Source organism: Marmota flaviventris, chromosome 5 (assembly GCF_047511675.1).
Source record: "Marmota flaviventris isolate mMarFla1 chromosome 5, mMarFla1.hap1, whole genome shotgun sequence".
NCBI classification, from domain to species: domain Eukaryota; kingdom Metazoa; phylum Chordata; class Mammalia; order Rodentia; family Sciuridae; genus Marmota; species Marmota flaviventris.
This window is the reverse complement of record NC_092502.1, coordinates 7,911,389-7,982,221: the sequence shown is the minus strand read 5'-3', so window position 1 is coordinate 7,982,221 and position 70,833 is coordinate 7,911,389. Positions and strand designations below refer to the sequence as shown.

The window sequence follows — 70,833 nt, the reverse complement described above, 5'->3', positions numbered from 1 at the left end:
ATAGACATACACCTGTTTCAAAGACTGAATATTAACTTCAGCATATTATAGTTCTGAAATATTAGCTGGCAATAATTAATGAGGCAATAAGTTGTATTTTTATAGGCTACAGGATATTTATCATTTTTTCTCCTCACTCTCATATTTAAGGAGTTAATTAGGTCTGTCAGTAATACAAATACCCTTGGAAAAATTTATTTTAATAATCTTTCCAACAATTGTCCATAAAGGTAAATGTAGTCTTAGTCATTTTTATCTGCTCTCTAGCATAAGTTTCTGTCACTGGTGTGGTCAATTTGTTGCTCCGCTATTTGGCTACCTCAGTCCCGGGAGCTGGTGATAACTGGCTGGTGACAAACCTCAAGTCAATGTCCAGTAGCTCAGTTTCTATTTGGAATGTACACAACTATTATAGGGTTTGAGTGGGGCATGCCTGTCAATCTACATAAGCAAGATAATATCCATAAGCCAATCATCTTCTGCCTAATGTAACCATACTGTGAGGAAACTCTATATGCTCATAGCCGTTAGTTGCAACTGAAGGCTATTCTAACATTTTCTCCTCTTCTATTAAATTTATTGTCAAAGGAGAACCCTGATGAGAAAAGAAAGGAAAAGGAAAGGCATAGAAAAAAATGAGAACCAAGAAAGAGAAAAGCATCCAGACATGGCCCATTCCTGTAGCTGCATTTGTCTCCTGCTGTGGTGAGCAGGCAGTCACTGTTGACTAGGTCTCTGTCACTAGGGTTCTGATCTGAGCTGGATGTGGGGAGCAAAGCAGCCATGGGGCAGGAGACCTCTCTCAGAAGGGGAGAAGAATTAGGCCTTTGCACCAGTGGGGGGGTGAGGTTCTTTGCCTCACCTCTGTTGGCCCCCAAATTTTCTCCTGATGGCCCCTCTGCGACTGTGCCTGTCTTAGGTTATCCCTCCCTTGAGGAATCTTACCCGTCACTGGCTAACCAGCCATTCTCCGGGGCCAAACAGAGTGATGTGGAGTGTGCATGGCATCGTCCCCAAGAGGGCTCTCTGTCTCCTTGATAGATAATGCCCCCGTGGCCTCCATGCCAGCATTTACCCTAGGATCAGCAAACTCAGGTTTCTTCTCCATGGAGGGCCCAGCTCACAGCACTGGGCTGGTGGGGATGCGTTCAGGAAGGAAGGAGACAGGCCATAGACAGACAGTAATATAGTGACAAAGCTGAGAGAGACAGATGAAGAGGAGATCCCTCATACAAAACTGGCCCTTAATTGGTGTTACTCACATCTCGTCCATAGCTGCTATCCACACGGATGTAGAACAATCCATTATTTCAACACTGTCTTTTTCTCAAAAGATACTTCCAGACAGTCTGTTTACCATAGAATCAATATATAGGTATAACTGACCATTACAATCAGGACAATTAATTTAGTTTCATGGGTGGACTTTCCAGTCCAGACTGCAAGACACATTAAAGGTGGATCTGGGAAATGGGTCCATACAAGTCTTTTTATAATTTTTATTTACCTGACAAGCTCTTTGAAGCTGCATGGCTATAAACTCTGTAGCTGGAAATTGACCTTCCTGGGCCAGGTTTCTCTGTCATTATCATGATGACTGGTTTAAACTCTCCTTTGATATCATATTTAATTTACTGAATCATGTTCAGTAACATTAAGACTCTCAATATTACAATTTAAGAAAAAACTTTTGAAGTATTTTATAAAATCTAGTGTCTCTCTGGGATCCTGTATTCCCCCTTTTCCTTATTTAATAAAATTGAGTAAAGGCTTGGCATAAGTCATAGTATTATTAGTTTAAGTTATAGATAATAGTACAAGTATTTAAATGACTAAGAATAGATTTACCTTTTATTGATTATTAAAATTTTTTAATATAGTCGATCCATCCTAACAATTTAGAAAGAATCCTCAATCTTTTTGAGAGATTATCCTTTAAATAGGTATCTCTTAATTGCCTCTAAAAAATATGATTAAGGTTATTTTTTGTGTAGGGAGCAGTGTATAAATCTTACTGTATTTGTTATGGACAATAGATCTAGTCAGAGAACTTATATAATATCAATGAATTTTTTTAAGTTTGTAAACTTTATTGTTTAAAATTAATATATAACTTTAATTTGGAGAAAATTAGTCTTAATAAAATGTTTTTTTTATAATTATCTAACAAACAAAATATGTAAAAATTAGTATCTCAGTGTCTTAGAATTAATCAATTTTAGTCTGACAATTGTTAAAATCGAGATTTAAGTTAGTAGTTCAATATACTTAATGTTTGATCAACAATATGAATTTATTTACCAAAACTAATCTTTGTCTTAAACAGTAAGAATTATTAGGCAATAAGGATTTTACTTTAAAGAAATAAACTTACATTTTAATAGGTTGCTTATCATGTCAAAATATGGACAAAATCTTAGCTCACATTAGTATAGTTAAATTAGGAAATAACCTGAAATACCCTTAAATTAATTATAGTCAGTTTAGTATATATAAATCTCTTTTTTAATCTTTCTAACTTTTTACAACATCTGTTTAGATAACAATATAAAAATCTTTTTTACTTAGGAAAATACTTTTATCATTGAAATGAATATAAAGACCTTGTTTTACCCAAAGATGATTTCTTTCTTCTTTTTAGGATCCATGTGTGCTTTTTCTTTGTTGAAGCATCTTTTTCTTTTAGAAAAATTTTTTTTTTTTTTTGGTTATACTTTGGAACAATTTCTGAAAACCTTAGAATCCATAAACAAATTATTATACTTTGATAAGAAATATCAATGAAAATATAGTTAAAATCCTTAGATATTTTGTAGACATAATTATAATTATTTATCATCTTATGAGTTTGAACAGTAACTTTGAGAATTAGAAACTACTTGAAGATTGTATTTTCACTTAAAAGCAAATTTATGGTAAACACAATTATCTCAAATAGCTGTAACTGAAAAGGCAGAGTGCCGCAGTCTGGCTGGGAACAATCAGAAGCCACTTGTCAAAAGAAACTAACTTTATTTTTAGAACCAAACACGCCAAACAAAACAGCCTCTCAGGAAAAATCCTCAGAGCCTCAACTGCCACCACCGGCTTTCCACAAGCCTCTCTCTCCCCACACAAGCTTCTTCACCTCCCACCATCCTCCTGCTCTTGAGGCCGATTGGCTGGGTCACGTGGGCGGAGACAAAAAAGTCCCCCAATGAGCAGCTCCGTGGTCTGAAAGGGCAGGGAAACAGTCCAATGAGCATCACCGCAGAGGAGCCAATCAGCTAGATGTTGCTGGGGCCGAGGAGCCAATCAGCTAGATGTTGCTGGGGCCGCTGTGAGCCAATCATCAGCCAGCAGCTGGTGCTGGCAGCTGGAAGTTTGCTGGGGCCCCTTCGGCTGTGGCTCTCAACATCTCCCCCTCTCTGTTTAAACAACAAGCATGTGACTTAGGGACCGTGTCTGTTAGGCAGTCCAATTCAACATATGGTCCTTACCCGTCATCAGATGAACTGACCTCTAGGCGTCAGCCTCCTGTCTTAGGTTGGTACCACTGCAATTGGATCATACCCGTCACTGACTACCGGTCCAGCATACAGCTATACTTGTGGATAGGCCCTTGCACCAGTGGGGGGGTGAGGTTCTTTGCCTCACCTCTGTTGGCCCCCAAATTTTAGACCATCACTAGTAGAGGAGGATGCAAAATGCCATGACATTAAGCCAATTGAGGGCTCCTTTGAAAAATTGTACCACCGGTGACATCATCAGCAAAAATACCCCAACACTACCACAAGTCACTGCACCAACAGATAGTTCACAATGCATACAGGTGAGCTCACAATGTGTCCAGGCAAGTTCTGCAAGCAGTTCAGTGATGGCTATTGTAGAAGCTGCAGATTGGTTTTATCTTTGACTTCACCAGCACTGGGATGAAGATAGGAATTCTAGCAATAATGGCTAAAGAAAAAATTATGTAACATTACAGAAGGCACTAAAAGAAAACAATTTTCTTAACAATTTACATTATCTTTAAGAGAATTATTAAATATAATGAAAAGGAAAGGTGAAAGTAAACAAACAGATCTGTTAACCTTCTTTTTTGTTTACATATTAAAACAATCCTCAACAGTTGTTTACCCAATTTAAATTAAACCATATAAATCACGTGAAAAAAAAAATATTTGGATCCATATTATCATGAGCGCTCATCATATATGATATATGGACATACGTACATTCAAACATATAACACAAAACACAAGTGTGCACACATAATATAATACATACAACACATAACATTATAGTAAAGGCCTTATAACTTTTTACAGGTGAAATCTCCATTGCAATGTTTAAAAACTCTATAGTCAAAAAATAGAACTGATCAGCAAAACATTAACCTAGGTCTGTATGAGCTCAAAAAACAAAATAGAACTTCATGATATGGCAAAGGGCAATAATAAAATAGATATTGAAAAAAGCATCCTGGTTCTGTTGCAGATGCAGCCAAACTGGAGTTTTGGATATCAGTTGTTATGGATTTGAGCCAAATCATCTTCTTTTTGGTCTGTAGAAATCGCTTTAGTTAATCTTTCTGGAATCCAAATCGGCTGCTGTTCTCCCTGTGGAAACACATAAACAGACCCCCGACTCCAGACAATCACTGGGTCAGGACCTTGGTTAATCTCTCTGGAATCCAAATCGGCTGCTGTTCTCCCTGTGGAAACACACAAACAGACCCCCGACTCCAGACAATTACTGGGTCAGGACCTTTCCATTGTCCTGTTAGAATATCCTTCCAAAGTACCTTGGGCTTATGCACATTTTTTGGACACATATGCCTTTCCGCAGCACTAAGTCCTGATGAATCCAAATTTAAAAAGTTTAGAGTAAAAAGGGTTATTTTAAGTTTATCTTTGGGGAATATATACCCCTTCCCAATTCCTTCTTTTTGCTTTAATAAGTACATTTTAATAGTTTGATGAGCTCTTTCAACTATGCCTTGTCCCTGTGGATTGTATGGGATTCCTGTTATATGAGTAATGCCAAATGTTGAGCAAAATTGTTTAAAAGAGGTAGAAGTATAACCAGGGGCATTATCTGTTTTTAACTGTTTTGGAACACCCACAGTGGCAAAATTTTGTAAGCAGTGAGCTATAACATCTTTAGTTTTTTCTCCGGCATGAAGGGAGCCCATCAAAAATCCAGAAGAAGTATCAACTGTAACATGCAAATATTTTAATTTTCCAAATTCTGGCAAGTGTGTGACGTCCATCTGCCAAATATGGTTAGGTATCAATCCTCTAGGATTGACTCCAAGATTAACTTGTGGTAAAAAGGTCACACAATTTTGACATTGTTTTATTATTTGTCTAGCTTGTTCCTTAGTTATTTTAAAACGCTTTTGTAAAGTATTAGCATTGACATGGAACTTTTTATGAAAATTTATAGCTTCTTCTAGTGTAGAGAAAATATGTATGTCATATGTAGTTTTATCTGCTAAATCATTGCCCAAACTAAGGGCTCCAGGCAATCCTGTATGTGCCCTGATATGTCCTATAAAGAATGGATCTTTTCTGTCCCAGATTAGACTTTGTATAGTGGAAAGCAAAGAGAAAACAGTAGAAGAAGGGGAAATCCTACCAGCATCTTCAAGAGATACTATAGCATTAACTACATACTGACTATCAGAAAATAAATTAAATACAGAATCTTTAAACATCACAAAAGCTTGTAAAACTGCATTAAGCTCTACCTTTTGAGCTGATTGTTTGGGTACTAAAAATGTAAAAGTTTGATCAGGGGTAACTACTGCTGCTGTACCATTATTTGACCCATCAGTGAATATATTTGGAGCATTCATGATAGGTGTTTTTCTTGTCATTTTTGGAAAAATTACAGGATGCAATGACCAAAAAGACAATAAAGGATTAGATGGTAAGTGGTTATCAAATGAAACATTAGATTTGCACATGATTATTGCCCAAGTATTTAACTCATTAGCTAACTCATCAATTTGATTCATAGTATATGGAGTAATAATTTTATTGGGAGAAATTCCAAACACTCCCTTTGCTGCTTTTATTCCTTTGAGTATTAATTGTCCTACAGCCTCAGGATACCTAGTAAGAATAGTGTTAGGAGAATAAGATAAATGTATCCATAATAATGGACCTTCTTGCCAAAATACTCCTGTAGGAATATTTTTTGTTGGTAGTACAATAAATAATAAAGGCAAACTTATATCAATTCTATCCAAATGCATATTTTCCATATATGTTTCAATGATTTTTAATGCCTTTCTTGCTTCAGGCGTTAACATTCGGGGTGAATTTGGATCTGATGGACCTTTTAGGATATCAAATAAAGGTCCCAACTCTCCTGTTGGTATACCTAAATAAGGCCTTATCCAATTTATGTCTCCTAATAACTTTTGAAAGTCATTAAGTGATTTGAGTTGATCTACTCGTATTTGAATTTTTGGTGGACGGACCATGGTTGAGGATAACAGAACTCCTAAATAATTAATTGGAAAATTTAATTGTACTTTATCTATTGCTATCTCTAGATTATAATTTTTTAATAAGTTTGTAAGTGTGGCATAACATTCTAGCAATGTGTTTTTATCTTTGTGTGCTAATAATACATCATCCATATAGTGAAATATTTGTAGTTCAGGATTTTGATTTCTAAGTGGCTGGATTACTTTGTTAACATAAATTTGACACATAGTTGGGCTGTTAGCCATCCCTTGAGGGAGTACTTTCCATTCATATCTCTGATCAGGACCTTCATGATTCAGTGCAGGAATAGTAAATGCAAAACGTGGACTATCCTCAGGATGAATTGGAATTGAAAAAAAAACAATCTTTAATATCTATAACTAAAACATACCAGGTTTTTGGCAAAGCAGACAACTGAGGAATCCCTGATTGAGCAGGTCCCATAATAACCATCTCATTATTAATGGCTCTTAAATCTTGCAATAATCTCCATTTACCAGATTTCTTTTTGATGACAAAAATGGGAGTATTATGGGGAGATACAGAAGGTTGTATATGTCCTTCCGCTAACTGTTGTTTGACCAGGTCATGGGCTGCTTGTATCTTTTCTTTAGTCAGGGGCCACTGAGGAACCCATACTGGTCTTTCTGATTTCCAAGTAATTTTTATTGTCTCAGTGGCCCTTTCTGAAAATCCAACCCATGTCTGTCTGTTCCTTGATCTATTTGTATTGGTGCTGCTATACCTTGTTCTTGTTTTTCTAATCTTTTTCCTTTCCTAAAACCTTGTCTAGTCATAATAGTGGGTGCATTTTGGTTGATGTTATTTGTTAATGTCAAACCTAATTGATCTAGGACATCTCGTCCCCATAAATTTACGGGAAGATGATCCAATACATATGGCTGTATAGTTCCTTCACATCCTTCAGGATCCTTCCAATCTAATACCATTGCACTTCTATGGGGATTAGTCGCCACTCCTAGGCCTCGAAGCGTTTGAGTGGCTTGTTGTAATGGCCAATGTTTTGGCCATTCTTGACGAGAGATGATGCTAAGGTCTGCACCTGTATCCAGTAGCCCATTAAATTCATGTCCTTGAATATTTAGTTTTAGCATGGGGCGAGAATCTAAATTTAAAGAAAGCATAGCCCAATCTACACCTGTGGAGCCTAATCCCTTGGAACCTCTTTCTACAGTACGACTGGAAAATTTATCATGTAGGCTGGGTATTATTAGTAACTGTGCTATTCTATCTCCTGGTGAAATTACTGATATACCCTTTGGAGAACTGGCTATAATTTTTATTTCACCTTCATAATCGGGATCAATTACCCCAGGACTTATCATAAGTCCTTTTAGAGTAGAAGAGCTGCGTCCCAATAATAAGCCTACTGTTCCTTTGGGAAGAGGTCCTTTCACCCCTGTGGGAATGATTTGAACTCCCATCTCTGGAGTAAGTACTGCTCTGGCGGAGGCGCAGATGTCCAACCCTGCGCTCCCTCTGGTTTGTCTGATGAGGGATCTGATGGACAATGTGTCCTGGGCACTACCCTGATGGGGTTGCTGGGTTCCTCCAGTGCTCCGTATATTTGTGGTTTTGGGCCCCGGAGCATTGGGCCTCCTTGTCCATTTTTTGGCAATGGAGCCTGATGCCTTTCTCCATGATATCGTGGATAAACACCTGGTCCTTGTTCATTTTTTGATAATGGAGTACCCTCTATGGTGGTTTGAGAACGGCATTCATTAGCCCAATGTCTCCCTCTACGGCATCGTGGGCAAATACCTGGTATTCTACTCCTTGGATACCTAGTTTTGTTAAACCCTCCTCCAATGGGGCAATTCCTTTTAAAATGTCCTGTTTGTTCACAATTGTAGCATGTTCTTGGCCTGGCATCTAAAGCCTGTTTTACTGCAGCTGCCACAATTTGCCCTTGTTCATTAATGTCTCTGGCATCTAAAGCCTGTTTTACTGCAGCTGCCACGACTTGCTCTTGTTCATTAATGTCTCTACATAATTTAATATATGTGTTTAAATCTTCATGTTTCCATGGTCTAATGATATCTCTGCACCAACGATTCGCTTGCTCATAAGCCAGGTGTTTTAGTAATGGCATTGCTTGTTCTGTATTCCCAAAAACTCTGGTAGCTGTTTGAATAAGCCTATCTACAAATTCAGCATAAGGTTCATTAGCTCCTTGTATTACCTTAGATAATTGACCTTGTAAACCTCCATGTCCTTGTAAAGTCTTCCATGCCTTAATTGCATCTGCAGCAATTTGTGTGTATACGCCAGGATCATATGCAATTTGTTGCTGCTGATCCTCATAAGGTCCCTTTCCTAACAACATATCTAGATTTCTCTGAGGATAACCAGCTGCTGCATTTCGCCTAGCCGTCTCCTTGCAAAATTCCTCATTGGCAACCTTCCATAACAGGTATTGTCCTCCATTTAGCACAGCTTTACACATATTAGCCCAATCTGCTGGCGTCATGTTCAAGTTGTTAATGGATTCGACCAAGCTTACAGTGAAGGGTGCTTGAGGACCATAGGTTGTTACAGCCTCTTTTAGCTGCTTCACTGTTTTGAAATTTAAAACTTGGTAAAATCGCTGCCCTCCTGCCTCAAATACAGGGCATGTTAATATTTGAGATCTTGTCTCAGGATCCCAACTATCAACTGCGGGGGTTGGGGACCTCCCAGCATATGGAGGTGGCCTTGTTAGTTGGACACTTACGTCCTCTGGTGATAGAAAGGTGTTAGTAGCAGTCTCCTGTTGTAACTTTCCCCCTGATGGCTTTTTCTGTTTTACACTTTCTTTCTCTGTCTGACTAGCTTGAGAGGCCTTCTCTTTTACTTGAATCTTTTCCTCTGTCTGACTAACTTGAGAGACCTTCTCTTTTACTTGAATCAATATGTCTTCTCCTTCCTCTACCATTGTCTGAACTGAAGGCTTTGGACTAAGCAAACAAGATATGAACGTCCACAATGGCAATGTGCCAACTGGCAGAGTCCCTGGGCTTTTCTTTTCTATTCTTTTTAAATCTTCACCATGATGGTTCCATTGTGATATATTTAACAACTCCTCCTTAAAAAGCCATGGGCTACATTTTTGTATTTTATCAACGTATGCCCTGACTGCTATTGATTTTACTGGGATGCCTCCTTCCTCTAACAATTTACTTAACACTCTTTCAGTTTGTTTTTTACTAATTTCTGATCCCGTATTTCTACTATAATACAACCCAACAAGATGACGCCTAACAAAACTGAAACTGAGTGAAACAAAATTGAAACAACACAAAATCATTATAATAGCCTCCTGAAATGTCCATCCGTCCTTTCTCCCTATCTGTTCCTCAGATGTGAGCGGTTTTTCTTCCATCTTACACATCTCCAGGGACAGGCAACTTAAAACAAAAGTGAAACAAAGTAACAAAAGAAGAATCTTAAAATGGCTACCCATCCTCTCGCCCTGCCCTCAGGGGTGAGCAGTTTCACTTACCCTCAGTCGCTCCCCGTACGGGCCACCAAATGCCGCAGTCTGGCTGGGCACAATCAGAAGCCACTTGTCAAAAGAAACTAACTTTATTTTTAGAACCAAACACGCCAAACAAAACAGCCTCTCAGGAAAAATCCTCAGAGCCTCAACTGCCACCACCGGCTTTCCACAAGCCTCTCTCTCCCCACACAAGCTTCTTCACCTCCCACCATCCTCCTGCTCTTGAGGCCGATTGGCTGGGTCACGTGGGCGGAGACAAAAAAGTCCCCCAATGAGCAGCTCCGTGGTCTGAAAGGGCAGGGAAACAGTCCAATGAGCATCACCGCAGAGGAGCCAATCAGCTAGATGTTGCTGGGGCCGAGGAGCCAATCAGCTAGATGTTGCTGGGGCCGCTGTGAGCCAATCATCAGCCAGCAGCTGGTGCTGGCAGCTGGAAGTTTGCTGGGGCCCCTTCGGCTGTGGCTCTCAACAGCAGAGTATCTGATAAATGTAAATATAAAACATAAATTATGGGTTTTCTGTTGAAGAAAAACAATTAGGCAGATATATATTAATTAATCAATTAGGCATGTGCTAATTATTTTATAGATTAACAAATATAGGTTATCTAAATATCTAAAAAAATATATATTAAGAATAATAAGAACATAACTTATAATTGTATTAACTTTATGTAACCACGTGGTCTTAAAATATTTGGATCCATTTTAATTTATTTTTAACTAGGAGTGCACTCTTCTGGTGCAATTCAAATTTCCAAAAGACCAGAGACTGGATATTTAGACAAGATGGAAATGCAGATGTAAAATCAGGGAACGAGAGGGCTAGTTTTACAGGTCAGGTTGGCGAGGCTACTGAGCAAGTCATTTATCAAATGCAAACTTAGGTTGTTCTGGGAAGGAGTTTTGTAGATCTGGTTTACATCTACAGTCAGTTGACTTTAAAGAGGTTACCCTGGATAATGCAGGCGAGCCTCGCCTAACCAGTTGAAGGCCTTAAGAGTGAAATCCAACTTTTTCAGTGAAGTCAACCTCAGGACTGCAACATCAACCCTTGTCTGAGTTTCCAGCCTGCCCTGCTGGTTTTGGACTTACCAACCACAATCGTGTGAACCAGTTCCTCAAAATAAATCTCTTTGCAGAAAGATAGGTATGTAAGCAGGTAGATAGATAGATAGGTAGATAGATAGAATGGATAGATGGAAGGATGGATTGTGCATGAGAGGAATATGACAGAATGGGGAGAGGGAGATAGAGATAGTATTCAGAGAAATACAAATACAGAGATATTCTTAGTTCTGTTTCTCTGGAGAACTCTGATCTACACAAGTAGTTATTCTCTCAGGGTTCCAGTGAAGACAGAGAAGATGAGAGTGCAAGTGGCCAGTGTATGTGGTAGTACGCCCAGCCTGCAGTGGGCACTCCATTACAGTCAATCCTCTGCCTCCCTTCTTCCAAACGACTCTGCAGAGTTGCTGGGCCCAGAATCTCCAGGTCTTTCCATCACTTGAGAAAAGTACTCAGAATTGCATACGTGTGGCCGGGGGATGGTAGGAAAGGAGTCCTCACAGGGGGGATGGTGGTGCTGCCCAGGGTCATCCCTACCAAGGTCCCTGCCATCCCTTCTTTCTTAATTTATTTACATCGCTTCCTAACACACCATGCACTTCACTTATTCTCTGTTTCTTGTCTGACTTTACCTCCTGGACCATCCACTGCATGAAGTCAAGGGGTAAATGTCTGGGCTGGGGTTATGGCTCAGTGGTAGAGTGCTTGCCTCTCACGTGTGAGGCACTGGGTTCGATCACCAGCACCACATGAAAAAAACTAAATAAACAGAAATAAAGGTATCGTGTCCATCTACAATTTAAAATATTTTTAAAAGGGGGGGGAGTAAATGCTTTGCTTTCATTGCTGATCTCCTACAAGAATTACTAATGCAGAATCCATGTTCAGGAAGTCCCGAATGAGGAATAAAATGCAAACTGAGAAAGTGTTGATAAACTACAAGAAAGCAGAGGGTAGAATGTGTGCACCATGATTCTAACTACATATTCTGCAAACACTGAGTTCAGAAGATGTGTCATTAGACCCTGGTGACAGAAAGTTGAATAAAACGAGTTTCTTATTTCAAAGGGTTCATAAGCTTGAGAAAAAAAAAGGGATATCAAGCTTTGGTTGAGTGTAATGACACAAGTGTCCACAAAGGTTTCTGGAGGATTAAAGAAGTCAGAAAGCTGGAACTCTGATACGTAGCAGTTCTCATGCTCATTTCTGTGTGGCAGAATCTCAGGCAATCTTCACAATCCCTGCCTGAGGCAGTGTCAGCCTCCACCCACTTCAGAGATGAAGAAGCCAAGGCACGGAGCTTGAGGTACCAGTTTGTCTGGGGTCTCAGGGCCCATTGAGAAACTGATGTGACTCCATTTTTTAAAACAGCTTCTACCTCAAAGCCTGTGCAAGGAAGGGGGCATGACCCTTGTCCTTGGAAAAACCCACAGAGCACTCCTAGGCACATACCCACCCTGCTGAGTTGTTTGTCTGCAAATAACAGGAGAGATCTGCGGGGCCAGATGTCCCTGACTCAGTTAATCTAGGTGAGGACCCATAACCCCTAGCAACCACCAATCAGCATGAGACAAGGAAAATACGTGGGATGCCAGATGACCCCCAGTAGTTTATGGTGGTTGATAACATGTTGGGAAACCATGTAGTTTAGCACGTACACCCCTCATGGCTTAAACCAATCAGTTCAAAGGATCCCCCTCTTGTACTAACCAATCACCCCTACCCAACTTCTTCCCGCCAGTGAATGAGTTAATGTTAAGAGCTGTTTGATTTTCCCTGCAGTGTGAAATGATTTGCTGGGTGATGTTGTGATGCATAGAGTATCCCCCCAAAACCTATAAAATTTCACTGAACAAAGGACCGGGGCTCACTCCCTGGGACCACCACTGTGTTGGAACGGTTGTGAGTCCAGGCTCGAGCTTGCAATAAAGACTCTTGTGTGATTGCATCGGATTCGGCTCCTGGAGGTCTATTCGGGTCCCACGAATCTGGCATTACACCATCAGGTCAGAGGAGGAAGCAGAAGCAGGCTGGCCTGCCTGCAGTGCCTGGGGCCTGGGGCACTGTGCCATCTGCATCCCAGCCATGACTGTGGGGACAGAAACTCAAACACAGGCAAACAGAGGTTTGATGGGCCAGAAAAGAGACAGAAATATTGCAAGGAAATAGACTAAAACCTTCCTTGCTGGGGAGGCTTCTGGGGAATGCAGTTGAGTGTGTCCCTGTACATTTCCATTCTTTTCAAGTTGATATGATTATGTATTTTTTATCATCAAGTATAACTTTGGAAATATAATTTAAAATTTAAAGTTTTCATTGGAGTGAATTTAGAAGGAAAATAATGAGTTTTCACCGGATCGCCACCAGGATGAAGCCTGTGTGGACATTCGGCAATTTGGCTCAGCAGGCTGAACTTGCACTGTGCCCAAAGCACCCTCCACCTCTGCAGACCATCGCTTCTGCCGAGCTCCGAGCGGCTCAAAGTCCACAGGCAAGTGCAGAGGTCTTACAACCTTTGCCAATGGAAGGCTAGCAAGAATCCCCAAATGTTCAGCTTCGGTATTAAACAAAAATAGCCTCATAGCTCCACAGGAGCTGACTCTGAAAGTCCTTCAATGCCGGAATACATACAGCCACCCCTTTCTGCTTTTTGAAACTCATCTCACTTCTTCCTCCTTGGTTCACCCCATTTTCCTATCTTTTCAAATTCAGTTTTGCTCAAATGCACCACCTCAGTGAAATCTCCAGTCAGTCAAGGTTAACTCAAAAGAGCTCACAGTGTAAAAGAAAGGATTAAAAAAAAAAAAAAAAGGAGGAGCAGATTTCATGGCCCCTATAACAGGAGGCCTAAGAGATAGGTGTGGCTACAGGACTGGCTGACACAAAGGCATGAACTGAGGCCATTCAAATTTTCATATCTTTCAGCTCTACTTCCTGACTAGCCCTGATAATGTGTTCATGTGCGACCGAGGGCCAGAGGAGGAGTGATTTCTCTACCCCAGCATCTACATATGAATTCAGAATAATTTGACCCAGCTTGAGTCACATACCCATGACTGGGGAAGACATGAGAAGATAAAGTCTCATGACTGACCATCTAAACAGATCAAATGAAATGAGGGAGGAGCCATGGTCCCCAGAAGAATTTGGGGTGCTGGAACGCTACAACCCAGGTTGGCTACAGAAAGGTGTGCTGGATACAAATACGTCAATTATATATCTGTGGCCAGGAGACTGGAGGAATGAGACAGAGAGCAGAACCAAACTAGCCCAGTTGTTCCAGTGGAAGCCCCAAACATATAAGAGCTCCGCCAAGATTGGCAAATCCATCAACAATCCACAACAAATCATGGACACCCTAGTAAGCTCTGCAGAGCCCAGCTCAAGTCTGCAAAATTGTGCAGCCAACCCATAGATCAGGGACTCGGGAACAAAGTTGCATACCATGAACTTTCCTGATTGTGATGTGTCATTCCTGTGGCAATGGATAACTGAAACATTTGTATCAACTACATCTCCAGCTACTAGTCTACCCATTCTGGGCCAGCCTGCTCAATTCCTTCTCTGTGCTTGTATAGACCTAGCTGATACATCCCACTCTTACACTGTTGCAGGTTTTATATTGGATTGTTCTCATTTATTTTAAATACATGTTTCCATGGCTCCTTGAAGGGAAGAATCTCTTTTTTTTGTTTGTTTTCAACCTTTTTTGGGGGGAGGGTAACCAGGAATTGAACTCAGGAGAGATCAACTACTGAGCAACATCCTCAGTTCTGTTCTGTATTTTATTAAGCGACAGGATCCCACTGAGTTGCTTAGTGCCTCTTTGTTGCTGAGGCTGTCTTTGAACTTGTGATCCTCCTGCCTCAGCCTCCAGAGCTACTGGGATTACAGTTATGTGCCACCACTCCCACTGCCCCCAGCGTCAATTTTTTGGATCCTAGAATAGAAGTTGATTAATATTCGTAGGAATTCTGAGGATAAGGAATGCCATCCAAAATAGCTGTGAAATATTGCTTAAATTTTGGAAGTTTTCTCTTTCACACAAGGATCCATCTGCAATTTAGTGTTGTCTATGGTCCAAGGTTGGGATTCAATCATGCCAGCATTGTCTAACAAATATTTGACCTTTCTCCCCAAACCTGTGATGCCATTTCATAATAGGGTCTTACACATTCAGGGGTGCACAGGTAGTGGCACCTCTAGTTGACCATGCAAAGGTTTGTTGACCCTGATACTGAGGTACTACCCTTCTTATTTATCTTTTATATCCATAGAACAAGTCATTCCACCTTGCTCTTTCCTTCAGAATTGTTTAGCCTATAGCTTATTTCAGGCTCTTTATTTTCCCCATATACATTTTACAGCCAACTTGTTAAGTTATACACACACACAAACATAGAGTCATACACACAAGTGTCAGAATTCTGTTGAAAGTGCACTACGTTTATAGGTTATTTGTGAGAAGGGAGAGTGTATATTATATTTGTACACATATATCTAATTTGTTGTTGTTTCATTTTGTTAGCAGTACTGGGGATTGAACCTGGGGGTCTTCTTCCACAGAACTTCACCCCCAGCCCTTTTCACATTTTTATTTTGAAACAGGGACTTGCTAAATTGCTCAAGCTTGAGATCCTCCCGCATCATCTTCCTGAGTAGCTGGGATTAGAGACATGATCACCATGTCCAGCTGAATTCCTGTCTTTAAAAATGGAGAGGGGGGGGCATGGGGAAAATGGAGGAACTTTGATTGGGCAAAAGGGAGGAAACGTGGGGAAGGCACACGGGCGCAGGAAAGACGGTAGAATGAGATGGACATCATTACCTGAGGTACATGTATGACTGCACATATAGTGCGACGCTACACCGTGTACAACCAGAGAAATGAAAAGTTGTGCAGCAATTGTGGGCAATGAATCAAAATGCATTCTGCTGTCATATATACCTAATTAAAATTAATTAATTAAAAATGAAATCTTTCTATCGGTGAACATCGTGCAGTTGGCCCTTTATAACATGCCAGGATCCATGTCATCTCGCTCCCTGCGAAGGCACCAACTTAGTCCGGGACATCCTCTCTCTGCTGGAGCCACGGTGGTCCGCATGATCCCCGGCTTTCCGTCGGGGCCTCCCCTTCGCAGCCCGCCCTTCACCCAGCAGCTGGCGTCATACTTTTGCAGACCACGAGTTCTCGGCCCTGGTAACCACTTAGAATCACCCGGTGGCGGCGGTGTCCAGCGCCGCACTCTGAGACACGCCAGCTGGAACGAAGGAGTGCTCGGTGGCCCTGGGGATAGGGAAGCGAGGAAGGCGCGGTTCCGGGTGGGGAGCCGAGGTGCGGACGACGGCTGGGCCTAGCGGACCGCCCCTGGGAGGGCGCGGGTTCTTACCGGGGCGGGAGAACCGCGCCCCGACCCAGGCGAAGGCGCCAGCGCCGCGGGCCGAATTCCCGCGCAGCCTCCGCGCTAGGGCCCAGCCCGGCCTCGTGGCTCCCGGACCGGGCCGCGCGCCCGCCGGGCCGCGCGCCGGGAACGCGCTCTAACGCGCGGCGCGCCGGGCCTTTGGCGCTTCCGGTGGCGGCGGAGGCGGCGCAGAGCGGCGCGGGCGGCGGCGGCGGCGGCGAGTCGCAGGTGCGGCCGGGCGGGCGGGGGGCGCGCGGGAGGGGCGGAGGCACGGCGCGGGCGGGGGGACCCGGTGCGCTCGGAGTCGGAAGCCCCTTCGCGGGGCCTGGGACGCCTCGGGACCGGGGTCCCTACCCCGTGGGGACTCTGCCGTTGGCTGCCTGGCTGCCCCCATCACCAGCATCCCGGGACCCCGGGGTCCCGCGGTGGTGGCTCTCACCCCCAGTGGGAAGGGGCTCCTCTGTCCACACCCTGCCCTGCTGTCCCCCGCGACGGCGTGACGAAACTCTCCGCTGGAGGCGCCCAAGATGGCTGCCACGAGGACAGGCCACCACGGGGTGGGCGCGAGCCATTGCTAGGTGACCAGGTGGCCCGACCCCTGTGCCCTTCACGCTCTTGGCTTTTGGCCTCTCCTCCTGGCGCGGGACGGGTTCGGTGGTCGGCAAGGAGACCACCGGCCTCTGCCCTGGAGCTCAGTCTGATGGGGAGACACGTGCTGAGAAGTGGATTCTTGGAGTTGTAGGGTCCCCTGGGCACCTTGCACTTGTGCACTTTTCTCTTTATCTTTGCCACGTGTCGCTGGGCTCTAACCTTCCCAGAGTGTCAATTACCACCATATCTAGGAAGCGTCCGCCAGGGAATTTAGATCCCTCTACTTTGACATACTTCCAGCCCTCCCAGGTAGTTTGCACAGCTGGCCTCAGAGTTCTAACTTGGGTGCTACCTCCTCAAAGGTGTGCTCCCTTGGAGTGCTGCTTAAAACTGCCCCCTCCCAAACCCTTTTTACCCCTGTGCTTTTTCTGTAACAGCATCTGCCAATAGTTGAAATAAACTTGTTATATTTGTGGTATGTTCTCTTTGCCAACAGGGCCTGTGCTGGTCTAGCTTAACCTGTCTCCCCCACTGCCTCCTACCAAGCAATTGCTTCTGCCAAGTAGGTCCTCAGTGAGCCCTTGCTGAGTGCTGGTATGCAAAAGCCCAGCTTGGCTGCACTGCAGGGTTCCAGCACTTAACCAGTTCTGGGGCAGCTGCCTTCTGAGCCCTGTGGCTCTTTCTTTATACTCTTCTCATGGTTCTCATCCCTTGTCTGCCTTACCTTCTCAGTTCTGACTTGGCTGCCTCTGGACTTTGTCTTCTCTGTCCATCCCTGTTTGGTTGAGCCAGGGTAGGGGGGCATGGACAGTATTAGGATGCAGGTGCAGAGGGGCCTTTCCTTCCGCTCTTCCGGCTTTGCACTCAGATTGATAAAGGAGAGAGAATTGTTGAGGAGGATGGGGGGAGGCCCTACTGAGAAGTTCGAGGACCCCCAACAGGACCTTTGTTCTCTCAGGACTGCAGGTGCCTCATTTGCAAAACAGATAGTGTTTGGAAAGAAGAATCTGTCAGTTGCCCTCTACTCTATTGTAGGATTGCTCTAAGTGTGTATGCAGGGTCCCATGGAGGGAGCAGGCCCTTAGGCCACAGGGATGGGGGAAGAGACAGCAGTGGTTACAGATGTCAGAGAGGAACTGCCCAGTGAGGGGCGGCCCTCCTGCAGAACTGTGAGATGCCCAGAGTGCTCTTAATGTTTTGTGAACTCTTCTTGTGGTCCCCTGGGGATGGGCACAGAAAAGTACCAGCTTGGAAGGAACAGCTCTTTCCCTCTCGTGGTCTTTGGTATATCGAATTTTTGAGTTGAATCTTTGGGCATTAGAACATTCAGCTGGATACTGAAAATAGTTTGTTAGCCCTTTATCATTTTTACTGACTGGTGCCCTGTCTCAAATGGAGGTTAATTCATTTATTTTTTTAAATGGACAAGAACTTTACCTGTCCTAAGATAGTGCTTCAGCAACTCAAACTAAAGTTGATCTTGACTAAAATATGAACATTAATTGTCCAATGGATGTTTCAAAGGCAATGAAAGATGAGAGCCACGTGGAGGGGGGGTGGTCTGAGAGGCAGTAATTCTCATGCCTCCCTGATTCCAGGCAGGCCCCTGTCTCCATGCAGCGCCATCCCTGGAGCAGGGAAGAGATGCAGCATAGATTTCTTGCTAAGTGGAAATGCTCTTTGACCTAATCCAATTCCTGGCCTGCGATTCACTTTCTATCATTTAATCTCCTGCGTGGCCACACCCAGGGGGAAGGAATGCCCATACAGATGACCTGCAAAGCCAAACAGAAATTAATAGATTATTTGTTAGGTTCCTTGAGTTGTTGTGACTGTCCTCTGCTGATACATCACCTCTAAACTCCAAAGGATCAAGACTTTGGTACAAAGTCAGAACTGCCACTCTAGACTGTGTTGTTTTGAGCATGGAACTTAATTTCTCCGAGCAACTGTGTAAAATAGAGGAAATATCCTAGAAGTTTGTAAATGAGGACTTGGCAGTCTGATAATGCATGAAAAGCTCTGTGTCTGAAACATGATTGACCTTCAGTCTTGACCCCCAGACAGTGGACAACAGTGACCTTGGTAGATGGTTTTGCACCTGCCTGTCCCCAACTAAACAAACTGAGCAATAGACTGTTTCTTAAATGCTTCAAAGTACAGTAGTTTTGCCAGGTATAGTGGCATGTACCTGTAACCTCCAACAGCTGGAGGTGCGGGGAGGAATGAGGCAGGAAGGAGTACTGCAAGTTCAAGGCCAGCCTCAGCAATTTAGCAAGTCTCTCAGCAGCTTAGTGAGAACTTGTCTCAAAATAAAAAATAAATAAGCATGGGGAATATAGTTCAGTGGTAAAGTGTCTCTGGGTTCAATCCCCAGTACCACCACCACCAAAAAAAAAACCCACAGTAATTTTAACCAACAACAAGTTTCCAGTTTAATGACCTGGTTGTTGTTGTTGTTAATCTTTAGCCAAGGTTAAAGGTCTTTGTGACTAATTCCCTCAGAAAGCACATTCCCTGGTAACCCGTTTTCTGTGTGATTTTGGAAAATTAGTTTTATCCCTGTGGTTACAGGTTTCCTTGGCAGGTAGCTAAAAACTTGAAATGCAGTTTATGTAGGAGGAGATTATTTTCCCTAGTCTTTTCTGATCACCTCTGGGAAGCTGGGCAGCAAGCGGCATTCCCCACAGCCCTGGCATTTGGGGGCAAGGCTGCCACCAGGGTGGATGGGAGCTTCCATCTCCAGGAAGCGCCTTGCTCGGAGCTTTACCTTTGCTAGAGATCATTCAGCCCTCCTGCACACCTCAGCTTCACAGTCCGGCCAGCTGCAAGCCTACTCCCTTCTCATTCTGTTGATGAGAAACCTGACGCCCAGGGATGTGCCCAGAAAGGGAGTGGCATCAGGCCTCAGGTCTGTTTTAGTCCAGTCTCCATTCCCCAGGTATCAGGGTCGATTCTCAGGAGGGACCCAGGGAGCCGGCCAGAAGGAATAGGCTCAGCGTCCAGCACGAGCAGCCCTGGAGGCAGAAGTGCTGGGGCTGCCCGGCAGGACCACAGCCTGTCCAGCCTGGGCTGCCCTGTGTCTTCTCACAAGGCCTGTGGACACTGCAGGGCGGCAGGCCCGCTTCCTCAGGTTAAGAGGTTTCCACGTTTATGTTCTTTCCATCTCGAGTCTCCTGGGCTTACTGATCCTAGGCTGCTTAAGAATTGGATTCACCTCTGTTCTGCAGAATCACATCCCTAAGAGAATGCTTTCCTAAGTCACCGACACTTTTCAAGGGAGCAGGGGTCGCCAGCCAGCTGCCCTCTGTCACAGGGGTGGTGGTGACGCTTAGGCACTGGAGTGAGTGACTGGTAATGGCGAGGCTATTAGTAGGCCGTTCCTAAGCTGTGGATAAAGATGCATATACTGGAGCCATTGGTTAAAGTGTGTGGGGCTCCGAGTAGTTGGGGAGTTAAAATTTGAACTCAGATTCATGGTCTCCACAAGCACAGGCTCATGACCACTACCCAAGTAGCTCTTCAACACCCTCTCACCCCTCCATCCAGGGTGTCTAAGTGACATAACTGGTGGCCAGCCTTGGAACCATGTGGCTTGGAGCCAGTAACTCAAGCTAAGCCAGCCCACGGGTTGCTCTGCCAGTTTCAGATGGTCCTAACTGGGGCAGTGTTCTCCAGAGGGTGTGCGTTCATGTGGCAGAAGGTGCCCCTATGCCGGGCCACAGGCTGGTCCTCTGCCTACACTGCTGTGAGATCCCGACAGTATCAGGCAAGGCGTATATCCTGGAAGAGAGGCAGGGTGCCCCACAGAATGGAGACAGTTTAAATAGCACCTTCAGGAAGATGGACTTAGCCAGCATTTCCAGTGGCCCCATAGCATGTGACCTATCGTGACCACAGAATCTTCCTTATGCCACTCATTTTGGTTTTCCTGTAACTGGAGCTCGTGCAAATTTCAAAGCAAGTTTAGTCCATTGATATGGATATTTTTTAAAAGGTTTTCAATACAGTTTGCCCAGGTTAGCAATCTAGTGACTTTCTCAGCAGAGTTGGAGGCTGCCTGTGTGTACTAAGTAAGCTTTATGAAGGTGTCTGCAGATGCCTTGGGGAAATAGAACGAGGCTGTATTTTGCCGACTGTGTTTGCTTTCCTGACTTACTGCCTGTTGCATCTTGACATCTTTCCAGTTGCGGGACCGGACAAGTGGTTTCAGTTTCCTTTGAAGAGTTCACTCTCTCAACAACACATAAGATAATCTGTTGGCTTATCTTAATACAACATAATGCTGCAATCATTCATGGTTCCAAATAGCTGATATCGTTAGTTCATTGTGAGCCTGTCTTAGAGTAAGCAATTAGGAGATGTTAATGGTCATTAGTAGGAAAGTAACTTAAAATCATCTTGCTTCAAGTGGCATCAGCCAACCACAAAAATTTTTTAGTCCCATTTTTTCCTCTCTCATAAAAATTTTAATACCTTTACAATCCCAATTTTTCTTTAAAAATCACCCGTGAAGGAGATCCTGGAGTCACATTTCCCAGCTCAGCTGGTCAGGCGTCCGTGGAAAAGATGGGTCACTTCACGTCTCCCCACCGCCGTTCCATCTGATGTCTCTGTTGCCAGTCGGACCTGGATGGCTTCCACCGCTCCTCTATGCCTCCCATTCCACTTTATTTTCAGACCATAAAAATGAATTTTGGAGCATCGGTAATCTGCCAACAGGGAGTGTGAACCGTAGCATTTGGTGGTTGGCGGCTGCAGTTCTTCCGCCAGCTGGCCACTGGCTAGCAGATCCCTCCACTGGGCCTCTTTGCTTAGCTCCCCTGTGGAAGGTGGCATTGCACTGTTTCTGGGGGTCTCCTTTGCAGCCGCTCCGAGTGCCTGGAGACACCATTTCAGCAGAGCTGCCCAACTGCCACAGCCTCAGGAAGACATGGCAAAGAGAACATTCTCTCTCCACTGCGTCCTGGTCCTGCATGCCATCTGCAGAGCTGGTGGGCTCACGTACACCGTATTCTTGAACATTCTCTGGCATTGTGTGCAACCTGCCCTTTGAGGTGTGGTATTTTTCATTATCTTTGCCACATTTGCAGTTGGAAAAGATGTACCTTGTTCTCTAAAACCTTTTCTAACCAATTGTTTGTGGCTTTGTAACAAGACCACTCCTTCGCTGTTGTCCTGGGCAGAGGTACCACCTTTACCCCTCTACCAGGGTGTTGCCTCTTCCTGACCCATTCGTCCCCGCTGTTTGCCCATGTTCTAAATTCTAAAGAGAAGCCCACCTGCTATGATGGTAGTTGTGCTGCTTACTTTCTCTAGACTTGAGAACCGAAAACACCTGGTGGCCTATGGACTACCCCTCCGTTTCCTTAGTTCCTTGCATCAACCAACATGAAGCATGTTCGACTTGCAGAGAGCTGTGTCTGCCTAAAGAGCCACTGGAGCTAGCTGGAAGGGCGTGGTCCCTCGCTATGCTCTCTAAAGAGGAAAGGGAGGTATGTGTCTAGACCACAGAGGCCCTGCTCAGCACACAGCCTTCCCACCTGCCCCTCCTCTCCATCCTATAAGAGCCCTTTGCACCCCCAGCCCCCCAAGATGGAGCTTTGAGGAGATAAGCCCTCCATCTCAATCAGAGCCCCCGCTGGGCTGAACCTGGTTCCTTCCTGCCAGCACCTGGCTCCCGCATACTGACCATCGAGCAGCAGAGGGCAGTCTGGCAGCTGCTGTCTGCAGCTCCCCGTGAGGGTGTGCAGCCTGAGGGTTCACTTCAGTGTCACGGGCAGGTCTTCCTAGTTAAGATGCGTCTGCTGTGGACCCTCAGAATGTGCTGCCATGGACATGTCAGAACCTCACAGCTGGTGGCACTTAAGAGCACTTCTCTAAGAAGACTTTGATCTTCCAGTGCCAGCCTCAGTGCCCAGACCCTCTACCAGCCAGAGGGTGCTTAGCACACTGCCAGCTGACCAGATGGGCAGGAGGAAGGGGGCATGCTGCATGTCCTGAGGGGCAGCCAACACTACCGCCTGTCCCTTGTCAGCATCCAACCAAGTGGAGCTGCCAGGGCCCTACCACGGGAGACCCCAGCCTCACTTTGGGGTCCTCTCCTCCGTCTGTGCTTTGTGCCTTGGGGTCCCAAGCCTAAGAGCCACTCCCTGCCCCACGTGTGCTGCCTGGGCCCCACTGACTATCGTGAAATAGAGCAAGTTAATAAAAAGGCAGGAGAGCTGGTGATGAAAACCGACTTATTTGGCGTGGAGAAAGGAAAACTGTGTGCTTGAAGGCGTAACTTCATGAGTGAAAAAGGCCTATCTAATTGAAGCGTGAGGTCATAGCTAATTAAGATTCTATCTGGTTGGAGATCAGCTGTTTCGGTAGGAATGCTAGCATGGCTTTCCTGATTGTTCTCCCAGTTCCAAGGCTGGAGCACAAGGGATCGGGTCTCATTGGTATTTCTCGTGCCAGTATGGTGTCATGTGGAATTCTTTTTTGTTTGTTTTCAGTTCTGGGGATTGAATCCAGGATGCTGTGTCATTGAGCTAGGTTCCCAGACAGGGTCTGTCTAAGTTGCCCAGGCTGGCCTTGAACTTGGGTCCTCCTGCCTCAGGACCTAGGGATTGCACCACACCTGGCTTAGAGTCCTTTTAAGTTGGTGAAATGGTGCTGTATTTTTTCCTAGTGCTTTTAACAAATGACCGCAAATTTGTTAGCTTAAAAAAGACAAAATGCCTCTTAGTGCTCTGGAGGCCAGTTGTCCAGACTGGGCAGGACTGCCTAAAATCTGCCCTCAGGAGCGTTCCTGTCTGTCTTCTCTGGCTCCCAGGGGCCACCTGCACTGCTTGGCTCGTCACCTCGTACAACATCAGCCCCCTTGCCTGTCCTTCTCCATATGTGGCTCTGTAATTGCCTTGGGGCCACCTGAGTACTCAGGATAATCTCCTCCTCAGGATCCTGGGCTAAGTCCCTCCAGGTGTAAAGTAGCATCTTCTCAGTCTCCAGGCTTTATTCTGCCCATCACAAGTTCAAGGCCAGCAATGAGACTTTCCAGTGTCAGAACTTAGGTGGGTTAACCTGGAGTCGAAGACCAGCAGTTAGATCCAGCTCCCTGCCTCCTCCCTTGCTGGGCAGGTGAGGGGTGGCCATGAGTGTCGTTTCAGAATCTTGTTTTCCTCATCTGTAAAATGTGCACAGTGAGAATTTAGTTAAAAGGGAAGAAGGATTACTTGGTGCTTGATTTTTCTGGGAAAACTAGGGATCAGCTGCCCCTGGCAGGCATCCCAGTTGGTTCAAGACTGGGGGGCGCCAGGATGTAGGACGGAAACTGCTCACAGCTCACGCACGCCCAGCCTGTGCCCGTGCTCCTGGGAGAAGGGGTAGTGCTTGTCTTTTGGGAGGCTGTGTGGGTTTCTGGTGAATCCAGAACCACTGTCTGTGCCAGGGGGTTAGCAGGAACGCACAGGCCCCAGGCAGGGACAGGGAGACCCCAGCATCTCTCCACACTCACTGCCACCATTGCTTAGGATTCTTAGAAGTTGCGAAGGCAGCTGTCTTCACAGTGTCCTGTCTGCCATACTGGCCCCTGGGGAGGGGTGGCACCCCTCCTTACTATCCCAGAACAAAGTAATGGTCACCAAGAGCTCTTTGGCACAAGGTTACTAAGAGCTCATCACTCCTGCCTTGCAGGACGCTACGCCCCTGGCCTCCCACCTGGCCACCTTTGTTCAGGCTTTTTCCTGACCTTCATAGCGCAGCTCTTAGTCCCTTTGCTTCTGCCATCTGCCTCTGCCGCCTCCTCCCGCTCACCATTCCTCCTGCTGACCGCCACCCTGAACTCTGACTCCACGTTCCACTGCCTGGGTGCCCCACTTGGGTGCCCTTCGGCACCTCACATTTAGCACATTCGAGTCTGAACTTCCCATTTTCCCTCCCAGGCTCGCTGTTCCTCCAGTGGTTCCACCGGAATCGTTGGAAGTCCTGCCTTTCCTGCTCCCACAGCCCACGCGCCAAGCTGTCGGAAGGCCTGTTGGCTCCTTCAGCAGAACGTCTGGCATCCAAGCCCTCCAGTGGCTTCCCTGCCGCACCCCAGCCAGCGCGGCTCCTGGGTGGCTGTCACCTCACCACTGCTCCATCTGCTCCTTTCTGGCTCCCCACCTCCCCACACAGCACCAGAGACGCCCTCCTGAATTCTAAGTCAGGTGACTTCATTCCTCTGATCAGAAGGCAAAGGCCTCCCACCAGCTGACCCCAGCCCCGCCCTCCCCTGGCCTCCCTCCCTCCCTCCCTCCCTCCCTCCCTCCCTCCCTCCCTCCCTCCTCCCTCCCCTGATCCTCTCCTTCCCCCTCTCTCTGTGTGTCTTTGTCTCTTTCTCTCTCCCTCCCTCTCCCTCTCCCCTCTCTTCCCTCTTCCTCACCTCCCCCAAGATAAGCCTTCTTGCTATTCTTTAAAAACACTGGACATGTGCCTGCCTCAGGGCCTTTGCAAGGTCCATTCCCTCTTCCTGGATGCTCTTCCCCCAGATGCCCACAGGATTCAGTTCCTCCTAGCCCTCTCTCTCGCTCCAGTGCTGTTTCCCAGCCAGCCCTACTCTGGCTGCCCTGCTGAACATGCAGCGGCCTACCGTCCTGGGATCCTTCAAGTCCACTCTGTTTTTTCCCAAACCGCGGGCACCTTCCACTGTGAGGAGTAACCTTCTTCTCTCTGCCTCTCATTCCCCCTTCCCCCAGGGGGAGCCCAGTGGCCCCTCTGCTGGGGCAGGAAGTGTCTTCCTTGTTCTCTGAGGTAGCTGAAGAACCTGTCACACAGTCGGAGAGCAGCCCGCGGGCACAAAGATGGCTGCACTTTGTAGCCCTTACAGAAAACCAAGGCCAACAGACTTTTCCTGCAAAGAATTTCTTCTGTCCGTTATTTAAATTTAAAATTTAAATTTTAAAATTATTTAAATTAAAGGGAGGGAACTAAACCTTTTGTGGGCTCATTAAAAAATGGGAGGAAGTTGTGCCAGGTTTTGTGTTCTATTCAGTCCTGTGATGATGTTTGACATTTTTCGATGACACATCAGGACGAAACAGATTTCGCACCATACACGTCATTATAAGTTCCAAGTATGGCCTGCGGGAGCCAGAGAGTGAGTTGTCACAGGTCGATCACGAGGTCCAACTGCTGGAAATTAGCCTGGAGCACTTTTAAACAACAGTTTGACAGAGCCATTTGATGTCTACTGACTCTAATAATAAAACTTGGGGCTCTAATTTTTTACTTAATTGTCTTCATTTCTCTCAAAATTCCTTTTCTTTTCTTTTTTTTTTTTTTTTTTTACAAAAATACTGTCCCTGATGGGATTTGGGAATTAGAAAAACAAAGCTGCCCTCCCCACCTAGATAAATGGATGTTGAGGCTGACTGATGAAGCTGAGGAGGGATAACAACCCAGGGTATCCTGAGAGCTTCTCGACTTTCCTGCATCATCTCCTAGCTCTCAGGGTCATCTGCTCCTAAGACACTTTTTTCTTGTTTTTCCAAGCAGTAGAAACCTCTTTCCAAATAACCCTTGTGAGAAGACACAGGGGTGGAAGGCAGGAGGAGGGACCTGCTCCCACTGAGCCCGTGTGTCCCTGTGTTTCTGCTCATCACCTGGTCAGCCCAGACCAGCAGGAGTAAGCTGTGGGCCTCGAGGTCCTCCTGACTGGCTGGCTGCACTGTGACTGCAGCGTGGACCTACATCCCTGTGTCCTTGGAAACTGCTGAGTTAAGGTAGACTGGGAATGCTGGGTCCACAAGTCCCCTGACCTGAGCTGCCCGGGGCTGGAGAGCCACTCCCCACTCTGTGCCAGGGTGGAGACTTTCACTCCTCCTGTTGAGATTCCAAGGAGCAAAGTTTCTGATCCTGTGGAGACAAAGAACCAGGTTTCTCCATGAGATAAGAAAGCAGTGGTTACTCAGCAGAGGGAGCCATGTGGCACGCCTTAGCTACCTTGCGGCCTCGGAGGAAGGTAATCCCAGCAGCTTCACAGCTGGCTTTCTCTGGGACCCAGCGGCCTGGACAGGGGCAGGCCTGACTTCTGCTTTGTCACTGTCCCTGCTGCTACTGTAATGCCAAGGCGGCTTCACATTCTCTAGGTTCCTCCTCGCTGTGGCCCTAACTAGCCTTCTCAGTCTTGATCCAGTGGGCCACAGAACGTGTTGGAGATTCTATCAAATCCTAGAGTGCATCTGACTTTTTTTTCCCTGAGATGATGGGGATTGAATCCAGAGGCACTGCACCACTCAGCCATATCCCCAGCCTTTTTATTTTCAAGACAGTATTTCCCTAAATTGCCCAGGCTGGCTTCACACTGTGGTCTTCCTCCCTCAGCCTCCTAAGTCACTGGGATTGCAGACATCTTAACATACTTAGGAGCTTATAAAGCTCTGAAGAAGTAACTTAATGAACAATGACCTAAGAAAGAGAGCTCTGATCTGAACAGGTATTACACATGGAAATAGAAATGGGTACAGGAAAGCAGTGGTTTGAAGCCCTCCGAGTGGGTAGGTCCTTCTACCTGTTAACATCAGACTTCAAGGTCAAGTTTAAGATCATCAGTCAGGGGAAGAAATTCTCAGACAAGAGTGCAGCGTCACATATAATGGTGGAAAACTGAGGCAGCATCAAGATTAAAGGTGTTACTTCAAATGATTATTTAATGGCATAGAAGTTGTCATGAACTAAATGATATTAAAGTATTAAGTTATTATGTCAATCTCTATGATAATGTGTCCAGAAGATGTCTGCAAGGAAGTGAATGGGAACATGCACGGTGCTTACTTCTGAGAAGCTCGGCTGTGGGTGATTTTGTTTCTTTATTCTTTATTTTCTATAACAAGCTTGTATTTTTCAGAATGCTACAATAAGCATGTCCTACCACACACAGTGCAGTTCTAAAATAAGCATATGTTACTCAGAGAAACGGGTTAATTACTAAGGGGAAAAAGTAACGGTTGCGAGGCTCTGTTTAATAACATCATTTTGCTGTAAATGGCAGAAATGCTGCGAGGGCATCTCAGGCTGCAGCGGGTGCTCTTCTCACTGTGCCCGGTACGTGGAAGAAGGTAACCTGGCACCTTTGATTCTTGTTAGTGGCTCATGTGCTGTACAGGCCAAGTGAACCCGTGTCTTGGCTGGACTCTGACATTTGGCGTCTGTGCTCTCTGCATGCATAGTCACCTCTGCACCCAGGGGCAGAAAGCAGGCAGACCTGGGTGCCTGGCATTTCCAACTCCAGACCTTGTTACTGTGGATATTATTTTAAACCCTTTTGTATTTCTATTTTTCCCTATTTTTAGGTTTCCATCAAGTAAGGAGTGGCATAATACTATGTACTTATAAAGAGAAGTGTGTGGAAAATCAGTGACATTTGGTTAAGGTGCATTGAGACTTGGGGACAGAGTCAGCTTTGGTTGAGGTGGCCTCTCTGCCACTTATACCAAAATGATGCTTATAAACAGAAAGAGCCAATCCACCTTGAAGACCAGGTTGAGGATCAAAAGTCTGGGGTGACGGTGGATCTTCTATGGTCTTCTTGCTTTGCAGGCGGGACGATGTCTGGGGAACTGCCATTGCACATCAACATCGAGGAACCTCGATGGGATCAGAGCACGTTTGTGGGGCGAGCCAGTCACTTCTTCACCGTGACGGATCCCAGGAACGTCCTGTTAACGGATGAGCAACTAGAGAACGCAAAGAGAATAGTCCATGATTACAGGTGACGATAGTGACCACGTTTTTTGGCTTAATGTGTAAATTGATTAACATATTGGTTGCTTTTAAACCTTCACTTGGTGATCTTGCAGCATTTGTTTCACAATGAAATCCTTTTTACCAAAAATAATCAGGAAGTCTGTTGCACCCCCCTATTGCTGAACCTTAGCTCATAGCAGGGACTCTGGGCAGCCTAAAAATGGGGCACACGTTCCTGCTGCCCGTGGTCCCCATCTGTGAGCCCTGACCCACCTCCTTTCTTTTATGGTCACCCCTGGGGCTACAACCACCCACAGTGTCTTCCATTTCTGGACAGAAACAGCATAGTGCAAAAGATACACTGCTGTGAATCAGGGGTGGGCCCTGCTTCGGAGATACAGCGCAGCGGGTGGAAGTCTGTAGGGAGGCATTGGAAGGGGAGCACAGAGCGGGGCTCAGGACTGTGGATCTGGGAGGCGCCCCGTCAGCCAAGTGCCAGGTGTGAGGACAGAGAGTGGCACCTGGGTAGACGCAGGCAGTCCCACAGCACCAGCTCTGAGCCACTGATGCAACCAGCCATGGGCTGAAGATGTCAAAAATAACAAAGGCAAATCCTGCCTCTGTCGCGAACCTGTGCAGACCTGTGTTCTCGTCCTCACCCCCTGGATACAGCAGTAAAACCGCTGTTCACCTGGTGTGCATATGGAATCAGGATGGCAGGCTATTAGAGGGGACCTGAAGCAAGCGCGTGGGGGTTACAGGGCCGCAGCAGATGCAGCCCCTTTATGTCAGGGGATCGATGTCTGCAGAGTCGGGGCAGCAAGTCTCGAGCCGTCCCCAGGGTGCCCAGGAGGAGCTACTCTGAGGCAGCAGTTGGCAATTTTCCCACAAAACGAGGTGAGAAGTGCTCCTGTGGACCCAGAGGGCCCCTGCTCTAGTATGACCCTAGAAAGTCCCCACAAGCTCCTGTGTCCAAGTCTTAGTCCCCAGCCAAGTAAGGCTCTGCTCAGAAGAGGGGGAATCCGTGGGAGGTACTAGGATAGGAAGCTAGTCGTGGGAGGCGTGCCCTTGAAGGGGGCTTTGGGACTCCAACCCCTTTCTCTCTGTTTCCCAGCCGCCCTGAGGTGAGCAGCCTCCTGCAATACACAGCCCTGCCGTGGTGTCCTCTGTCACCACAGGCCCAAAGCAAGGGGGCCAAGTGACCATGAACCAAGACCCCTGAAGCCATGAGCCAAAATATGTCTTTCTTCTTTCTTAGTTGGTTCTGTCGTATTTTAACCCAGCGACAGAGGCTACCACACTGTTGCATAGTATTCTTAATTTTTTGATTACTTGCTTTTTTTTTTTTTAACAATTCTTTTAAAAAATATGAAAGTCTCTCTGATCCAGCAGGCCACGTTGGCCGTGGGGAGGAGTGCCAGTCCCTGATCTAAGGAGGGGCACTAGAAGCTGGCGACAGTGCTGTTAGAAGCCCTGCACCCAAGCCTGCCACTGAGGCCAGCTTCAGCTAGGGTTCAAACGCGGCCACCACGGCATCAGAACAGCCAGGGCTTGTGAAAAGCTCTGAACAAGGAGGAAAGGATGACCTCACAGAAGCACGGTTCAGAAACTTGGGGAACGTTCTCTATTCTTGGAGAATCTGGAACAGAAGCCATGAGAAAAGATTAAGGTGCCAAGACCCGTGTGCGGGCTGGGGAGAGGGCAGCAGGAGGATGGCCAAGACCTGGGCACCTCAGAGGCCATTCAAAATTGTCCCTCAAGGCAGCTGTGAAGCTAGCCACAGAAGCGGCACCTTGGACAGGTGGAGTAGGGTCTAGAGTGACCCTGGGTGCTCCCCCAAGGGTGTGGTGGGATGGCCCACTCTCTGTGCAGGGCCAGGGGCAGTGGCCTCAGGCAGCAGTCCATGGCTCAGCATGCCTGGCTGTTCTCACCTCTGGAACGGAAGCCCACCCACCGCCCACAGGCGTGGCTGGTAACACCTGGGGTAGGTGAAGGAGATCACGGAAGGGCGTAGAGGAGGGCGAGTGGAGGTGGGCTGCGTGATGCTCTGAAGGAGGAACCCGGGGCCTCAGGAAGGAAACATCTGCGGATTCAAGAGACCTGCCCCATCTCAAGCAAGGCCAGCTGACGATCTCTTTTATGTCATCTGTAACAAACTTGAAATTTCTACAAGCATCCGTGAAGTGGGTAAAGACAATCCTTAAAATAGCAGGCGAGCCCACGGCCCTCGGTCAGCCCCTCCCTCTGTGCAGAGTGCCGGTGGGCGGGAGTCTGGCGGGGGCTCTGCACCTACTGTCTTCATCCCAGAGGACAAAAGTGCAGGAGCAGCAAAGGCAGACTCCTCCCCGCTTCTCGAGGGCAGGAAGGGCACGTGGAATAGAAAGGGAGAGGATTCCTGTAGGAAATCAGACGCAGTATGATTCAGGGCCAATAGATAGGAAAGAATGGTTTTGATAAAGTATATAAAAATAGAACTTGATTAAAATACAGTAGTCGTAGGAAATCCTTACACAGCTTTCCTCGTCTTTGACAGGTCCTCGGGGCACATAGCATTTCCTAAACACTCCCTTTAGCCAAAAGTAGAATAGCAAACACAATGAGAAACCACCTGGGAAACCTGGAGAAGTCGAGTCAGAGTGCGCTCTACCGGCCGGTTTCTCTCTCCACGTCTCTGTGACTCACCAGCGAAGCGTGGCACTGACGGGCCCACCTGCAGCCCGAGAAATCGGAACCACAGCGGAGAAGTGCAGGGAGCAAGCCCATCCGAGCCCTGCACCAGGCCCGCCCGTGCCCTTCCTGCTGCCCACCCGCGCCTCAGCAGCAGGAGAGGCCAACGTGATGTTGCCTGCATTCCAGGCGGAGAAGCTGAGGCACAGACTGCAGCTCCTGCTAGAGCTAGACCTGGAACCCGAGGGTCACACCACAGAGTCCCTGCTGCTCGTGGCCACGTAAGCTGGCTTGTAAGGACAGTGGAGGGGACGTCGTTGCTATGAGTCAGAAATTAATAATTTCCAAAAAGCAAGTGAGAGAATTGATTCCTTGATGAATAAGGGAAGGCCAAGCCTCTGGCAAGTCTAACCAATATAAAATAAATACATAGAAGTAGACGAGAGGAACAAGAAAGTTCCCTAAGGAAGAAATAGAGATATTAAAATACAGCCTACCACAGGGTGTAGAGGAACACACCTGCAATCCTAGCAACTTGGGAGGTTGAGAAGGAAGATCACAAGTTCAACGCCAGCCTCAGCAATTTAGCCAGGGCCTAAGCAACTTACGAGACTTCATCTCAAAATAAAACATAAAGGGGCTGGGGATGTGGCCCAGGTGTTGAGCACCTGGGTTTAGTCCCTGGGATCAAAATAAATAAATAAAACCTACTATGGAGCTTTTTTGCTAAAAAGTTTGAAAATCTTAGTGAAATATTTAACTTTTTAAGTATAAACAACCAAAATTTGTTCAAAAGAAGGGAGGGAAAGAGGGGGAAAGGGTGAGGAAGAGATGAGACAGAACAAATAGAAAAATAAAAAGCAAAACCATCCAAAATCTTTCCCAGGCAACCTGGCTTTGCGGGTGGGAAACGTTTTTTTCTGAGAAGAGCCGCTCACCCACAGATCACCCAGAAAGTAGGAGGCAAGCTCTTCCTCTTCCATCGACAGGGCCCTAACCCCTGACACACGGGGTTCAAGCAGCAGCTCTGTAATGGTGTCCCTCACAGACAGCCCAGGTGTCAGCTGGCCAGGTGGAGGGCAGCTCCTGGAGCAGTGCCCCCGCTGCCTGTAACAAGGCTGGCCCCACGTCCACAGAGCTCCCTCGGTGGACCACAGAGCCCAAACCAGGTGCTCATCGCCACAGGGGCAGCGAAGCTGACAGAACCCAGAGGCCTCTGTGGTGAGACTCTCAGCAGACCAGGAAGAGAAGGGGAGGCCAGGGCCGTCACCCATGGTGATGAATGACGAGCTCGCTCCCCTGAGGCTGGGAGCCGACGGAGTCCGTCTCCAGGGCTCTTCCTCAGCTCTGTGCTGGGGCTGCTAGAAGATCAACAGCAAAATTAAAGACAGCAGCGAACGTGACCATCTGTGTAGAAAGAATCCACAAAAAATACAAATACATAAAAACTAGAAGGAGTAAGTTTGTCAAGGTCACAAGACACAAGATCAGTATTTAAAATCAATTTTATTTTCATCTAGTAGCATTTAACAGCTGTAAACTGGAAATAATCAAAATGATGCTATTTCAAAAACAACAAAAATAGTAAATACTTGGAGATTGCGTTAACAAAATGTGTAAAATGCCTGTAAAGTCAAAGCACACAACACAGAGATTATGAAAAGGAATCCCTTGGTTGGTTTGTTGTTTACATGAAAAGAGAATACCGTGTTCATAGTTTGGAAAACCCCTAATCATTAAAATGTCATTTGTTCCCAAATTGATGTAGATTCAATGTGGCATCAGAATCCCAGCAGGATTTTTATAGAAATTGCAAGCTGATTTTAAAAGTTTTACATGGAAATACAGAGGACCTAGGTGATTGAATGCAATTTTGAGAAAGAGCAAAGTTGAGGAACTACCCTACCTCGTCTCAAGACCTGATGCACTAACAGTAAAAATGCCTACAACTGGTGCAAAGGTAGACACGTAGACTGTCATTCTAGACAGCTTTGTGTTTCTATAACAAAATACCTGAGATGATCAACTTAGAAGGAGAAAAGGTTTATTTGGCTCATAGTTCTGGAGGTTCCAATCCATAACCAGTTGCACCATTTCTTTGGTTCGATTGTGTGTGGGGGGGGGGGGGCACACATCCTGGCAGAAGCATGTGGTGGAGTGAAAAATCCCTTGCCACATGGCCAGGGTACAAGAAAAAAAGAAAAGGATGAGAAGGACCCACAGCCCCTTCCAGAGCACGCTCCCAATGCCCTAAAGACCTCCTACCAGGCCCCTCATAGAGAGCCCTCTACTCCCGATAGCAACACCCTGGGGACTGAGCCTTCCACACACGGGCCTTTTGGGGAGGACATTCAGCATCCAAACTGTAGCACAGACCATGAAACAAAATGCCGATTTCTAAATTAGGTCCAAGCTCATACACTGAGTTGATTTTACACCAAGATAATCCACGAGGAAACGTGGCCATGATCAGTGAAAAATCGGGCAGTCCTACAAAGTGAGGTCCATCCTTCTGTACACCGCAAACCAAAGGCAGCTCATGATGACGATGACCTGAAGAAACATCCAGGCTGACATGGAAAGATCCCTAGAAGAAAACAGAGCTCCTTTGTGGCTTTGGGAATTGTGAAGATTCTCTGGGACTTGAGCACAGGGGGAGGGAAAAAAGGAACGAAACTGTGGAAAAATTGAACTTCCACACCGTAAAAGATTTTCCACGCAGATGACTCCATTTAGAGAGCAAAAGTGCACCTCACAGACTGCACGAAAGTGTTCGCAAAACTTATCTCACAAAGGATTTATACCTAGAAGATGGAGAAAAAAAAAAAAACTCTTTTTGAATATAATGATAAGATAACGCAGTTTGTAAGGTGGGTGATAGATTGCAGCAGACAGAAAACACTTCCCCAAAGTAATGCTGGGAATAGCAAGCCAGCATCTGGGAAGACCTGGAGTGTTACTAGCTGCAGAAAAATGCAGATGAAAGCCAGGAGTGGTCCATCAGCCCGGGGCGAGGCGCTGTCTAACATGCACCAGAAGGAAGAGAAGAGATGACAGGCACAGCTCACAGGCCAGCAGCCCGCCCCACCACAGGGGATGAGCCACCCGAGCAGAACTTCCTGAATGGCTTTGCAGAGGTGCAGCACAGGAGGAGGGGAGGAGAGGAAGGTGGTTTCTATAGTTGGATTTGGAAAAGTTCACATTCCATTCCTGAGGGTGCCACATCCCATAAGTGTATGTCACTTCCATAAGTCCCAAGAAGTCGAGGAGTAGAGAAGCCATTTAACTTATTTCCCTAAACCTGACCACAGGCCCCTCCTGTTTTCCCCATAACATCTCTCTGAGTCCAAGAGGGCATGTCCCTGGGAGACCACACTGCAGTGTGCTCCATGAAGCTGGGGAACGGCCCTGCGCCTTCCTCTCCATTAGTTTAGAAGCACTGTTGGCAATATCTGCTCTCCAGTTAGCAGGGTGTCGGTCAAAACACACTGTAATCACCTATGAAGTTTACAAGATAATTGTAAGGTGTTTCTGGAAGAATAAATAATGAGTGTGATTAAGGCATTTTTTAAAAAAAAAGGAAGAATGGGTGAGTTGTCACAGAGCTGGGGCCCTCTGGGAAACTGAGGCAGCACAACGATCCCCTTCAAGCCCCAATCCTTTTGATCCAGTCAAAAAGATTCCAGGCATGTCGCTCAGAAGAACAGGCAATAAAACTTATTGAAAGGATGGAAAAGGCAAAAGGGGACAGTCTCGGGGAGGGAGTGGGTTTTCTCAGAGACAAGAGGGACAGTGTTTCTCCTGCACTCCTGTTTTATTGGGGATCCCAGAGAAGCTTCCAGAGTCCTGCCCAGGCCCACCTCTTGACTTTTGACTGACAGCAGGATGACATCAGATTTTAAGTCCCCACTGCTATGACAACTCTAGGTCATTTGGCCCATGCTGACCAGTTCTAATGGGATTCTTAACTATAAATTGTTACAGACTTTATGGTTAGGAGCAATCCTCATCTCCCTGGGTTCTGGGATTCAGTCTGTGAAAGGGATTACAAAGATCTGCCCATCAGGATAACTTGGGTTCCTCCTTCCAATGTTATTTCGGGCTGCATTTCTCCTGCAGATAACAGGTAGTTTGTTGAGAAATGTTGACAAATCCTGTCCATTTAGGCCAGGCGGGGCTGCAAGTAAATTGCTTCTTGGAATAGAAAGCATGTGGGGGTCAGCCCAGTGGGCCCATTTGATAGAATTATTCCCTTAACCTTGTGTTCCCGCCACTGACATCTTTTTTCCCCTGTCAGAGTTGCAGTTGCTTCAGCAACAATCACGATGGACTGATAAGTTAAGATCGTGGGCATTGGTGTCAGAATATGCAGATAAATGGGAACACAGGAGAAGGTCTAGGAAGCAGACCTGATCTTCAGGAAATCTCAGCCCAGAGCAGGCAGCCACCTGGGAGATAAGGTGAAGCAAGGTTCACAGGTTCACATGTTAAGATACATTTTAAGCAAATGAAAAACTAGTGACAAAAGGGAAATCACTGTTCTGAACTGTGGAAAACACAGGTGGACATCTGCACGACTGTATCACGGTCAATCAGACCTTCTAGGCAGAGCCTCACCTACCCCTCCCTGGCCACATAGGAAAGAATCATCCAGGATGGCAGAAAGCACACCCGGGTTAGTGATCCCCCACATATAAAATACACTTTCAAGTTACTTAAATATCAGCACTGCTGCTGTTGCTGCTGATGATGATCAAGACCGAGACATAGCTGAAGCTTTAACATGGTGCACAGCCTTGGTGTCAGCCACCTTGCACATTCCTCTCTAGGCAATCTCACATGCGGGGTGACTCACTTGCCAGGGAACTGTATGTGCTCCTCATCCTTCACAGAGGAAGAAAGTTCAGCAGTTCAGATGCTCACACCAGGGCAGTGGAATCCTACTTTGTTTTAAAATCAGACAGCAGATGCTGTGCACATTTGTTTCCTGAGATTGCTACAATTTACCACCAGCTAAGTGGCTTAAAACTTCAGAAATTCAGCCTCCAGGTTCAGGTGCTCCCTCTGAAGCCTGGAGGCGAGACGGTGTCCTTGCATCTCCCTAAGTCCTGCTGGCTCCGGGCATGCTTTGCTGGCCTTGAGCTGTGGGTACGGGAGCTCCACCTCCTAAAGCACGTGGCCTCCTGGTATGTTGGCACATGGCCATTCCCTAAGGACCCCATTCATTGGACTTAGCAACCACTGTGATCCAGTAGCATTCATCTTAACTAATTTCATCTACAAAGACCCCATTTCCAAATAAGGTCACATCCTATTGTTCCAGGTGGACATGAAATTTGGGGAAAACACTGTTCAACCCAGTAGAGATGACTAATATCTGTAGGCACAGAAGCATTCATAAAATGTTGTTGAATTTAAAAGGTGGTGTTGAAGCAGCAGGTCTGGTGCCCACCTTTACGTAAACACTCAGCATATGGACCCTGGGAGGGAGACTGAAGCTGCTCACCAGGTTGCATTAAGGCTGCAGTGATTTAATCGCTCTGATGAATTCGTACATTTTCTGAATTTCTGGCAATGGACAGGTATTCCTTTGACAGAGAGAAGAAATAACAAATGATGTGCCTGACATTTCTTTTACACTAAAGAGTCTTCCTAAGCTAGGTTTCCAAATTACAGGTTTAAAATGAATTAGTGTTCTTGATTGCCATAGCTTTTGTCTAATTGGTTAAAATATTTTAGAGTTTGCAAAGTTCAAACTACATTTTTTAATGTCATTTAAAACAAAGAATATTTCAAAGTTGAATACTTCTCTGGTATACAGTTTTTCAAAAAAAATTCAAATTACAGATAATTTCAGATGAATATGTTTGAAGTGTTCATTTTAAGTACTTGTTATCCTTTGTGTTTTTAACGTTTTTACTGACAGGGACTGGGGCGTAGCTCAGTGGTGGAGTGTGCCTGGGTTCAGTCCCCGGCGTCAAAAAGGCATAAATATACAGATAAGTCGGTGCCAGCTGAGAACTAAGCTAGCACCGTCGCGGCAGGCAGTTGTGAGCGTGCCGAGGCCTGTGCGGGTGCCGTGTGGACTTGAAGTGAGCCGCCCCGTGTTATTTGTGGTCCTGTCCCTAGACAAGGAGTTGTCCCTCCGGGTCTTACAGAGAACGAGCTGTGGAGAGCCAAGTACGTGTACGAGTCTGCCTTCCACCCTGACACCGGGGAGAAGATGATCCTGATCGGGCGGATGTCAGCCCAGGTGCCCATGAACATGACCATCACCGGGTGCATGATGACCTTCTACAGGTGAGCCGTGCCCTGCAGCCAGCTGGCTGCCCCTTGTCCAGAGACCCAGGGCGCCTGTGTTGATCAGTGCATTTTAATTCATATAAGAATGGTTTCACTGTGGCACAAGCATTCCGCACCCCTCATGTCTTTTTTTTCAAAGTGTATATTTATATGTAAGTGTCTAAAAAATAAATGCTGTTTCCTAAGTATATAGGTGATGAGTGTGTCAATGAATTTGGTTTAGTTATTCAGAAGGATATCAAACAGCATGTTATACTCTACAAATAAATTCTACAAAAATAAAATTTAAAATGATTAAAAATGAAATAGGGGAGCTAGGCACAGTGATGCAGGCTTATAATCCTGCAGCTCAGGAGGCTGAGGCAGGAGGATGGCAAGTTCAAAGCCAGCCTCAGCAACTTAACGAGGCCCTAAGCAACTTCTCAAGAACCTGTCTCAAAAAAAGAAAAAAAAAAAGGACTAAAGTTGTGGCTCAGTGGTTAAATACCCCTAGGTTCAATCTGTGGTACCAACCAAAGTAAATAAATAAAATAAAATAGGGGTGTTGTTGCACTGGGGAGAAAAATATGTCATTTCATTTCTAGTTCTATTTGGTGTAAACATTTGACCTCTGCTCAGCAGCAAATCTATCTTTAAGAAACACTTTTAAGATCCATTTTACCTTCTCCCTTGCTAAGTAGCATCTCTTTTGTTGTTCAAAGGGAAGTTGAAGTTTTTCCTAAATCTTAGACCCAAAAGAAAATAGAATCTAAGAGCAAATTCTCCTTTTAGCCTACTTATATAAATATGGATATAAAATACCTTATGTAGGTGTAAGCACAGGTGCAGGTCAACCTGGACACATAAATGGACACACAGTAGCACATAGGACTGCAGCTATGAGGTGCCAGGACTGCCCAGCCCAAGAGGAGGAACCTGCCGTTTATGGTCCCTCTGTGTCAGGCTCTCTACAGTTTACCTTCATCGCACAGTAAACCTCTGAGCTTGGCAATGAGAAAACTGATCAGAGGACCAAAGCCACCAAACAGGTCCTGAGCCTGTGGCCTGTGCCTCTGCCCCAGCCTTCCTCTCCGCCCCCTCCTCTTGGCGGTCGCTATGCACACACTGACTCCGGCTGTAGCTGGTCCCAGGTGGAGGTGGTGAGGGGTGGTTTGCTCTGTTACAGGACCACACCAGCTGTCCTGTTCTGGCAGTGGATCAACCAGTCCTTCAATGCCATCGTCAATTACACCAACAGAAGTGGAGATGCCCCTCTCACTATGAGGTAAGCTCGCAGGTTCCGCCTCCTCTTGCTTCCCCAATGCCCATCTGATTAAGTGGTAATACTTTCCTTTTCTTTTTTTTTTTTATTGGTTGTTCAAAACATTACAAAGCTCTTGACATATCATATTTCATACATTTGATTCAAGTGGGTTATGAACTCCCCCATTTTTACCCCGTGTACAGATTGCAGAATCATATTGGTTACACATCCACTTTTTTACATAATGCCATATTAGTAACTGTTGTATAGTAGAGGATAGGAAAGGTAGCAGAATACTTTCCTTTTCAAAAGATGCATTTGTTGGGGTTGGGGTTGTGGCTCAGCTATAGAGCTCTCGCCTAGCATGGGCTAAAGTCTGGGTTCAATCCTCAGTACCACATAAAAATAAATAAAATGAAGATACATTTTTAAAAATGTTGTTTATGCTGTGCAGAAATCTGCATAACATCTTTTAAAGTAGAGTTTCTCCTCCCTCTGGGTCAAAACAGAGGCCCCCTTCCACCTGCCCTCTCTGTCAGTATTCCTGCTGCTAGTAGCACTGGTAGAATGGCATCTCTCATGCACTCTGGAGCTTGGTGCCCCTGTAGAGCACAGGCTGGGGAGCCCTCAGGTCTGACCATTGATAAATGACATGCTCTACTCTCCTAAGTGTGCATGCATCAAAGCCCCCAGCATCAAAATACGGAAGTCAACAGTGTGGCCTCTGCAGAAATCAAGGTGGGTCATGGTGGTGTGACCCTGTGCCTGCTTTGTCTCTGGAGCCCAACAGAAAGCAGAGAGTTCACAAGTTTACCTCCTGTTAGAACAAAGAGAGAAACGAGCTAAAGATAGAGGTTGACAAAAATGTTAGTGTAGCTTGTGTAACACTTGAAAGAAAATGTTTTCCTTTTGGTGGTTCAAAATTACCTTTGAAAGCCCACAGTTCCATTCTGCTCTCATCCAGTGGATACTGAAATCTGCAACCCAGCAGTGTCCGTCCCCACTAAGAGCCAGCTGCTTGCCCTCTGTCTGGGGTGAGCCCATGCGTTGTGGTATTTTGTCCACCAAGGCAGTGTTGGAAGAATGGCAGCGCTGCGTCCTGCTTCCTGTGTGTGTGTGTGTGAATGTGAGGGAAGTGTCTCTGCGGTTAGCGCCTGGCCGCAGCGTTTGCCCACCCTGGCCACTGGGCTGGCCCACCCCGGCGCGCCCTGCTCTCAGCACCAGGAGACTTATGTGCTGTCTGCCATCTGGGATTGTCTCTGTGAAGAAGCTTGTTCTTGGGGCTATTATAGTCCACTATTCAAGGACTTCTCTTGGCTTCCTCTTTGAATAATGGTGAAGAGCATCATCTTGTGGACTCCCGGTTTTTTTATCATGCTCTTCTCTCCCCATGTTTCTTCAAATCAAGTGCCAGTTTCTCTTCTTTTTAAAAAAATAAATCAAGTATATATATATATATATATATATTTAGTTGGACACAATACCTTTATTTTATTTATTTATTTTTATGTGGTGCTGAGGATCAAACCCAGGGCCTCACACGTCCTGGGCGAGTGCTCTACCACAGAGCCCCAGGCCCAAGTGCCAGTTTCTTGACAGCACTTGTCATTTATGTGATCTCCTTTTTCCTTTTCAGTGAGTTGGGAACAGCTTATGTTTCTGCAACCACGGGGGCTGTGGCCACAGCACTGGGGCTGAACGCGCTGACCAAGGTACTCAGGCTGCCATCTGGTGGCAGAGCGGGGCAGTGCAGTCTCACCTCTCTGGCCCCAGTCTCCTGGTGTTTCTCAGGAATGTCCTGGTCCTGGCTTTGTTGTTCCACTTTTATCTGCAGCTGCATGCTTTATTATATCCCCTGTGAGTGTGGAAGGGCTATCACCAATGGCACCAGTCAGGACGATCAGCTGTGCCTGGCCCTGTGCACTAACCTCTGAGTGCCCCATCCTGGCAGTCCCTGAGTCTGTGTGGTGGCCGCGGGCCTCTGAAGAGCTGAAGGAGGCAGTATCTGAACTCAAACATTGGGACTTTGGGACTCCAGAGCCCACGTGCCTTCAGCTACACCAAGCTGCTGATGTGCCCCAGGGGTGTGCATTGTCCCAGTGTGCCCATGCCAGGAAAGCAAAAACTCCCCAAGGAAACCACCTTAAGGTGCTGTTGGCTGTGTGTCTGCATGCCCGGGGCTCACAGCATGTCTGGGAGGGTCTGAGAGCCCACCTGGCCACAGGAGGGGAACTGACGCTGCCGGTCACCTTCCTGCAGCACGTGTCGCCACTCATAGGACGCTTCGTGCCCTTTGCTGCCGTGGCTGCTGCCAATTGTATTAACATCCCGCTGATGCGTCAAAGGTAAGGCCGGCCTTCACTCCCAGAGGACTGCACTGGCAGGACATCTCTTGTAATAATGGGCTTCACTGAAATTTCCCAAAATATATTTTTACTGTACAGATAAAATTAAGCGTGATCTGGAATGTGCCTCAAAGTATTCCAGGCTTGGGGTGAGGGTAGGTGCATGGGGCAGTACACCTGGCCGTGGGCTGCCAGTTGCCAGAGCAGGCTGGTGAGAGCCTGGGCTGAGGCTAGCTCAGCCACTCTCTGTAACCAAGGTCTTAGGACATGGCTCAAGCTGTTGCTGAGCTGAGGTTGGGTTAGACGAAGAAGGTCTATGCAGGAGAAGCTGACTCTCCAAATAGGTTCCCTTTTTTCCCTTGGGGCTTTCTTTTGGAGCTTAAATATTAATATGTACTTTTGAAGGTATTTTTTTAGAATTGGCAAAAATTAATGGAGAAGAAAGAAGGAGAAAAAGTATTTTGGAATGGAAAAAGAAAAACAGGGTAACAGTAGGAGTTCTAGTGTTAGTGCCTCGTCTTGCCTCTCCAGTAGAGCTGTGGTCTAGACTGTGTCCATGCAGCTAGTCGACTCCATGCCTTGCCTTATATCTGCCCCTGGTTTGGAAAGTTGCTCAGTACTGTACGTGAGCATGGAAATCAGCCTTATCCTCAAGTTAGCACATCTAGTCTTCAGAGCATATTGTTATTGGAAAGGGTACACCTTTTTAAAGTATGGTAGTGTTATTTTCCCTTTGTCTGTCAGAGGGGACTGAACCTGTTCATGGCATTTAAAAATACATTTGTCAGTGCCAAAAGTGACGCCTGAGTGGGCTCTGGATGCAGCAGGGTTGATCTTGTCAGCGAACGCTGTCCTGGGTACTGCAGGAGGGCACGCGTGGGCACCTTTGCTTATGTTTGGTTCTGCAGGGAGCTCAAAGCTGGCATTCCAGTCACCGATGACAACGGGAACCGCTTGGGCGAGTCAGCGAATGCGGCACAGCAGGCCATCTCCCAGGTGGTCGTCTCCAGGATTCTCATGGCGGCCCCCGGCATGGGTTAGTGGACCTGCGTCTCCGTCGTCCCTTCATTCACCCCATCCTTCATTCACCCCATACGTGGAGGCTCGGGGAGACTTCTCATGTCCCAGCTACAGCAAGGCAGTGTAAAGTCACTCTCCTGTGGGAAAGTTGCCTCTGGTGGCAACTGCAGAAAATAACAACTAAATAAACACCTAGTGCAGGGGTATTCCTTATCCCAAAGGCTGGGGACCAACTGTGTTCCAGATTTAGGATTTCTTTGAATTTGGCAAATATTTGCCTACATAAAATGAGTATATAACGAGCTGTCTTGGGGATAAGATGTTTACTTGTCTAAACATGGAATTTACTCATATGCACATGCTCTAAAGATTTTGTGCAATATTTTTAATAATTTTGTGCATCAAAGTTTGTATAACACTTGGGTGTTTGGACCATGTGACATAGTGCAAGTGGTGAGGATTTGAAGAGAAGGAATTTGATCTGTGTAAATCTTAGAATTCCCAAAACTTAATGGAGACAAATAAATTCTCCTGAAGATTCATCTGTAGCCATTGGAAACCCTGGGAACACAGAATATGTGGGAATGCTTAGAACAGCTGTTAGTGTGTGCCAAGTGACTATTTCCTCTCTAGGGCTTGGAGCTAGTGTGACCACAAAGCCGGCACTGTGTTTAGTTCCTCTGAGTGTCCTGCTCATCGTAAGGTGGCTGGAAGCTGCCTTGAGACAGGAATCCTAGAGAAGGTTCCCAGACTCACTCAGTCTTTGAAAGAAATGAAACAAAACAGAAATTCGTGTGTTTAATTTTATCACTTAAGCTGCATGCGAAGAGCACTTGGCTATAAGAGGAAGCTCTCAGATGAAGCCTACCTAATCAGCTACTGTCAGGCTTTCCCACCACGCCTGCGGCTGTTTCTAAATTCCTTCTGTCACTGTGGATGCTCTTCGGCAGCCAAGTAGGACTAGGCAGCAAAAGTCAGGGAGAGTGTGTGAAGGCCGCCTGAGCACAGCCACACACCCTGCACCCCTCATGAGCCCGCAGAGAGGACGCATCTGCATGGACCATGGCAGGATTTTACCTTTGTCGTTGTTCCTTAAGCAATTCAGCATGACAGCTGTTCACAGAGATGGACATGGTACCAGGCGGCACATGTAATCTCGAGGTGACCTTAAGTACACAGGAGGAGGTGGGAAGGTCACTTGCATGGACGCCAACCTTCTCCAGGGGACCTGCACATCCAGGGTTTGGGCACCCCCGGGGTCCCCCACAACCCTGAGGGCCAGGGCCAGCTGTGTTTGCCTTCCAGCTGACTGGGAAAGTCGGCCTCATCTGATTGCACACAGGCACCTCCGCTGCCATGTGGGGACACCGGGTGTTCTGTGGGCCGCCCAGGAGGCCACAGTGTGAACTCCAGGCCTAGAGCCCAGAGCCAGACCCTGTTGCTACCTGTGAGGAGGCCACAGAGCTCCCTGGACACGCCTGCTGAGCCCTGGCTCCCGCGGTTTTGGGAACCAAATGGCCACTCCCACTTATGGTCCTCGCTTGCTCTGGGTTTAGGCTTTTCCCCTGTAAGTCCTAACGAAGTTCATTTCCAGCAACTTGGTTATTGTAAACACTGATCTCCAGGAAAGAAACCCAGGATTTCTGTCAGCTGCATTGAAACAGCTGGTGTGACCTTAAATACGTGGATAGCTATGAGCTAATGAGCCAGTGCTGCCACCCAGGTCCCAGATGTCGCCCCTGCACCCGAGGTCTAGTCATGGCCACCAGTTTAACATAATGCCCACTGTTTGATAGACAGGAGAACAGAACACAGAGGCCCAGAGAAATCAGGCAGCCTTACCAAGGTCACCCAGCTCACAGGTAGCCCACCCAGCCCATATTAAAGCAACTTCTGCATGATTCTGGTCAGGATCCCTCAGCTGTCCTGCATGCATGGTGGACGCTCAAGGAAGGCTGTGGGGGAATCATTCCTGATGCCCATGCTGTTGCCTTTTAAAAGCTCAGTGTAGAATTCCTTTCAAGGTTATAGACCTTTCTGGCTGGCAGAGAGCATTATGTTATTTTGCGAACTTCTGCAATTTTATAAATTTAAGTTTATTTATCTTATGATTATTGGTTTAATTGGACAGATGCATGCGACATACAGTCTTTTGATGCATGCACAGTGGGCCATCATCAACAAATTTGAATTTAATAAAGAATCACTACAAATAGTTTTCACCCTGCCAATGTAAAAACAGCCCAAGTGACATAAGCCTTCTGTCGAATTTTTGAAAAAACAAATTGAGCCGAAAACAGTCATTCAGTCGAGCTTTCTGTGCTCTGTGCTTTCTCCCAGCCATCCCTCCGTTTATCATGAACACTCTGGAGAAGAAGGCCTTCCTGAAGGTGAGTGCCGGCTGCTGCCCTTCCTCAGCTCCCCCCCACACACACACACACAGAATGTCTCCTGCCCCAGCAGCAGGTAAGGAACAGGAAGGTCCATGTCTCTTGGGCACTTATGTAAACGCGGTGATGTTGCTGGGGACATTCCATTCTGACCTCAGATGTCTGGGGCAGTGTTCCTAAATGAAGAGCACTGCCACTGAGAGGGTCCTGGGGGCTGCATGCCAGGTCACCTGTTGTGTCCCAGCTATGTGAAACGAGTAGACGGCGTGAGTTTGGATTATGTCCATAGGTCCCTGTCGTTAGTGTCAGGAATGAAGATGTAATTTGGGGAACTGGACTTAGACCCCGCTGTGTATAGATGATTCATTATCTATCAGCTATGTGCCCTGAAGGCCTGTCACAGATTGAAACTGAAGCTGTAACTGGGACGTCTCGGCCCACGACCAGCGTCCTTCCTGGATTGCGCGCTGTGCCATGCAGGGTGAGCACCACTTTGATCCACCTCAGTTTCCCAGTTCTTAGACGAGTAGGGTATGTTGTGTTGGGAAGCTGGTGTGGCTGGACCTGCCTGGAACAGTGGCCCAGGTCCTCACTGCGAGGGCAGGTGTGCTGTGGTGAATACGGCAGGTCCCATGGGGTGAGCTCTTCTGAGTCTTAGCAGCAAACCTGTAACTGCAAGGGCCACTGTGAAGCTCTGGAGAGAGGCCACCGCTCACAGACCAAACCTCCTGTGTGAGGTCAGGGGCGTGTTCCTGGATCTCACTCTGGGGGTCCCAGTGGGGAAACTGAGGGAAGCAGTAGGTGAGCACTTTCTCTTCAAGTCCATGCTTTGAAAAATAAGCCAAGAAAATAATGCTGTGGAAAAACAGTGCTAGTGAGCACCTCACTTGACAGACACTCCCAGACCATTGCCCATGGATGCCCCGAGCCCACATCCGGGACCCCCTCCCCAGCACTCCTCTCCTGTTCCTGAGAGCCTTGGAGACATGGAGCATCGTGGTCCCCACACTGTAGTTTGTGGAACCGCTAGCCCTGGGAGTCTTACATAATAGCGTGCACGGTGCCACAGAGAACAGTCGCTCTGCAGTGACGAACTGTCTCTGCTCCTTGTACGGCTCCCAGAGGAAGTCCACAGACCTTGCACTGCCCCAGGAAGCTGACCGGCAAAAATCCGAGTCCCATCCGTCTCCTTTGTAGGTTTCTGACAACCTTAATCACTAGATGAACAGGAATACCAACAGCTCCACCTATACTCAAGCAGCAATCTCCTGAAACAGCAGTCACCTGTCTCTGGTGTTATTTTCCATGATTTTAGCTACCTGTAGTCAACTGTGGTCCAAAAACACTAAATGGAAAATTCCAGATATAAACAACTCATGAGTTATAAGTTGTACGCCCTTCTGGGCAGTGTCAGCCCTGGGTCCAGCATATCCACTCTGCTCCCACGACCCGCCCAGTAACCTCAGCAGCCATCTTGGTCATTAAATCAACAGTCATGGTACCACAGTGCTTGTGTTAAGTAACCCCTAATTTGCTTAATGGCCCTGAAGCACAGAGCAGTGACTCTGGCGACTGGATCACAGTGTATTGTTATGTGGTTGTTCTATTTTGTTATTAGTTATCACTGTCGATCTCTTAATGTGCCTAACTCAGAAATCAGACTGCCCCATGGGTGTGTCTGAACTGTCCCACAGGAGAAGCGAGCATGTTGTGTGTGGGGTTCCATCCCACCCAACATTGCAGGCGCCCACTGAGGTCAGGAGGGTCCCTGTGGATAAGGGGGACTGTGTGCACACCAGATTGTAACTGTGGGCTCATTTCACATTCTTCTTTGACAAATTTGTATTTTGAAGATTCATAAAAAAGTTTTGCTGAAATCTCTTTCTGGTGCCAAGATTGGGAATGATTAATGGTTTAAAGCTCCCAAAGGATTCATTTATAGGCTAGGACAACACTTGTCTAAGCACTACCCATGATATGGTCAGCTGGAATCCATCAGGTTTGACATCCTCATGATTTAAGAAACCTGAGAAAACGTCCATCTGACCATCTCTGCTTGACTTAGAAGAGGTGGTTCAGACTTCGAGGGAGAAAAAGTTTTAAAATGAACGCAAACCAGGGACATCGATATGGTTTTTCAAACAGTAGAGTAACAGCTGCCGCATCCGATGGTCACCCCTCTGATGCCCTGGGTTGTTGTCTGCTCTCTGGATCCTGGAAGTCCCTAGGTCTGCAGTATGCGGACCCAAGCAACTTTTGATCCCTTAACTCATCAGTATCGACATGGATGACTTTAGAAGCAGCAGGGAATCAAAAGGCACACTTAATAAAGCAGATTTCTTCTCCTGCCACATTTAAGAGAAATCACACTTTGCAAGCAAGACAGATTTCCAGCTGTGTGAAAAACTTGGGAATTGCCATCTTGTTTTGTTTGTGTGGCATTAAAGTAACAGCTTTTGCAAGACCAGAGTGGGAAAGGTGGTCTAACCAGTACTCTTACCAGGCCACCATCGTCAAGAGTTTTGCAGGTGACGTGGAAGTCAGTTTGGAGGTCACCTTCCGTGGCAGCATCCTCAGCATGTAAGCTTTTCCTGCCCCTTTGTCTCAGCCTCTCAAATGCCCCCAACATCCAGTTGGCAGGGCACCTTAACAGGTTGGCTGTGGAGTCGAGGCTAAGAATCTTATCAGCTGCCACCACCAGCGGGTCATTATTCGGCCGAGTTTGGCTCCAGCCAGTGGACCCTAAGTATCCTCTAGCCGCTGACATGTGCCTGGCCATGGCTGGAAGTCCAGAAGTTCTATGGGTCTGCATTTCTGTCCACACTGACGCTGAACAGCTAGTCCCTGGGGAGACTCGCTTCCTCCTCCCACCTGAGGTGGGAGTCACTGTGGCTACGTCCTGGTGTTTTCTCACGTGGGAGGACCTACCAAATGACACCTGCATCCCAGGCCACTGTGGCCACACTGTTCAATCCTTTGCAAAAGTAGAAAGATGAATAAATACTGTTCTCCCTACCCCTGTAATGTGTGGTTTAGCTGAGCTGTCATCATAACTTGAAAGGGTGCACCTTACTCACTCTTTCCACGGAGCCCCTGCCCGCCCCACCCCCACGCTGAAGTTTTTGGAGTGCTATGGCAAGGTGTAAGAGAGAGGCTGTCCAAATAGCCCAGGGGTCTGCCTGAGCCCCTCCCTGGCCACAGGAGGTCTGGTGGCTGCTGTACTTCAGATTCCAGTGGAAGAAGTGGCTTTGAAAAAGTAACGGCCAAGCGCAGCGGGGTCCCTCACACCCCACCACTCCCAGGTCAGTGGCACCTTGCAGGTAAATGCTGCATTTTGCCCAGGTAGAGGTGAGGCTGGGACTCGCTGGATATGGGCCATTTCTGAAACATTTGCAGAGGGAGAAAAAGTTTTAAAATGAACGCAAACCAGGGACATCAATATGATTTTTCAAACAGTAGAATAACAGCTGCCGCATTTGCAGAGCTGGTTTTATCCATGTCCACACTTCTCGGTGTGCAGAGCATTTTCACACCCTGCTTGGAAAAGAGGGCTTCACTGCACACCTTTTATAAGACTCAGAGCTCACTCCTGTGGCGGGACACCCTGCCCCTGCCGCAGAGTCTGCCTGGGTCTGGCTCCCACGCCAGGTGCGCCTCCTCTGCAAGGACACACTGATCTGGGCTTTTGCCTCGCGCATGACCACCCTCCTCTGCAGACTCCAACTAACTGAGCAATCCGGGCTTTTTAAACGACAGTGCGTGGGGAGCAAGTGCATGAGTCATCCTCCCTACGCTCCATCTTTCCCCAAGTGGAGCACTGGGAAGAGGCGCCCAGGATGGGCAGGTGACTCATGGAAAATTTTACAGCTACCAAGAAGTCCACTGACTAAAATCATGGTGCTTTTGTAAACAGTTTTCTAGAAGAACGGGCCCTGTTGTCACTTTTAACGTAGGTCACTCTTGCTGACACTCTCATTGGGGATAAAATTGGTATAGTTTGGGTCCTATAATAGTTCTTGTTCCTTTTAAATGTGATTCTTTTCTGTTCCCTTTAATAACGACCAATGGCTTTTCAGGACTGTACTGATTGATGGTGGTGTTTGTTTCTTCATTCTTGGTCACTGTTTATTCATTAGCCCTCTCCTGAGTGCCCATCGGATACCAAGCAATGTGGTAGGAGCCTGAGTCACAGAAGCAGGGCACAAGCCCCACTCTCAGGAGCAGACAGCATGGTAGAGGAAAGGGGCCCAGGACAAAAGGTTACCATGCACGGTAACTATAGCATGGAGCATAGAGGAACTGTTACCCAGCTGAGGCAGGTGGGCAATCACCTACACAGGACCAGCCATACATGTGGTCTACACAAGCTTCCTGAGGACACAGCACGACACCTGGTAGGAGAGCTGTGACATTTTAGGTTGGCAGGGATATTGGCAATATGTGGGGAATAGACCCATGTACAAAAATAAGCCCTCAATGTTTATAGAAAACAAATATAAAAGTTGTGATCATAAAAGTACTGGAAGAAAATATGGAGCACTGATTAGCAAAGATCTCTTCTTAAACAACACCCAAAATTCAAGCCCAGTCAAGAAATAAAATGATAAATTTTTGCCTTCATCAAATTTTTAAAATTCCGCTCTTCAAAAACTGTACAGGAAAAAAAAAACAAGAAACAGACTGGGAGGAAATTTTTGCAGCCAGAATGCATGAAGAACTCCGTCAATGCTCACTCGGGAAACAAACCAGCAGCCAGGCACAGGGCTCACACCTAAACCCCAGCAGCTTAGGAGACTGAGGCAGGAGGATCATAAATTCGAGGTCAACCTGGGCAACTTGGTGTTTCAAAAAAGCGGTGGGGGCCTGGGAGTGTAGCTTGGGGGTAAAAGCAACCCCAGGTTCAACCACCAGTCCAAAGGGAAAAAAAAGTCCAAAGAAAAAAGTGCTTTTAGTCATTGCAGTAATTAAAATCAAGACCACATGAGCTAATGGAGATGCCTGTTGGAAGGGCTTCCACCCATTGTCAAGGCTGTGTGCCCGCCCAGGTGTCACATGTCTAGGGACATCTGGGTGAGATTCGCCACCTCCTCACGGGAACCCTGCATCAGACAGTCCTGTGCTATAGGAGGACATTTCTGTCTGTGATGGGCCACGGGGATGACGGCAGTCCCATGGGGTTATGCCACCTGGTGGTGTGGCAGCCGCTTGGGTTTGCATGCTCTGTGCTGTTGGCATAAAGACAGAGCTGATGAGGACACACTCCCCAGGACACAGCCACCTTCAGTGGCACCTGCTCTGTCCTTTCTGTCTGAAGGCGGGGGTTCTGCATAGCCTGCGTGGATCCGTCTCCTCTTGATGACATTTCTCCCTTTCTCTCCAGTCCCTGCCCTTCTCCCTTTACTTTGACCCTCCTGCTGTTCCTCTTCGCTGGAGGAGTCTCCGTGGGGACCAGGGTACGCCTCCCTGCCGCATGCTTGTGCTGGCCCTTCTCTGTGGCTGCGGGTCTCGACCCCCTCAGGCTTGGTTGCCGCCTCCCGGCCTCCGGGGCATAACCTGTGTGTCCTGCTCTTTGCCTTCGTTCTTGGTGCTGCTCCTTTTTTGAAGACTAAAGATCTAACAACGTTTGTATTTCACTAAAAAGGAAGTGACTGGTAACGAATTTTATACCAGACAGAGTTTTGGCCATACTGACAGCAACTAAAACCGAGAGCGGAAGGTGCGAGGGCCGCTGGCTGGTGGTGCTTGCTAGTCTCTGCCCTGCCCCGGGCACTTCTGGGTGCTCTCTGAAGGTCTAGGTGCTCCCCGAGGTCCTCTGGTGCCTCTTCGGCCACACACTTTGAGAAGCACGAGGATGCCTGTTTTTCATCCTGGCAAGGACACTGAAGCTCAGGGCCTGGGAGCCGCCTGCCTTCTCCCCACCTCCAGTAGCTGGCCGGAAGGGAGCACATCAGGCAGTACAGTCTCCCCAGCCAGGAGGTCAATCATAATTAGGTGGTAGCTGTTTACCTATGTCCCCTGTGCAGTAAGCAGCCCTTGGGCTGCGCGTCCCGGGAAAAGGAACTGCAAGCCCCTGGACTGTGCACCTGTGTTCCCAACAGACCACGGGGCCACCCGAAGTCAATACTAATGCACGCACTTCCCGAGCCGACTAACCGCTCTGCATCTGGGTCCCGTGCTGTGAGAGCGTCCCTCTGGCTATGGGCAGGCGCGCTCTCTGGGGCCTCTCAGAAGCACTCACGGTCTTATGTCTCTCCACAGAGGTTCCCGTGGCTGAGCGCACCCATCCAAGTTGGCCTCGTGGGCTTCTGGTGAGGAGGAGATACATTTCAAAAAAACGAATTTGGTTTTTAATTGTGCATGTGTCTGTGGGGAGCAGTGTGATAATTCATACCCATGTGCCATGAGTGGTGATCAGCCAGGGTAGTTAGCATAGAGATTTCTTTTAGATAATCGATTTCTTTTTAAAAAAATAAAGACATCACCTATGAAGGTAAGAGAAAGGGTGGACACAGGGGGACAGAGCTTTGGAGAGGAGACCACCCCAGAACCTCCGGAACTCATGGAAGAGAAGTAAGCTGCTTCTACAGAAATCCACAGTCATTGGGGCGACTGGGGGACCTTCTTAAATCCTGTTATCTCTTTGGGTTTTAGTTTGATTCCTTTTGCTTCGTTATTTTGGCAATTCAGGTAATAAAATATATGTGAACAGGACATTTTTTTGTAAGGTCATCTAATGTTTTAAAGAAAGAAAGGGGTTTGTTACAAAAATAAAAGAAAAGAAGAATCTGAGAAGCTGACCATTTCAAAACTCTGATTTCTCTCTCTCTCTTTTTTTAAGCTTGGTGTTTGCCACGCCCCTGTGCTGTGCCCTGTTTCCTCAGAAAAGGTCTGTCTCTGTTGTTCGGGATGATTGTGAGTCCTAATCCTAGAGGCCAGTGGGAGACAAGGCTGGTGTTCCACTTTGCGGATGAGGGCATTGAGACTCATGGAAATAGTGAGGCCAAGGGCTCCCGGAGGAGAGACGGGCACCCCCGCCACCCCAGCCTAGCTGCCAAGCCCTCTCCAGCTCTTTTCCACCCCCTACTGTTGAGTCTGGAAAATGTGCCAATGTTTTATAAGAGTCAGGTTAACTTTGCAGATTTGCTTTCATCAAATGCAAGTGTGGTTCACTGGGGTCCATCCATGGGCCAGGGCAGCTGTAGACCAGGCACGGGACTTCAGCCCCAGCCGGGCGTATGCGCTTGGCTGGGGAGTTTCTGTGCTTGCTTTACATCCCTCCTTCCCGCTTGGTGTTTTCCTTAAAAGCTTGTTGGGCGTGTGCCTTTATCACAAGCTGCGCTTGGGTCTGCTGTGATGTAAGTCAGAATTGGCTGGTGCAGGATCAGCTGCATGTGCGCCCGGGCCTCCCCTTCAGCTCACGCCAAGGCTCGAGGCTCTGCTCTGGGGTGTGCCTCCGTGCCCACACCCCTTGCCTTTGCCTTGCTCTTTCCTTCATGGCCAGCAGGTCCTTCCTGCCCTGGCCTTGCAAGGTAGGTTTGGGGCGACCTTGGAAGGAACTTCCTCAGGGTCCCCCCACCACACAGATGCCACCTTTTGCCTGCTCTTCCTCTGTCCTTGACCCAGGTTGTGGGTAGAGGTTTAATTCTCACAGCAGGGAACTCATCACCCTAATATCCAGAGAGGCACGCTTTGTAGAGGGTGCCTCAGACTGTTCTGGAAACCAGGGCAGAGGAAGTTCCTCATCTCTACCTGGGAGATTCATGCCCCATCCGTTGCACAAACCCCCAAATCTGGGGCTCAACCTGAGAATCGTTCGTTTCTCTGGTAGATGGCACATGTGCACCAGTGGCCATCGGCTGCCGTCACACGCAGGGGCTGGGACGTACTATGTGTGAATAATAAAGAGGGACCCAGGAGCCTTGAGAACAGCAGTGTCTGTAGTTCTGAGATCGGAGGGATTCCAGATGTAGAACCCCACCTATCCTTGGTTTTGCTGGGTTCCTCCCAACATTTAAACTCCAGTTAGAAGTGAGAAGTTTTCCACAGCCACTCACGTCCCAGGGTCCGGCTCTCCAAGACCACATGGTCTATACCTGAGAATCATTGTCACTGACAAGGTTACTCACAGTCCCATCGTGTGCAAAATAGCCACTGTGGAGTTTTTTACCAAGTTTTCTTTTCTATATTCACAATTTTTCTTTTACTCTTTTTACATATTTTCATACAAATTCATATCCTGACTCTTCAGCTTATGTGTTACCACATCTCAAATACGTATATGTAAAATAAATAAAGCTTAATATATTTGCTGCTGTAATGCATTCAAATCACCCCTGCCTTCCTGCCCTGTTATTGGGGATTGAACCCAGGGCCTGGTACATACTAGGCAAGTGCTCTCCACTGAGCCACATCCCAGGCCCCCTTTTTTTATTCTACATTGAGACAGGGTCTTGGCTAAGTTGCTGAGGCTGGCCTTGAACTTGTGATCCTCCTGCCTAAGCCTCCCAAGTAGCTGGGATCACAGGCGTGGCCACTGCCCCCCACTGTGTGTTTTTTCTCTCCTTTCCTTTTTTCTTTTTTTTTCCTTCTGGTACATTTTGGTATTCCCTGAAGTTTTGCGGGAATGGGTGTTGTGGCGCAGTAGACAGAGTTGTGCTAGCACACGCATGTATTTGGTATTGGACACCTGCCGAGTGCTCACGTCTTTCTGTCAGTGGTGAATTTCCATTGTTTTCCTGGGGGGGGGGGTGGTGGCATGGCCACACGGTGCTTCCCCGACACAGAAGGCCTGAGTGTCACCTCTGCATACTTCCACAGATTGCTCAGCCCTTAGCAATAGCAGAGGTTAAGGAGTGAGGTGTTGGGAGTTGTGTTTCTGTGATCGTTAGTGACCGTCCATCTTGTGGAAGGTGCTGGACTTGGATTTTGCAGCCTTGGGAGGACTGTTTTGCTGCACCAGCCCTGGGTCTCCAGACCTGTGTCCTCCTCTCCCCACTTCTTCTAGTTCTGTCTCACACTTTGGCCCCCAAAGTAACCGTGTCCTTTCTCCCCCTCCCAGTTCCATGAGCGTGACAGGCTTGGAGGCTGAGCTGCGAGCCAAGATCCAAGAGAGCCATCCTGAGCTGCAGCGCGTGTACTTCAACAAGGGACTGTAAAGTAGGGACGGAAACCTCGACAGCTGATCCTGCCCGCTGCAAGCCCTGTGTAGCCGTGTCGTGAGGAAGGTCCGGTCAGCCGGGGTTCCGGCTTCTCCAAACTCCACGTTAGCCTTTTAGAATAAAGCTGCTGCTGAGGCCGCTGCCTGTGGTGCGGGCCAGTGGCCTGACACCTGTTGGCTCCCTCATGTTTCAATGATGATGACTTAGAGAACACCCCCCTGTAGCTTTCACAGTGACTGCTTCTCAAAGACAATACCCCACCCTGTGCCAAGGGTTTTTAAAAGGTACTGCTAGGCATAGAGTAGGCACTTAGGATAGGCTTGGTAGATAGATGCTCAGTCGGCGCAAAGGTGATCCAAAGCATCAAGTGTCATTACCACTCTGCTTCCATCCAGGAGATCCCAGCAGTGACCTGGGAAGGCAGAAGTCCCAGGCAGAGCATAGACATTCACCCTCAGTACTAAGGGAGCACTGCTTCCTTCCTGTGTGGCTAGAGGGCAAGGGTGAAGTAGGTGGTGCAGATCTTGGAACTTTAGGTAAAGGCTCCTTCACAGACTCCGGAAGTAGAGCCCCAGGCCGGGCATCTCACCCCCACCACCGACAGTTAAGCACATCCATATTGTCGGTGCATTTTCTTTATTGGATTTTATTCTTATAAACATGTTGATCTTACTTTGCAGTTGTTGGCTTTATATTCAGTTATTTCCATCATATGATCAAGCAGCTTAACTATAGCAAATGTCTCATTTTGGAAGTGTGTTCTGTGCCTGGGCTATGTGACGGCATGAATCTGGTTGGCTGGTTTCCTAGAAGTGACAGTCCCCTTCCCTGCGTGGCTCACCCTGCCATCCTTGTAGACCTCTGTGGCTTTCAGAAGGATACAGAGTTAACATGTGCATAAATCAGTAACTGTGAGTTTTACTTGACTATGGTACCTACATTCCTTCCTGTTTGAAAAGGCTGGACCGCGGGCTGCTGTATACATCACGGTAGTGATTTCCATCATTCCCATCGAGTCTGTAATGTAACCGATGATTTCCAGTCTGTAGATGTTCACCAAGGCACCTGTTCATCGATGTACTTCAATGTCATTGTAATTCAGAGATTTGTAAGTGTAAAAAATATTTAGAAACTATTTACTTTTGATGGACCCTTTCTCCTGACAGTGTGTGCAAACAGTTTCTTGATAAAGAAAAGCTGCGGTGCCTTGTGTCTGTGTTCCTCTTTTCTCTGAAAGGGTGAGCAGATCCGAAGCTCTGACTTCCCTGGAGCTGCTAGAATCTCCTGCTTGAGGACTTGCTGTCGCAGCAGAACGCTTCCCCATGGCGTTCTGGCCTTGGGCAGACTTTGCAACTGTCGATGCTTCTCTCTCAAAAGCAACAAAAAGCCTGAGATTCCAGGCAGATCTCCGTGCCATGAAAGCGCTGTTGGTAAGAAGCCGGGGCCTCCAGGCTGTGCCCGCTCCTCTCAGTCCACCCCCCAGCTAGCCCGGGGCCGGCAGAGCCTGCACTCTGTGACAGTCCAGCGACCGGCTGGAAGCCTGCTGGCTCCCGAGAACGGGCACACACTGGGGGGACACGGCCAAACCACTGGGGAGCGGCACCACAAAGCTGAGGCTTGTCCTTTTAAACCTGGATATTGAGGCTTCAGACTCTTAATGCTTCTATGTAGAAATATTAACTGTATGGTTTAATCACATTTTATAAAAAAAGAACAAAGGAACCCATCTTTTAGGAATACCTTTTCTGAAGGAAACAATCCACATGAAGTGCAATAAGCTTATTATGGTAAACAGTTAATTTCCGTGGACAAGGTGTAGAGTCAGGATGGTGAGCTGTCACCGACTGGCAGATACCGTTTCAGTGTTAGCCCAGCGTCTTGCCCGTGTTGGAGTCAATGTATTATTTCAGTTCAACTGATCGAAATGTTAAATAAACTCAGAATGAAAATAAATTCTCTCTTTTATTTGTACACAGAGGACAAGACAATTTGTGTGTCATAGTGGCTGCTACCTTCCATCCAGACTTAATAATTGTGGTTCCATTAGGAACTCCTAATGAAAAAATATTCCTATTACCCCTTCAAGAGAAATATATTCCTATTTGGACTCCCAGTGTCCCACCTTCCTGAACCCCACATATGGTCAACCGCCTTATCCTCAGGGGGCAATTCCCAGGAGCCCCAGTGGTTCTGAGCCTCAGGTAGGCAGTTTGGTTGCTGCTGTGTTGTTTTTTCCTGACACATTCATACCTACGATGAAGTTTAATCCATAAATCAGGCCCAGTAAGAGATCAACAGTCACGAGTAATAACAACGAACAATTACAACAAGATGTCATAAAAGTTATTAAAACCTATGAGTGGTTTATTTCTGGAATTTTCCTTTTAGTAAATTTGAACTGGGATGCACCATGGATAACTGAACCGCAAAGCTAGAGTGTGGCTGGGAAGGAACCACGGTGACACCCCAGCCCCACAGCCGAGTGCCTCCAGCAACGTTCAGTGAGAGTAACCCTATGCTTTCCTACACAAATCATGGCTTCTCCATCAGTGGGAACCATTCTAACTAGCTTAGCACAGCCTTTCCAATCTTGCCAGTGTGGTTTGCATCCTTCTTTCCTTATGACTCCCTTGTGGTGTCCTCTGAGCATCATCTCCATTAAGGAGCTGGGGAAGCAGTCTTGAGGAAGTACATCATCAGTCACGAACTTACTTGAGACATTTGGAAGACCCTGAAAGTTCCAGTTATACACATGCATACAGCATATAAACATGCAGAGTTCAAATGATCACCCAACCAAGGGCAAGGGTAGATCAGCAAGGTCATGTCCATGTAGGGTCCCGTATGAGGAGAGCAGGAACAGTGATTCTCAAAGTGTGGTCCCTGGACTACAGCATCAGATTGAGAGAGTGTGGGATGGGGCCTAGAACTTCCCGTCCTAGGCCCCATCCTACACTCTCTCAGTCTGAGACTCTGGAGGTGGGGCCCTGCCTACTTTTCACAAGCCATTTGAGGATTCTAAAGGACATTCAAGCTTGAAAGACACTGGCCGGGATGATGAGTGCAGACCTGGCAGACAGGCTGCCCTCCAAATCTCCAGTGTCTAATCCGTGAAATGACAATACCACTTCTCCCTTGCACCATGGAGAGGAGTCCGTGAGTGTGAGGAGGCAGGCAGCGCCACACCAGACCCGACAGTGCACCCCTGCTCACTTCTTCTAAACCCAGCTGTGTGAGTCCAGGGGCCAGAAGCTTGACAACATTTTGTTGGTGACCCTCCTGGGAAACGGACACTCTCACTACTGCTGCAGTGCAAATTGCTGCCATTTCTCTGCAATAGTTTGGTGGTAGCTACTGAAGTTTATAAAAGCACTTGCCCTTTACTGGCAAATGGATGGAAATGGAGAACATCATGCCAAGTGATAGAAGACGGTCTCGGAAAATCAAAGGTTGAACATTTTCTCTCATAGGTGGAAGCTAGAGTAAAATAAAGGAAGACAGAGGGAAGTACTGGTTATCACAGAGGTTTAGGGAAGATGAATCGGGCAAAGGAAGGACAGGGAGAGGGGAGGGATGGGAAAGAGGAGGAAATGCAGAATGAATTCTTTAAAAAGCATGTTATGTGCATACATAAATACAGCACAGGGAATTTCACCTTTATATATAAGTACAAAGAACCAATTAAAAATAAATAGATTAGGGAGAGGCAGACCAATAGAGCAGAGAAAGGAGAATAGGGGGAGGCAGGAGGAGAGGGAAGGGGGGACATGAACTGAAATGGCATTCCATGCATGTAAGGTTCTGTTAGCATTTACCCAGCTACTACCATGTGTGACTATAATGTTCTAAAAAAAAAAAAAAAAAAAAAAAGCATATGTCCTCTTAAAGCAGCTTCACCCCTAAGAAGTCCCCCCACAGAAGTGGACACTATCATTCATGGAGGATGGCGGCTCCCCCGGTGGCACCTATGTAGATGAGGGGGTTGGGGAAGTGGAGGGAGGTGGAGGAAGAGGGAGGTTGGCAGATGTGTCCGGAAGATGGTGAGAAATTTCCAGGCAGGAAAAAGATAAAGTGAATATGCTCTATTGAGAAATATAAAATAAAAGAATAAATTTTTTTCTTTAGAATGTTATGTTTTTTATTTGGATTCTTGCAAAATATACATAACGAGAGACATTAGAGTTGATTGACACAAATATAAACTAAGTTGGGAAGAAAGGCTCTCTGGATGGTAGGATGACCTGTAGTTTTTTACATTCTCTCCTTTATTCTTGTCTAATGTTACATATTTTCTTCTGTTTCTGAGCTCAAAACATACAAACTGCTATTTTTTTTTAAATCCCTATGTACATCATAATCCCCAATAAATGCATGGACACGATAAAAGACCAATTAGAAGGACATAGGCCAATGTGGTTAACAGTTGGTGTCTCTGAGCTTCCAGACAATCTTTATCTTCTTTACAGTTTCTGGAAGCTTTTCCTGGAATGCACTCCTATTCCTTTTTTTTTTTTTTCCCCCCTCGGGGCCAGAGGCTCCAGGGATTGATCCTAGGGGTGCTTAACCACAGAGCCACATTCCAGCCATGTTTTATATTTTATTTAGAGACAGGGCCTGGCCAAGTTTCTGAGGCTGGCTTTGAACTCGTTATTTTTTCATCAGAAACCATCAGGTTCGGGGCGCAGAGTCCAGCTGTAACTGGAGGCAGGCCCTGGTCTCCCCTGCTCCCAGGAGTGGGCAGCGATCGATCATAGCAGGGCTTGGGCACAGCAGCCTTGGGGCGGACTCTCAGTCCCCACCCCAAACGTCCTGGGGACACAGAGGCAGTCGCGGCCCCTCGCGACTCCAGCTACCCCTGGGAACAGTGGAAGCAACAAGTACCTCGTGGGGTCCTTTCCAGGCAGCACCCCGCTTTGGTCTCCACGCCTCGGACCCGCAGAGCCGCGGCGACGCCAGGGCGCAGCATCGGCCGCAGGATGGTGGCTGCAGCACACAGCTCCAAGTCGCCCGCAGGTGGCCCCTGCGACCACCACCCCGCCTCGAATGCGCATCTCCCAAGTGAAGTCAGCGGGTGGGGACAAGACAACCCCCTGGGCGAGCAGGCTGCCGTCCACAGGCGAGAACCAGCTCCTGTCTCCCCCTTCCCCCTGCGTTTCTTCGGGTACATTGTACAGGACACCTGGGTCCGCGCGGAGGGGCCGGGGCAGACACACAACAAAGGTGGACCACTCCTTGCCCTCGCTGCCATCCGCAGCAACACAGGCTACAGAAGAGGAGCCTGGACCCTACTTGGGGAGCGGTGGGGGTGCCCAGGGCGTCTGGGGATGGCACTTCAGCTGGCTCCAGAGGGATGCCTAGGGTTTCCTCACTGGAGCAGGGGGCGGCAGCGAGCCTCTGGGAAATGGGGAAGTCCACGCCTGGAGGCAGGTATGGCAGGATATGTCCAGACCCGCAATGCCACCTGTGGGCAGGCCGTGGGGCCCCTGAGGGGCCGCTGAAGAGGCATGGATGTCAGCATGGAGTCACGGCTCATTCTGAAGGGCTTTGTGCATGAGAGGAGCAGAAGTCAAATCCTCCCTCTGTCACTTACTCATTTTGTGACGTGGGGCAAGCTAGTTCCCCTCTCTGAGCCTTAGTTTCCTCTGTTGTAAAGTTGGGACAATGAATGTAACTTACAACCTTGTGAAGAGTTGCCAGGCACAGTGGCCCATGCTTGTACTCCCAGCAGCTTGGGTGGCTGAGGCAGAAGGATTGCGAGTTCAAAGCCAGCCTCAGCAAAAACATCGAGGAGCTAAGCAGCTCAGTGATACCCTGTCTCTAAGTAAAATACAAAATAGGGCTGGGGATGTGGCTCGTGGTCGAGTGCCCCCGAGTTCAATCCCCAGTACCCCAAAAAAGAAAAAAAAAGATTAAAACAATACATGGATGGCCCTAAGTCGATGTCCAGTCCGTGGGCTTTCTTAGTTTCCGTGTCTTGTCCCTCTCTTTCTCTGCAGTGATGTCTGCAATGACAGACAGCAGGCCACTGCCATGTAGCTGGAGGATCAGCTCAGCAACCAGGAGGACTGCCCAGCCGGCGTCCAGTGTCAGGGAGTCCATGTTTGATTGCAATCAGGAAGTTCTGCCCTCTTGTTCCCATTTGTAACAAAATGCATTTTATTCTGATACTAAAAATGTATTTTATTCTGATTGCAAAAATAACATCTCCGGGAAAGATGGTATTATGCAAGGAAGAATTTTTTTTTAATAAACTAAAAATAGAGTGGAAAACACCAACTCTGTTGAAATAGGAAAAAAAAATCAAACTTGGGCTACAAACTTGGAATAGTGATTTTGGTCTGGAATTGGGGAAAGGGGGAGTTTCTGGGAATCCACTTCTAGAACAGAGAGAAGGTCTGTGAGAAAGAGAAGGGCTAACCCTGGCCCAGGCAATGTGGGCAACCCAGGAATGGTCCCAACCAAGGAGCAGAGAAGCAGAGACAGCTGTGGCTGAGGGTCCCCCACAGCAGTGAGTAGAGACTGGGAAAGTGGCTGTTCTGGAGGGAGGGGGCGCCCTGAGGGGCAGTGGTGGGAAGCAAAGTCATCATTAGATGTTGCTGAGCATGAAGAGGACATCCCTGCCTGGGTGAGGAGCAAGTTGTCTTGTCCCCAACCAACTGGGTCTCAATACTGGGGATCAGTATTTTAAGCTCCCCAGGCTTGTTCTGAGCTGCAACCAGGGTTGAGAACTTCTGTTCCAGTGATAGAAACATGGTTTGGAGTGTTTGGGTGACTTTGAGAGTGCCAGGTGGTGTTTTAAAACACAATGCAGTAGTGAGAGTGTCTAGCCTAGAGCTAGGCATATGGACTACATTATCTCACTTAAATCCACTCTGCCTCCCGTGGGCCCCAGTTTACAGAGTGTGGTGGCTGGCATCCAAGGAGCACTGTCTTGCCCTGGACAGCACTGCATTTGATCTCACAACAATCCCATGAAGCAGCTGCTCTGGTCATCCCCGATTCACAGATGAAATTGCTACAGATCAGCCAAGGGCAGAATGAGCTGGGGCATGAGGCTCTCTACTGCTTCCGGCCAAAGGACCAGCTGGCTGCCACAGTCCCAGAACCCCTCTCAGCCCAGCTCCCACAGCAGGGATGGGCAGAGCCCGCATGTGCCCCAAGTTCACACAACTGAGACTCCAGTGGGCCAGCCTGGGAGGGGGAACCTGCACTGGTCAGTGAAGGCCAGCAACAGATGTTCCCAAGACAGCAACTTGCCGGCTGCTGCCGAAGGTGGCTCTGAAAAGAATCCAGGTGAACGGAGTTTGCAATTTGAATAATGGACGTCCGGAGGTTTCAGCGCTCTCTGTTGGGGGCTCGCATCTGCTCCCTGCTCCACCTGGACTCGTCCTCTCTCTGCCTCATGCTTCAGCCTCTCTGGCCTAGAAGACTCCTGGGGGTGCAGCTGCGTTGTACACACTGCCTAGCATGTGGGGCTCTGGGTCCCGTTCCCAGTTCCAAAAGGAGGGGAGGAAAAAGTTAGTAGAACACAAAAGTGGATGAAATGAAGCTTCCCCTTGCTCAGCCCCAGCCCCCAACGCCCCATCTCTCAGAGGTCACTGTTGTGTCCAACTTGTTCCCATCGATGCCCCGTGTGTACATATGCAAACATTTGTGTTTACGGGATAGGCATTTAGGTCATTTCCATGTTCCTGCTGCTGTACTAAACATCTGTGTGCAGCTTTGTATCCTGGGTGGTGTTTCTGTAACAGGCTCCCAGAAGAGGGATTGGCTGGGTCATTGGATGTGAGCATTTAAATTTTGATGATCATGCTGATGGGGACACAGCTGACTGTATTTGGCACTTCTCTGGATGTGCCGGGTGTCCAAGAGCCTCACATTCATTCTCACTTAGTTGCATCAACCCCCCTGTAAGGTCGACTCTGCTCTGTTGTCATTTCCATGCACTGGAATGAGACCTGGGGTTTGCCCCACACACATACCTTCATACCTGATGACGGGTCTGTATCCTGCAAGGCACCTGTGTGCACCCTAGCAACAGGCCCATCTCTTTGCACTCTTGTCAGCACAAGAAGCAGCTCTCCACTAAAGACTGAGAATCCCAGGCATCTCTTTCTTGGTCCCTGAGGCTGAGGTTAGGCTGGCTCCTGCCCCTACACTCCCCTTTCTGGCCCACCTCCCATGCCGCTGGAGCACTCCTACTCCCTGCTAAAGCCCTTGGTCTCTGCCCACTGCCTCTCAAAGAAACTCCTAGCTCCTTAACCTGCCATTAGAGGGCTCACCTGATCACATCTCTACCAGCCTGTCCAGGTCAGTGTCCTTCTCTGTACCTCCTGTCCCTCCTCATCAGCTTTTATGAATCGTGCTCATGCTGTTTGACGTCTCTGGGTCTCTGCACATGCCATTTCCTCTATCTGAAAGGTCTTTGCATCTTTGATTACCTGGTAAACTCCTATTCATCCTTCAAAGCCCATTTCAAATGACTCCTTTTGGAATCAGGATGAAACCAAGAAGAACACCAAAATATTAATAGTGTCAGAGAAACTGCAAGTGCTACTTATTTGTCTTTTTTACTCTTTTGTAATAAGCAATAGCTATTACATTAATGTAGGAAAAAGAAAATAAGTTTAAGTTGTGAGCATCTTTCAGTTGAAATGTTTTAGTTTGTGTTTCATAAGTTAGTGTTTTAGGGCCCTAATTTAGATCATTCTAAGTTCCTTTCTGAGAAGAATCTTGGCTTTGCTCCTGGTTCACCTTTGGGACAAATTAGGAATCCTTTTCCTCTGATAGATTTCTAGGGTTTGTGGCACATGGTTGCTCCTCAATAAGTGAGCACTGAAAGTGTTAATTAATTAACAAAAACAAAGCACACACAAATAGCATGACTGACGTTAAAAGCTTAAGTTCCTGGTGCATCTTTAAGAAGATTCCTCCCCCATCTCCCCTACACACACACACACACACACACACACACATTCAGGCGGGGTGGGGGGATTAGAGAATCCCATCAGGGTGTAAGAGAACAAGCTACTAATGGCAGAAGGCACAGAGAGATGGAAGGAGCTGCAGGAGGCAGGTAGACCCAGGATCACACACAGTGGACAGAAGCGTGTCTTGGACAGCAGTAATGCAGATGGACCCCACGCTCCACGGCAGGAGGAGGGGTTTATATGCTAAGCTGGACAAAATGGGCCTCAGCCAGCTGGCAGGTACCTGGCCTTTCTCAGAACCATCAGTCTGCCCAACATCCTTAAGAAACAGTCCAGGTGTCAATGGCCAGCACACCGTGCCTGACTGACTGCCTTAGGACTTTGTCCTGGGGTTTGGGGTGCTGCCAGGTCATGACCAAGATGGCTGCAGTCTGTCACACTGGATCCTTGCAGATGTGCATGACCCCAGCAATCATCTGTGGTAACATCAGAATTCCTCTCGTCTTTGGTAGCTGCTACACATCTGGTTCAGTGATGCTCATGTGTCTCATTTCCCTGATGCTGGGAGGCATAGTTTGTGAGTAGAAGGATGGAGGAGAGACACTGTCTGGATTCTGCTCTGTGATGTGAACTTCTGACTTTCCTGACCCCTTGCAATTATGGAGGGCGATACCTAGGAAACATCTTTGGTCCTCAGTGGACCAAAAGCTTCAGAGGCTTCTCTTTTCTCCTTGGAAGGTCTTTGTGGGTCAAAGCTCTCTTGCTGCGTGTATACCAGCTAGCTATTGCTGCATAACAAACCACTCCAAACATGGTGCACTGAAACACCAAGGACTTATGCTGTCTCCTGATTCCATGGGTTGGCGGGGTTGTTCCATGCTAGTTTCTCCTGGACTCATTCACTCAGCTGCATGTGGCTTTGGGAAGCATGAGAGAGCCTCACATGGCGGTTGGAGCTCTCTGTAGGCTGTGGCACTGCCAGGCTCCCCCATGCAGCCTCTTATCTGCAAAGCTAAACCAGCCCTTGCATGGCGACCTCAGGACAGCATCCCAAGCTTTATTGTTGTCCAGTTTGTGACCTGTTTGTGGATGTTGCATTAACCCAAGTAAGTCATGTGGTTCAGCCCAGCGAAGGTGGGAGGAGGCTGAGAGCTCTTCCCTAGATGGAAGGAATTGTCAGTACTTGGTAGCCTTCATTAAAGAACTTACCTCTTAGCTCTAGTAATACCACAGGAACACAGTGATGGCCTCAGCAGGGACCTGAGGGAGGTGTCATTAGCCCTTTGAGTCCCAAATTCACTTGTACCTCGTGACCCTGGACTCTTGACTTAGAGCTCTCTGTGGCCCAGATACTCTCTGCTCACTCCTACTCTCCAAGGAGCTGGCCACAAAAGTCTCCTCTGACTCTGAGGCTCCTCGTATGAAGTGGATGGAAGAAACCTGTGGGAATGGAGCCAGCCAGGCACAACGGCTCCTGGACCACATGCTCTGTCTTGTAAAATAGCTAAGTCACTGTGTGGAACTGCAAATTACTTACCTCTTAGAGCCCTGATTTTTCTCAGCCACCGAGTGGGGACTGCCGCAGTCTGGCTGGGCACAATTCACAAGCCACTTATCAAGCAGGAACAAACTTTATTTTCAGAACACACACAGCACCACACGAGCTCTTCAGGAATTCCCTCAGAGCCCAACTGCCCCCACCGGCTTCCGGAGAGCCTCTCAATCCCCACTCCTCCTGCTCTTGAGGCCGATTGGCTGGGTCGCATGGGCGGAGCCAAAAGAGTTCCCCAATGAGCAGCTCCGTGGTCTGAAAGGGCGGGGAAACAGCCCAGTGAGCATCACCGCAGAGGAGCCAATCAGCTGGCAGCTGGAAGTTTGCTGGGGCCGCTGTGAGCCAATCAGCCGGAAGTTTGCTGGGGCCGCTTTGGCTGTGGCTCTCAACAGGGACAGCCACAGAGACCCTCAGAGGGCTTCCATGAGGAGCACACACAGGGGTGTCTGTCAATACTCAGCACAGGCCTGGAATGGAACCAGCATGTGAAATAGCTTACTTTTGAGCTCACAGTTCCAGAGGTTCAGTCCATGGTTGGCCATCTCCATGGCCCAAGATGAGGTGGAACATCATGGCGGGAGGGGAAGATGAAGGAAAGGTGCTCACCTCAGGGCAGCCAGGAAGCAGAGAGATTGGGAGGAGCGGGGGACAAGATCTCGTCCCCAGATCACGCCCTCAGTAAGCTACTGCCTCCACCCATGCCCACCTCCTTCAGTTACCACACAGTTGTCCATTCAAGTTATTATTCCATCCATTGATGAGGTCACAGGTGTAATCAGTGCCTGAAAATCCCACAACTGAACCTTCCTGCACTGGGGATCCTTCTTCCAAAGAACGAGCTTTGGGGGAAACACTTCTAAACCCAATCGATAACAGTTACCTTCTCGTTCAGGGTTCCTCAAAGAGGGTCCTGGTGGGCTCATGAGGCCCTCCCAGGAAGCACAGGGGAAAGTGAAAGCCCTCGTCTTAAGGGGATGCCCGCTGCAGGCACTGTGGGGCTCAGGCCCTCTGGGAACCCAGAGTCGGTGCCTCAGAAGGCAGGAAGTCAAGCAGGTGTCCATAGGCTCCCAGCCCCATCTGCAAAGGTCACCCTGGGAGGCAGTGACAAGCCCCACAGGACATGTGTGTGCATGAGCATGAGGAAGGAAGCCCTCACAGAGCAGAGAGCTGCCGGTGCTGTGGAGAGTGTGGTCAGCCTCCAGCCAGCTCAGAGGAAAGAGGGAGTGGGGAGAGGCTGCCGTCCCTGCTGCCGCAGTGACCCTTTACATGATCTAAAACAGTCACCCACGCATCACAGGGTGACCATCTTGTGCTACCCACTGAAGTGTCACCGACTATGAGGACAACTCAATCCCATTTCCGTTGTCTCCTAGGACACTCGAATTTCAGTTAATTTCTGAACAGACTCCATGATTCAGGGCAGAGGAAAGAAGGGAAGCGGCCAGTTATTCAGGACTTTGTGTCCCACAGACTACTGAGCACATAACCTTCATGCATCTCGTGAAATTGGATATTAATACCCCCGTTTTGTAGGGAACAAAAGCGAGACACTTTTGCCCAAGATCCCAGAGCCTCTAAGAGGCAAATTCACAAAATAAGACTCTGGCATCGGGCCTCCACCGGAACTGAAATGGAAGTGGGCCAGAGACTTGCTGAGTGAGTGGACAGAGCCAGACTCTGAAAGGCCAAGCTAATGGCTCAGTGACACAGAGGCCAAGGGGCTCCCTGGAGGACTTCCCTCCTCTTGGTCAGGAAGCCTAAGTAACCATTTGTATATTAGAACTGGAGTGGAGAATGGTCCTGCATTCAGATTATCTTGACAAAAGGCTACAGAATAACAGAGCTTCCCTGCAAATTAGTTTATCGATTCCCCCCACAACCCTGAGAGGGAGCTGTTTCCCATTTCTGGCACCATTTGTCAGCGGAACAAAGCTAGATCCAGAGACGCTGCACTGCAAGCCCTGGACTTGGCTAAGACCAGACGCAGACACCTGGATCCAAAGCCCAGACTGCCCCTGCTGGACCTTCCTGGTTGTTCTTAGATTGGTGTCCACGCACTCACCTATCCACTCACTCCTTCCTTTGAACTTTGAATACATTGTGCAGCAATTTGTGTCTGGCTCTGCTTCTGGAAACTCAGAGTCCAGGATGACAAGAATCAGGCTTGACCGGCACAGAAAGGCAAATATTGCATGAGCTCATTTGTAGACGGATTTAAAAAGGTTAGATCTCTTAGCAACCGAGAGCAGAATAATGGCTTCCGGGGGCTGGGGCTGGGGAGATGGCCACATACGCTGGTCAGAGCGCAATCACTTTCCCTCGTGAGATGAACACGTTCTCAGCTCTAATGCACAGCCTGGGTGGTAGCCGATGTGTCAATCACTTTGTGCTTGTGGTGAAACTGGTCTTGAAAATCAGGACTGGGTCCTTGTTCACCTGGTGTTGAAGATCCAACACCCAGAGAGGAGGGGGTCCAGAACTGGTGCCCGAGGGAATGAGAGTGTCTTGCTCTTTTATAGATTTTAGGTTTCCTTTCTTCTCATGTCCCCTCCTCCTCTTTTCTAGCCAACTTGACCAAAAGTGTCCAGGGGGTGATTGATTGCTTGTGTTGGAGAATGGGATCCTTCTCCTCCCTGCTGGGCTGTTAGCAGCCAGGTGGTGGGAGTGCTTCTCCATTTCCTTTCCTTTGATAATTAGCTCCCTGTCCTTTGCCCTGGTCTCATATCAAATCATCACATTGTACACCTTGAAAATATCCAATCTTAGTGTGTTGATTAATTTATTCGTTTTATTTTATTTTTTTGAGGTGCTGGGGGTAGAACCCAACGCCTTGTGCATTCAATTAAACATTTTTAATTCTTTTTTATTTTTTTATAAAGTAAGTTTGTGCCCCTGTCTCAAAGCCCACGGGATTCTGCACATGCGGCTTAGTGTGACTTTAACTCTAAACCACCTCTGGGTTAAATCCTTGTTTTGAAGAGCCCAGTGACTACCTGGGTGAGTGAGTCTCCCGTTCTTCATCAGCAAAAGACGACAATGAGAGCAAGCCTGTCCCCGGTGCCACCTGTCGGAGGACAGGCTGGTATGCACAGACCGACAGGCACGGTGCTCAGCACATGGGAGCCCCAGGTCACAGGAGCCAAGTGCCTTCCTCAGGAGGCCTCTCCCTGAGAGCTGGAAAGAGGGAGCCGGAGTAGGAGCCAGCGCTGGGTTTTGGGTTTGTTTCTGACTCACAGGAAGGAGCAGGGAAAATGGACCACGTTGTAAAGAAAGCCAGCGGGCTGTTGGGGAGAAGGGCTGCCTGGCTTCTGAGGAAAGGGGCTTGAGAAACTGCCAACCTCTGCCTCTGCGTCGGCAGCTCCGCTCCTCCTGAGAGGGTTTCCTTCCGTCTTACCTGACAGGCAGACTCGGAGGGGACATATTTGCATAATAAAAGAGGTGATTGAATCTAAATGCCTGAAGCCTTTACCTTTCCAAGCCCTCTGAAGGGCAGCTCTGAAGGAAAAAACAACTTGATTTCTGATTTCTTCTTTTTTCCCTCTCCTCACCCCATATGTGGGCGGATATTTATTCAAAGTCAAATTTTAAACATTCAGAATACACATCCATGTTTAAAAACAAAACCAACTGTAAAGGTATCCAATAAATGGAAGCAAAAATACTCGGAAAATGTCCTTAAGTTTCAATGTTATGACCATATGTTGGAGATGCAGAGGATGCCGATTAATATTCCTACCATCTATTCAATCTTTTCAAAGTTCTTGACGTGTTCTCATTTTACCCATGAAAAGGTTGAGATTGGCAGGGTTCAGGAAAATCCCTGTGAAGGGCTGGGGAGAGGGATTGAATCCTATGTTTCGTTTTGTCTTGTTTTTTTGTTTTGGTTTACTAGGACTCAAAGAAAGCGATTTGGAAAAAGGCAAGGATGCACAGGAAGGGAGAGGGAGGGACTGAGGGGGGAGGAGAAGGAGTGGAAGAGCTTCTTAGGCTTGGAAAAGAGGAAAATATAAGCAGGTGGGTTGTGAGATGCACAGCTCGGAGAGCCAAGTGGCTCAGACAGAAAATTAAAGGCTTGAAACCCGGGGAACGTGAATGTGCGGGACTGAGGACATGGAGCCACCTGGCCCTCGAGGACCCAGCTTCAAGGACAGCATGACCCAGTCTAAAAGGGCAAAGCCAAGCACAGAGCAGGCAGATGATGGAGTGTCATTCCCCAATCCCCCACTCCCCCCCCCACCCAGCAAACATCTGGGGAATAACAGGAGAGCCTCAGTGGACATCGGAACAAACCAGGTGACCTAGTGTCCCAGCACAGGAGTGACACCCGGTGGCCCTGAGGTCCTCTGGGAGTTCTCCCAATGGCCAGGGAAGAGACCCTGCCACACAGATAGGACACAGCTTAGGGACAAGATGTAAGATGACTGGAGTCAGCATCCATGGACACGGTGGGGAATGGCTCAGGATTCTCTGGGGTAGTGACTGAGGAATGAGCTCTGGGGTCCTGGGCTGGCCATGCTGACCGGTAGGGTAGTTTAGCACTTTATAGACACAACAGAAGGCGGGGCAGGAGCTTGCCATCTTGTTGGTGGCCTGTCCTCCCTCCCATTAGACTGGAGAACTGTGACCATAGTCTTGCAACCATGAAGGCAGATTGTCTGGGAGGTCACCTGGAAGCTCCAACGAGGCAGAGGGGGACCCCAAGACGAAGGACCGGCACATGGTTAATCCAGCCCGCTGCGCCCCCAGCGCCTGCAACCTCTGCAGCCAGGGCTCCCACCTACCTGAGGAGTGGCCTCTGGGACACAGGGGAGAGGCGCAGCTGAGCAGTGGCCGCTCTTGCCCCAGGTGGGAGGACGCAAGCCTGGGCGGCCAGGGCCTGGCTCTGAACCTACCTTTCCTGCCGACATTGCTGCCCTCTGTGGTCTACCAACGGCGCAGCACAGGACAACGGGGGCGTGGCCTGCACCTTCTCTGGTTCTAGCAACAACCTGATTCCGGATCCTTCTTTGCTCAGTTGCGATAGTGAGGCTGAGACAGAAAAAAATAAAAGATGGGTGAAGAGGAGGAAGCGGAAAGCTCCCCAGCAAAGTTCTTCCCCCCACCCCCCATCCCCCGCCTTCACTTCCCAGAAATCTGGAAATCTTAAGAGTTTCTATAAATTTACTCACTTATGAAAATGACTTTTTGCCTTGTTAATTAGCGCACACGATACATAAATTAAACAAAGACAGATGTGAGGTTTTAAGAAAACTACAATTTAGGAGACTTTCCAGTGTTACTATTCATCAGATATGGAAACCACATCCACCTAAGGATCCCAAGAATGGCCAGACCACCATAAGCCACCTGTGACCATTAGACTGAGGTCACCCTCGTATACCTCCATGCCTTCCCTCACACGTGTCCTTGAAGAGCCTGAGAACCCCAAAGTGTCTGCACCCTCAAGATGGCCCACATTCTCCCCTGAGTGTGTAAAAGTGTCTCACTCTTGAGGTGGCATCTTGAATGTATCTCTTCTTTCCTAAATAAATCTCTGTCTTTGATTGACACACCTGTGAGCCCATTTCTATAGTGCTTACCAAGAGCCCCACTCGTCCTGGGTGGTGCTCTCCCTCTTGGGAACTTCTCAGACCTTGGTCAATGGAAGAACCATCTCTCCTCCTTCACTGTCCCCTCCTCCGGAGTGCTTCCTGTCTCTGCTCTGCTCCCCGGTCCTTCCAGCAAGGACCTTGTCTTACCAAGGCCCATCCCAAGCCCTCTCTCCTAAGACACCTGTGACCACCTGCCTCATGGCGTGACTCCCTAAGGATTGCTGCCAGGGCTCCGTCCATCCTGCAGGGGTGGAGTCGACGGGAAGCCGACTTAAACATTTGCATTTTCACAAGCTGTAATTATTTTTCATGTTGCAATTAGGCTCAGTTTAAGAAGAAAAGTGCTCATTATTCTATTTCCTGCCGAGACTGTGCCAAAGAAGTGGCCCGCTCCTCCTCCAACCTCAAGTCCTGGGAGGTAGCCTGCCCTGGGGACTCTGGCCAGAAGGGAGGCCTAGCCTATTCTATTCTTGCTTAAGAGACCCAGCAAAGAGTGCCGAGGCTGCTCAGGGCCAGCTGTGGCTAGCCATGGAGGCAGATGGCCTCTCCCCAAGAGCCAGACGTTGCCCCAAGAAAGTGAGGCTGTTGAACTCGCCAGCTCTCCCTGTTCCCGTCTCTGGGTACCTCGTTTCAGAAGTGCTGGGACAGCGAGGAACTCCCTGTTGAACCCTGAGCTACGCCTTGGTCAACTCTGCGCCCAGCAGGAACTGAGGGACAGGAAGCCCAGGCCCCGGTGGCGACCTGAGCCAGGTTACCAGGGAAACCTGGTAACCCACTTCCTTCTTCACTCCTGCTGTTCATCGTCCTCATAAGAGCCCGGGGGGGGGAAGAAAGGGCCACCTTCTCAACAACTTCTGGTTTTCTGTGTGAAAGAGTGACGT

The 70,833-nt window shown here is 47.8% G+C and overlaps 1 protein-coding gene and 1 long non-coding RNA gene across 5 annotated transcripts; one reads left to right on the top strand and one right to left on the bottom strand.

Annotated features, from left to right (window-relative positions):
• The first annotated feature begins 16,294 nt into the window (after positions 1–16,294).
• Sfxn1 (sideroflexin 1) lies at positions 16,295–55,832 on the top strand. Of its 4 annotated transcripts, XM_071611981.1 has the most exons (13): positions 16,612–16,681; positions 24,973–25,236; positions 28,607–28,778; positions 37,550–37,720; positions 38,889–38,987; positions 40,603–40,678; positions 41,226–41,311; positions 42,220–42,347; positions 44,672–44,721; positions 50,102–50,174; positions 50,980–51,029; positions 51,560–51,607; positions 53,780–55,832. In XM_071611981.1, the coding sequence occupies exons 3-13, from the start codon at positions 28,615–28,617 to the stop codon at positions 53,807–53,809; spliced, it is 975 nt and encodes a 324-aa protein (XP_071468082.1). In that variant the 5' UTR covers positions 16,612–16,681; positions 24,973–25,236; positions 28,607–28,614; the 3' UTR covers positions 53,810–55,832. The 4 variants fall into 4 exon arrangements, with proteins under 4 accessions (XP_071468080.1, XP_027794398.1, XP_071468081.1 ...); XM_071611979.1 differs by lacking the exons at positions 16,612–16,681; positions 24,973–25,236 and adding an exon at positions 16,295–16,386; XM_071611980.1 differs by lacking the exon at positions 24,973–25,236 and having other exon boundaries at positions 16,609–16,681.
• An 8,603-nt stretch (positions 55,833–64,435) lies between these two features.
• LOC114095463 (uncharacterized) lies at positions 64,436–70,732 on the bottom strand. The gene is made up of 3 exons (XR_003583258.2): positions 70,577–70,732; positions 69,254–69,389; positions 64,436–64,828 (listed from the first exon to the last, which is right to left on the bottom strand). It is a non-coding gene; the product is annotated as an uncharacterized lncRNA (long non-coding RNA).
• Between the last annotated feature and the right edge of the window lie 101 nt (positions 70,733–70,833).

What these genes read in the sequence shown, in the direction of transcription:
- Sfxn1 (XM_071611979.1), top strand. Translation starts at nt 28,615, where the DNA reads ATGTCTGGGGAACTGCCATTGCACATCAACATCGAGGAACCTCGATGG. An exon ending in AGAATAGTCCATGATTACAG is followed by an intron (nt 28,779 to 37,549) that starts GTGACGATAGTG and finishes TCCTGTCCCTAG; the next exon opens with ACAAGGAGTTGTCCCTCCGG. An exon ending in GCCCTGTTTCCTCAGAAAAG is followed by an intron (nt 51,608 to 53,779) that starts GTCTGTCTCTGT and finishes TCCCCCTCCCAG; the next exon opens with TTCCATGAGCGTGACAGGCT.